Source organism: Cryptomeria japonica, chromosome 11 (genome assembly GCF_030272615.1).
Source record: "Cryptomeria japonica chromosome 11, Sugi_1.0, whole genome shotgun sequence".
NCBI classification, from domain to species: domain Eukaryota; kingdom Viridiplantae; phylum Streptophyta; class Pinopsida; order Cupressales; family Cupressaceae; genus Cryptomeria; species Cryptomeria japonica.
The window spans coordinates 135,487,579-135,559,667 of record NC_081415.1 but is presented as its reverse complement, the minus strand read 5'-3'; positions in this window follow the sequence as shown (position 1 = coordinate 135,559,667).

The window sequence follows — 72,089 nt, the reverse complement described above, 5'->3', positions numbered from 1 at the left end:
ATCCTAACAGGGCTGAGGTAAATCCCTTAACCTTGTTGGTATTTGCATGAAGATTGCATTGATGAACTATTTTGCTATCATTGATGTCAATTATAATTGGTAATGATGTTGTTATGATGTTTTTTTACAATCGGTAGGTGAGATAAGTGAAGGAAATCGGTATTACTTGAGAAGCAGTGAGATCATTCGGTAACCCTACCTGTTGATGGGCTAAACCCTAACTGATAGAGCTTGGTGAATCGGTTGTATTAGTTTATGATCAAATGATGAACAATAATGATTATGCCACATATGCAAGTTGTATGTGAAGAGTTTCAAATGGTTTTCGCCTGTAGAGATAACAGTTTTATCTTGGGAGTGAGCGAGTACATTGAATATAGTGGAAACCGTGTGATGAGTTACAGGAATCGATGAAGCGATGATCAAGGAGCGGTTGAGGTTGTCTTGAATGATGTGCAATTATTGATATGCAATCCAATGGTCATACTTGAACCAATTTTTTTGTAATCTCTATGAGATCTTAGGTTTTGTGATGTGTTACCGACCTATTGTTTTTCTTATAAGGTCGATGAGTTATTTTGTTGTAGTGCTGGCAATTTTGGTTAAGTGTAAGTGTGATTGGTTGCCAAACTAGAAGGTGTATCTGCAGTATGTGTGAAGGCAGATAGAAGCATGAAAAGGATATGATCAAGTAGAGTAGTTCTATTCACCAGATCAACAAACCCATGTTGTTCTCTAGCAATTACAACAGCCAAATCCCTTAATCGGGTAAGCTCTAACAGGCTTAGTGCTATTTAAATCCTCTAACCAGGTGATCCATTAGCTTGGATTTCAAATCCTCTACCGAGGTTACTCCTAATAGGGTATTGCTTCCAATAGGCATTATAGTCAATCCCTTAACCGGGTGGTCCCTAACATGATCTATTCTTAAAATGACTTTTTGTAAAGCTTTTATAGGTTTGGCTCCTAACAGGGCGAACTTCAGAAGAGTTTAGAATACTTGTGTGTATTCATTCCCACCATGGTTTTTCCCATTTGGCTTTCCATGTCAAAATTATTGTGTCAAGTGGTGAATGTTTTTGTGGTTATGTCTGATATGGTTAACAACTCTGAAACTCTCAAAATATTTTAACAAAAACATTCAAATACTTTACTAAAAAAAGTAAAAGCATATTTCAGATTACTGACGGTCATCTTATCATATTGAAGTGGATTTAGCAGTTAAGCAATTGTTATTATAGTCAACCAGTATACTTGACAGTGATATTGCAATTTGTAGTTCAGTGTTTGAACCAGTTAGTTTAGAGATTGACTTGTGAGATTGTTATTGAGTTTGGTGAAAGTTTAGTCAGTTTTCTATCTACTGATTCACCCCACTCTCAGTAGTTGTCCGGATCCTTATTGATTCATCATACCATCAATTGGTATCAAAGCATTTCAGGTACTCTTGTGCCTAAGCCTAACAAATTGAGGTAAAGATCTTGAAGAATATGATGAAGAAAGAAGGTTCAAAGTTTAATAGGAAAAACCTATAGAATATGGAGTGATAGAATGAAAATCTATATCAAGAGTCTAGGAATTCAATACTGGGAACATGTTGTTACTCAATATGTTGCACCTAGTGGAACTATGTCTGATGATCAAAAGAAAGAGCAACAATAAAATAATCAAGCATTGGAGGCCATTATCAGTTCTTTGTTTGATTCAAAGTATGTTGATGTCCATGGTCTGGAGATTGCTTATGATGTGTGGAAGAAACTTGAGGAAATCTATAGCGGCGATGAACATGTTAAGATTGTCAAAGAAGAGAGTCTGAGAGGAAAGTTTGATGACATGCAGATGGATGAAGGTAAGAATATTCAACAGTATGGTCAAAGGATCAAGGAGATAGTTGGTGAGATCAAGAGTGTTGGTGGTAAAGTGGAGGATGCCATAGTGGTTAGTAAGGTGTTAAGAACCCTTCTATCGATCTACTCTATTCAAGTTGCATTTAGAGCTTCAGTTTCTAATCCACCTATGAGGAAAACTAGAGATATTAGTCACAATTATGAGTCTAGAACCAATAGAGAAGTTGATGATGAAGATAGTCTGATCGAGCTTGAAGTATTGTTGGCCAAGCGGTTGCCCAGAGGTACCGGTAAGTATAGAGGTAAATTAACTTTAAAGTGTTTTGCATGTAACAAGATTGGACACATTGCAGATAACTGTCCTAATGGTGACAATGAGCATAAGTATGAGAAGTACATGAAGTACAAAGGAAAAGGCAAAAGAGATTGTCTCATTGTAGTTGATGGCGGTATCATTGATGAGGAATCTGAGGAAGATTCTAATGAAGACATTGTCTTTGTTGCCATTAAAGAGGAGACATTTGATTAGAAGGCATTAGTTTCTCGCATGGATTGTTTAGATGATTGGATCATAGATAGTGGTTGTTTGCACCACATGACTGGTGACTGGAGTAAATTTATTACCTTGAAGGAATTTGATGGAGGAGTTGTGAGATTTGGAAATGATTCACTGCATGGTAAAAGGAAAGGGAACCATTTCTCTTAATGGAAAGAGCAGTACAGATGATGTCTATTGGGTTGAAGGATTAAAGCTCAATCTTTTGAGTGTAGCTCAACTCAATGATAGAGGTTATCCATTGGAATTTAAGAATGGAATGTGCAAAATCTATGGGAGCAAAGGTGAACTAATTGTAACCGGCAAGCAGACAAAAGGTAACCTATTTCACCTAAATCCTAAAGTCAACAACCGTTTAATTGCTAAAGTCGATGATAGTTGGCTTTGGCATGAGAGATTTTGTCATATAAACTTTGATAACATTGTCAAAGTCAGTAAGTCCAAGTTGGTAAGAGGTTTGCCTCAGTTGGAAAAACCAGTGAATGCTTTGTGTAAGGAATGTCAGTTAGGAAAGATGACATCCTCAACTTTTAAGAGTAAATCTTTCTCAGCAGAAAATTTGTTAGATTTGGTTCATACAGATCTTTGTGGACCAATAAGAACTAAAAGTATTCAAGGTGATAGATATTTTATGATCTTCACTGATGATTGCTCAAGAATGATGTGAGTCACATTCTTGAAGGACAAAACATAAGCCTTTAAAAAGTTCAAGGAATTCAGGGCCTTAGCTGAAAAGGAAAGTGGTAAGAAGATAAAGTGTCTGAGGACGGATCAAGGTGGTGAGTTTACTTCAAAGGAATTCACTAGATATTGTGAAGACAATGGTATTAAGAGGCATCTTTCTGCACCGAGGACACCACATCAGAATGGTATTGCAGAGAGTAACAACCGGTCAGTTGTTGAAGTTGCTAGAATGATGCTAATAAAAGGAGGTGTAGAAAAAACTTTCTAGAGAGAAGCTGTCAGCAGAACTGTCTACACTATGAACCAGATATTGGTAAAAAGAGGTAAGGATAAAACTCCTTATGAATACTGGTATGGTAGATCACTTAATGTCAGTTATTTTAAGATTTTTGGTAGTAAATGTTTTATCAAGAGAGGTGACTATGTTATTAAGTTTGAGGCTAAAAGTGATGAAGGCATATTTCTTGGTTACTCCACCAAGAGTAAGGCCTACAAATGTTACAATAACTAGAAAAAGAGAATCATTGAGAGTGCTAATGTCCGGGTGGATGAGTATCCTAAAGTTCTAGGAGAAACCAATGAGGAGAAAAAGGAAGATGAAACTCACATTCTGATTTTGGAACCAGAACCAGTGAAGCCAGAAGTTGGTGAAGTGAATGCTGTAGTACCAATTTAACCAGAATAGGTAGATTCTGAAGAAGAAGATGATAGTGAGGAAGAAGAACTTGAGGATAATGATCATGTTATTCCAAGGTATGTGAGACTCAATCATAATCCTGACTAGATTATTGGAGATAAAGATGCTGGAGTATTAACCAAAAGAAGAATTAGAGAGAATTATTGCATGATCTCCACTATTGAGCCAAGAACTACCAAGGAAGCATTTGGAGATGATCATTGGATTAAAGCTATGGAAGAAGAGCTTGACTAGATTGAGAAAAACAACACATGGACCCTAGTACCTAGACTAGTGAATAAAAATGTAATAGGCACTAAATGGGTATTCGGGAATAAACTGAATGAAGATGGAGTAGTAGTTAGAAATAAAGCTAGATTGGTATGCAAAGTTTATGTACATGAAGAAGGAGAAGACTATGGTGAGACATTTGCACCAGTTGCTAGATTGGAAGGTTATAGAACTCTACTTACATTTGCAACATATAAGGAATTTAAAGTATATCAGATGGATATAAAGTCAACATTTCTAAATAGAATACTGGAAGAGGAGGTATACATTGAGTAGCTAGATGGTTATGCTTTGATTGATGCAAAGGATATGGTGTGTAAACTGCACAAGGCACTGTATGGTTTGAAGCAAGCACCAAGAGCATGGTATGAAAGACTACATTCACACCTAATGAAGATAGGTTTTCTGAGAACTAGTGAAGACAACAATATATATCTCAAATCTGAAGGAGATAAGATACTGGTTAGTGAAGTGTTTGTAGATGATATCATATTTGGTGGAAATGATGACATGCATGATGACTTTGCAAATGAGATGAAAAGCGAATTTGAAATGTCTCTATGAGAGATAAAATTATTCATAGGTTTACAAATTCAGCAGATGAAGAGTGGTATTTTTATCACACACTCTAAGTATGTGAAAGAGGTATTGAAGATATTTGGAATGTGTGACTATAAACCAGTTGGGACACCAATGGTTACAGGTTGTAAATTGTCTAAGGAGGATGATGTCACATCTATTGATGAAAAGAACTACATATCAATGATAGGGAAATTGCATTATGTTGTTCACATTAGACCGAATATTGCTCATGCAGTTGGTTTAGTTGCCATATTTTAGAAGAATCCAAAGGAGACACACTTGATAGAAACTAAAATGATATTCAAATATTTGAAAGGTACTATTGAGTATGGATTATAGTATCCATTATAGGTAACTTTGATTTGAAGGTTTATACAGATGCAGACTGGTCAGGTAATGTTGACGATAAGAAGAGCACAACCGATGGTGCATTATTTCTTGGAGGAAGACTTGTATCTTGGAGTAGAAAGAAGCAGATCTGTATATCATAGTCCACTGCTGAAGCTAAATATGTTGTAGCATATATGAATTGTACCCAGGCAATCTGGATGAAACACATTCTGGAAGGATTTAAGCTGAAGATTACAGAACCAGTAAAGATTTTATGTGACAACATAGTGCAATAAATATTTCAAAGAACCTGGTGTTGCATGCTAGAACCAAGCATATTGAGCTGAAATATCATTTCTTAAGAGAGAAAGTGTAGAGTAAAGATGTGTTATTGGAGCATGTATCTACTAAGGAGAAGCTAGTAGATATCTTTACTAAACCTCTGCATAAGCCTAATTTTGATTATCTTAGAGGTCAGCTAGGGGTTATGCCCCTACATGAGGTCAATTGAGCAGATGTGGAATACATCAATCCCAAACCTAATTGAAGAATCTTGAAGTAGGATTGGTGTAGAGTGGAGTTATTCCACAGGGGGAGCATCAAGTTGCAAATTGTTGATGCAGAACAATGAAGTATGACACTGCATGTTTTACTTTCACTTTGGCATTATTGTCAAAGGGGGAGAAGAACTATATGATTATGGGGAGAAGAATTGTATGATTGATAGAGAGAAGATCTATAGCCAGTTACCAACTAAAGACATGGAGACTCAGTTGAAGGAGAGTACATGGTAAAATGTGAACCAGGATTCCTATACCTGTGTATGTGCATTACTCTCAATCATCATAATCAAGGGTATTGATATTTATATTGCCATCAATGCCAAAGGGGGATATTGTTGGCATTTGCATGAAGATTGCATTGATGAACTATTTTGTTATCATTGATGTCAATTATAACTGGTAACGATTTTGTTATGATATTGTTTTGCAACAGGTAGGTGAGCTAAGTGAAGGAAACCAATATTACTTGAGAAGCAGTGAGATCAACTGGTAACCCTACCTATTGATGTGCTAAATCCTAACTTATGGAGCTTGGTGAATCGGTTGTATTGGTTTATGATCAAATGATGAATGGTAATGATTATGCCACATATGCATATTGTATGTGAAGAGTTTCAAGTGGTTTTGGCATGTAGAGATAACCATTTTATCATGGGAATGAGCGAGTACATTGCATGTAGTGGAAACCACGTGATGAGTTATAGGAATTGATGAAGCGACAATCAAGGAGCGGTCGAGGTTGTCTTATATGATGTGCAATGATTTCTATGTAATCCAATGGTCATACTTGAACCGATTTGTTTGTAATCTCTATGAGATCTTAGGTTTTGTGATGTGTTACTGACCTATTGTTTTGCTTATAAGGTTGATGAATTGTTTTGTTGTAGTGTTGGAAATTTTGGTTAAGTGTAAGTGTGATTGGTTGTTGAACTAGAAGGTGTATCTGTAGTATGTGTGAAGAAAGATAGAAGCATGAAAAGGATTTGATCAAGAAGAGTAGTGCTATTTGCCAGATCAACAAACCCATGTTGTTCTCTAACGATTACAACAGTCAAATCGTTTAACTGGGTAAGCTCTAATAGGCTTAGTGCTATCTAAGTCCTCTAACCAGGTGATCCATTAGCTTGGATTTCAAATCCTCTACCGAGGTTACTCCTAATAGGGTATTGCTTTTAATAGGGCATTATAGTCAATCCCTTAATTGGGTGGTCCCTAACAGGATCTGTTCTTAATAGGACTTTTTGTAAATCTTTAATAGGCTTGGCTCCTAACAGGGCAAACTTCAGAAGGGTTCAAAATACTTGTGGGTATTCATCCCCACCATGGTTTTTCCCATTTGGGTTTCCACGTCAAAATTATTGTGTCAAGTGGTGAATGTTTTTGTGGTTATGCTTGCTATGGTTAATTTTCTTAACTGCTAAATCCACTTAGATATGATAAGATGACTGATACTAATCTGAAATATGCTTTTACTATTGTTAGTAAAATATTTGAATGTTTTTGTTAAAAGGTTTTGAGAGTTTCAAAGCTATGATACTATTATTCTGTTATGACAATCAACTGGTATACTTGATAGTGATATTGCAATTTGTAGTTCAGTGTTTGAACCAGTTAGTTCAGAGATTGACTTGTGAGATTATAATTGAGCTTGGTGAAAGTTTAGTTAGTTTTCAATCTACTGATTCACCCCCCCTCTAAGTAGTTGTCTAGATCCTTATTTATTCATCATACCATCAAACCTAGGGACTCCTAATAGGGTCTGCTCCTAACTAGGCATAATTGTAAGCTCCTAACCGGGCTAGGCTCCTAATAGGGTGCATTTTGAAAGAGTACAAAAATCTTGTGGGTACCAATTCCCATTGTGGTTTTTCCCATTTAGGTTTCCAAATGAAAATCTTGGTGTTCATGTGTTGCTTGATTTCTTATGTGTTGATTTGATATCTTTCTATTGCATGCATGATATGGAGCACTTAAATGAGCAGTTTGATAAATCTGATTAGTAGATTGATTTCAGTGGCTACCGGTACTGGTTATGATTTGTTTTGGTGAAGTATTGTTCAGTTTGGTTTAAGATTTTAGTTTCTTGTTTAAGATTGTGAAGCCAAATCTGCACAAAAGGAGAAAAAGAAGAACACCGGTAAGAGAACCTACAAACTGGTATGGTTTAATCGTCATAAGGTGGGTCATACTGCTAATGTTTGTAGAAATAGATCTAGTGTTGTTAATGGTAATAGACCTAATACATATGATGGATATAAGCCTAGTACTTTTAATGGTTATTGCTACAATTGCAACAAGTATGGGCATAAATTTGTTGAGTGCAGGTTTAGAGTGAATAATCAAAGATCTTACATGGGTCAGAGGTCTAATGGTGAATGGCAAAGATCATACTATGATTAGAGAAACCCTACTTGGAAGAGACCTTATGTGAATCGGTCCAGTCCTTATGAAATGGAGAACAAATGGAATGTGATTTGCACTATTTGTCATAACTATAGACATGCAGCTATGAATTGCAGAAGAACGGGTAGAGGCAATGCTAGACCTTGGAGAGCATCTGGAATGACATGTTTCCATTGTCGCAAAATGGGACACCTTGCAAAGTTTTGTAGAGATAAAATGAACAAACCGGTTAATCATTCTGTTGATCAGAAAGGAAAGAAGAAAGTAGATGTGGAGGAAACTAGGAATGAGATGAACAAGATTTGAAAAAAGAAAAGTGAGGAGATACCATCTGAGGACTCCAATTCTTCACCTAGTGTGGAAAATCCTTCACCGAAAAACTAAGCTATGTATGAGGCTTAGGGGGAACGTATCGTCAGATCTATTTCTAGACCACCTGAATGGTATGTGGTAAGTTAAATCTACATACTTTGATGCATAATGTTGTTATGAAGTGATTTTGTGTTCAAATAGGTAAACTAAATGTAATATGTGTGTCGGTATCAAGTTTTAGAGTTGAACAATGATTAGGGTATGTTCAACAGGTTTAGTATAAGGCAAATACAAGTTATTTGATAGTTTCATTTTTTCACTTAGTATTGTTGAGAGAACATCTGGAGAACGTCATAAATATTGAAGAGCTTTTGACTACTACTTTGATTAAACTTGATAGTAGATTGTGGAGATTTGAGAATTGGTGGAAGAGCAATCTCAATGATGATGCTCAACCGGTAGATGATGAAGATGAAGATGAAGATGAAGAATAAGAACAAGAAGAGACTTCTATATCAGAACCAGTTATACCTAGATATGTGAAGTTAAATCACTCTGTTGATCAGATCATAGGAGACAAGAATTCTGGAGTTGAAACAAGAAGAAAGATTAGAGAAAGTGCATTTCTAATTTCAACTATTGAATCAAAGAATGCTAGAGAAGCTTTGAAAGATGAAGACTGGTTGAATGCAATGAATGAAGAACTTGACCAGATAGAGAAGAAGAATACATGGTCTCTTGTTCCTAGACCAGAAGACAAAAATGTTATTGGGACAAAATGGGTATTTAGAAACAAACTTAATGAGGATGGTGAAGTTGTTAGAAACAAGGCAAGGTTGGTTTGCAAAGGGTATGCACAAGAAGAAGGTGAAGACTATGGTGAAACCTTTGCACCGGCGGTAGGACTTGAAGGTGTGATAATTTTGCTTGCCTTTGCTACTTTTAAAGGATTGAAGGTATATCAGATGGATGTTAAATCAAATTTTCTGAATGGTATCTTGGAAGATGAAGTATATATAGAACAACCAGATGGTTTTGCATTGAGTGAAGATGAAAATATGGTTTGCAAACTACACAAGGCATTATATGGATTGAAGCAAGCTCCCAGAGCATAGTTTGAAAGATTGCATGCACATATGATCAAGATAGGATTCCAGAGAACCAGTGAAGACAATAATATATATTTGAAGACTGACGGAGACAAAATGTTACTTACTGAATTTATGATATAATATTTGGTGGAAATGATGACACGTGTATGTCTTTTGCAGATGAAATAAAGAAAGAATTTGAGATGTCTCTTCAGTGAGATAAAATTCTTTATTGGTTTACAGATTCAACAACTAGAGAATAGAATATTTATTTGTCAGACTAAGTATATAAAAGAAGTCTTGAAAACTTTTGGCATGGAAGATTGTAAACCGGTTGGTACTCCAATGCTGACAGGTTGTAAATTGTCAAAACAAGATGATTCACCATCTGTGAATGAGAAAGAATACATGTTTATGATTGGAAAGTTGCATTATGTTGTTCACAGTAGACCGAACATTGCACATGTTGTTGGATTGGTTGCAAGATTTCAGAAAGATCCTAAGGAGACACACATGGTAGCGGTAAAAAGGATATTCAGGTATTTGAAAGGAACAATTGATTATGGTTTGTGGTATTGATGGGATGGGGTTTGGGATAGACTAGCCTAGTCTATGCTCTTGGATCCTTTCCTTGGATCACCTGGTGTTCTCTACACACCCTAGGGTATCTAGGACTTCCCTTGGCTTGAGGAATCCCCTAACCTTGCCCAATCCACCCACCAATGAGTTGCAATGCTGCTCCTAAGGTCTCACCTACTCATGAGACTGAAAACCCCTTACTATGGCTAATAAGGGCTAATCTTGTTCCAAACCTTCCAAGGTCTTAGCAAGGATGTTTTAGATCTTTTCCATGGTCTTTCCACCCATTCATGAGCCCCCAAGTGGTTTCAAGACTTCAACCCCTTACTGATTTCACAAATTTGGGTTTTTGCATTCAAATAGGGCTACAAGGATTAGGACCAATTAAGCCTCCTAACCGGTCTTCTAGGGCTCCCTCTCACAAACGATGCACAAACAAACCTAACTCCCAAAATGGACTACCCTTCAATTGGAAAGGGCTCAAGGGTTATCTAGGTTTTGGGCCTCCAAGTGGCCGTACAGTGCCTAGGGAAAATTTTTGGGTTTTTAAGGGTTTTGTGAGGGTTTCTAGGGTCTGCCTGGGTCACAGTGAGTGTCTTGAGTTTTAGCCACCTTGTTTGGATTGGTGGAGGCTCCTCCTTCACACAAATTATGCTTCAAACACTCCTCTACACCTCCTCCAAATGATTCTCTCTCCTCTGTCCAACCTTTCTCTCCAAGGCCTCTGCACCATCAACCATTCCTAATCGGGCACTGTCCAGTCTCGCCTAGGAATGGGTCTTTGCTTGGCCTCCTTGCATTTACAAGGGCCCTGATTGCATGGGACTATAGTACAAGGTCTTCACTCTCATTCCCCATGGTTTCATGGTGATTCCACAACGGGGAATGGAGTTAAGACTTCATTTGCTCAAACCGGTCCAAAACTGGACAGTGAGACTGCAACTTACAAATTATTTACAAACACACTTAACCGGTAAACAAAAAGCTAATATAATCACTCACAATGAAGATATATACACCAAAGAAGACATTTCACATAGGTTTTCTCACAAATCAATCCATTAGTTTGCTCGGTAACTTCATTCAAACTGACTGGTAACTCAAAAATAGTCATAGTCAAGCTTTTCTTCCTTGGGCCGTACAATGTATGACATCCAACCCATGCATTTAGGGTTTGCAAATACTTATACCACCTATACCTTGGTCGGTGTTCCAAAATTAGGGCTCTCCATGCTCAACAAGGGTCTATGACCACTTTGGGTGGAAAAGTTGCTTGACAACTTTTAAAAGTTGTCATGCAACTTTTGCATCTTTTGAGCAACTTTGCCATTGTCACTTTTCATGACTCCTAAGCCTATTTTGGGCTATCCTAAGGACATCAACATGCCAATAAGGCCTAACACACACTCTAGGAACACTCAACCTCTCCTGCATAAGAAATCACAAAAAAACACTAAGGACCTAAAACTGGGACCTAGCACGCATGAGCTCATGGCTCTTATTCATGTACAATGGCTTCAAAAGAGGCATAATACCAACAAAAAAAAGAAAGAGGAAGAGATTGGAAGGGTTCTCCTACACCAGGTATCCTTACAATGATAATTTTTCTTTAAAAGTTTTCACAGATGCAGATTGGGTTGGAAATGTTGATGATTGGAAAAGCACAACTAGTGGAGCTTTCTTTTTAGGAGAAAGATTGGTGTCCTGGATACGCAAGAAACAATCTTGTATTTCACAATCTACAACTGAAGAATAATATGTTTTAGCATCAATAAATTATACTTAGGTTATATGGACGAGACATATTTTGGAAGGTTTTAAGGAAGACATGTCTAAACCAGTGACTATTCATTGTGATAACACTAGTGCTATTAATGTTTCAAAAAATCATGTGTTACATGCAAGAACAAAGCACATTAAGTTGAAGTATCACTTTCTTAGGGAAAGAGTATATGAGAAGAAAGTAAAAATGGATTATGTGTCTAGCAAAGAGAAGTTAGTAGATATATTCACTAAACCTTTGCCCAAGAAAACCTTTGAATATCTCAGAGGTAGATTAGGGGTTGTACCCCTACACAAGATCAACTAAGATGCTAGTGGTGCATCAATCCGGTGAATTCCTTGAATATCTTTTAGTTTTGGATTGATGTGAAATGGGATACTCCTCAGGGGGAGTAACTACGATGAGATAAACATTGATGGCAGCACCAAAGATGAAGATAGTAGAGGTATTTGCACCTTTGGCATTATTGTCAAAGGGGGATAAGAACTAGTTGAGAAGAAGAACTAGATAATTGACATAAGAAATACAAAGGAGATGTTGAGTAGAATAGCAAGTACAAAACAAATCAGTCTAGTTCAACATGATGAGATTTTTTAGTGTTGCCATTAGTGCCAAAGGGGGAGAATGTTGGCATATTGGCATAATCCTTGATGATATTGATGAACCGGTATAAGGACCGTTGGTGATGATATAGTTGAGATGTTGTTTGATGACTTGATGATCAGTTTGTGTTGTCATTGATGGCAGCTTTGGTTACATTGTCCTATCATGTTATCTAAGTTGTCTATGATTGACCGGAAAGCTATGGAATGGATTTGACAGTTAATTAGGAAATAGGAATTTAACCGGTAAATGTGAAACTATGTTATGCTTAAGTAATTGGATCTTGAGATCGATGAAGAATTTGGTGTTGTGGTTTGGAATATGTGTTGTTAACATTGTAATGAGGTTATGATTGGAACCACATCATGTTTTGGCTACTAGAAGTCATGTTTGTGATTGACTGATGTATTCTCTGTAGGGTTTAAGAACTGATATTCAAATCTTATGACCGATAATGATTTTATGTTCGATGGTATATTACATTATGTTTGTAAGATGGTGATGACATGGCTAAATCTGCGTGAAGTGATAATATGCTATTTTGGCGCGATCAAAAAATTAATTTCTTGGGAATGAGCGAAGTGCTTAGTAGAATGAGCTAAGGGTTTGAAAGTGTATCAGATCGATGTGCAGTGATCATTCAATTGCTGCAATTGTCTTGAAATTTGTTGTAATGATCTATACAATTATTTCTAAAGATCTGTGATGATCTATGATGTAAATCTTAGTATGAGGTTAGGTTTTTGTAACTGACTAAGTTGTAAAGTCTATTTAGGGTAATTCTGTGATGATTTACTATGTCGGTGATCAAAAGAAAAGTGTGTGGCCAAACCAATGTGTGTGTTTGCAAGAGAGAAGCATATTGGAGTAGGAAAGGATCCGTACAAGAAAGAAAAGAGTGCTATTTTCAGATCATACATTTGTTGTTCCCTAATAGTTGCAGTAGACTCAAAATCCCTTAATTGGGTAGGTCTTGATAGGCCTGATTGTATAAATCCCTTCACCGGGTGACTCATTAGCTTGGCTTCTAAATCCTTTCACAAGGTTACTCCTAACAGAGTAAAGCTCCTAACAGGGATGAGGTAAATCCCTTAACCTAGGGACTCCTTACAGGGTCTGCTCCTAATCGGGCATAATTGTAAGCTCCTAACCGGGCTAGGCTCCTAACAGGGCGCATTCCGAAAGAGTGCAACAATCTTGTGGGTACCAATTCACACCATGGTTTTTCCTATTTGGGTTTCCATGTGAAAATATTCATGTTCATGTGTTGCTTTATTTCTTATGTGTTGAGTTGATATCTTTCTATTGCATGCATGCTATGGAATACTTAAATGAGAAGTTTGATAAATCTGATTAGTAGATTGATTTTAGTGGCTACCGGTAATGGTTATGATTTGTTTTGGTGAAGTATTCATTAGTTTGGTTTAATATTTTAGTTTCTTGTTAATCCTGATTCACTCCCCTCTCAAGTATTAACCAAATCCACTAAATAATAGGGATGTTATTTAGAGGAGTTCAATTGTGTATACCTAAGAGTTCTATGAGGGAAAATCTGACAAAGGAGAAGCATAGTGGAGGATTAGCCGGACACTTTGGTATTGCCAAAATAGTGGCAGTGGTGAGTGAACACTACTTTTGGCCTTAGATTTATAAGGATGTTAGGAAATTTGTGTAGAGTTGTAGAGTTTGTCAAGTTGCAAAGGGTAGTAGTGAGAATGTTGGATTGTACAAACCTTTGATAGTACCAGAGAGACCTTGGGAAGACATAAGCATGGATTGCCTAAGACACAGAGAGGGAATGATTCTATATTTGTGGTGGTGGATAGATTCTCAAAGATGGATCATTCCATACCTTGTAGGAAAACATCAGATGCAGTGCATGTAGCTGAATTATTTTTCAAGGAAGTGGTAAGATTGCATGGATTACCTAAGAGCATAGTTTCAGATAGAGACACTAAGTTTGTTGGTTATTTCTGGAGGACACTTTGGAAGAAGATGAAGACATATTTGAAATTCAGTTCTACTTTTCACCCACAAACTAATGGACAGATAGAGGTAGTAAATGGGAGCTTGGGAAATTTGTTGAGATGCTTAGTTGGAGAGAAAACCAGAATTTTGGATTTGATCCTTGCACAAGCATAGTTTGCCTACAATAATTTAGTGTATGAGAGTACCAAGAAAACACCTTTTGAGTTTTCCATCGAAGAACACCCTAGAGGTATATCAGAGTTGAGAGATATCAGTAATGAAGATAAGCGGAGTGTAGAAGTAGAAGAGTTTGCAGATCATATGAAGGCCTTACATATTCAAGTCCAACAACATTTCCAGGATATGAACAACAAGTATAAGGAGAAATTAGATGAGAAGATAATACATAAGGAATTTGACATTGGTGATGAAGTGAAGGTGTATCTGAGAAAAAAAATATTTCCAGTTGGAAACTATAACAAGTTGTAGATGAAGAAGTTTGGACCTTGCAAGATCTTAAGGAAGTTCAGTTCCAGAAATATATATGAAGTGGAACTATTAGATAGTTTGAGTATTTCACCTATATTCAACATTATAGATGTACATCGGTATCATGAATCAAAATTTTGTGAAGATAGTATTGCAGACTTGGAGAATCAGTAGCCTCAGAAGGAACCGAATCAGATTGAAAACATTTTGGATAGTAGGATTGGGCGTAGTATCCGGAGGTGTCAGTTCAAAGAGTATCTTGTGAAATGGAAGGATAGACCAGTTGAAGATTCATCTTGGAATTCTCAAGAAGAGGTGGATTGTCTTGGTTTTCCTATGACCCCAGCAAAGTGAGAGACTCACTTTTTCAACAACCCCGGAAGTCTGATGCAGGACCATCCCCGGTTCTTGGCAATCTTGCATCAACCAAAAACATTTCCTTTTCAGTTTGTTTTATGTTTTGTAGTTTCAACATTTCTTTCTATATTTTCTTGTATTGTCTCACTGGATCTTGCAGAGATGGATTTTTCTAGAGGATATTATCATATTCCTTATTCCTAAATCGTGGAGCATTTGGATCATTTTTTGGTAAGTTATCGATTCCAGATTCCGAGATAGTTTTCTGGTTTAGGACACCAGAAACCGCTTGGACCTATTTTGCTACTGGAGAATCTTGTGGACCCTTTCCATAGCTTGTGGAGATCCAGTTTGTGGATTCCAATGTTCCTTGGCATGTGGCCGACTTTCCCTAAGTTTCTGAAGGAATATCTTTGGCAGAGGCCGACCTGTTGGTTTTACACGTTTGATCTTATTTTTCGGCATTTGATCCCTTTTGGGCCGACTGGATCTCCTTGGATCATATAGATAATTTTAATTGAGCATTAGAAATTAGTCAGATAGAACATAGAAGATAGATCTTAAGGTTTAGAGGTTTGAAGTTGACCAAGTTTGTAATTGAGCATCTATGTGGAAGGCCAGTGAGCCGAATCTTGTAACCTAGATGTTACCGGTTATCTGTAATCAGTTTTCATGATCTAATTTATTTAGTTCTACATTGCTTCCATCATACCCTCTTGTCTCTGTTATTTTCATTCTTGCTGTTTGGTCCAGATTGATCTCTTTGAGTTCCCTCCTAACTAGTGACTGCACCACACCCCCCCCCCCCTTCTTTAAGCGTAGCTTAGGTGGGTGAAAAGATGGGTTATGACTATTGAGGCCATGTTAGGTACCCATGTACATAGAGATGCCCCCTAAAAGAAGAAGCCCCCCCATAAGAGGAATAACCCCCCCTTAAATAGAGAGAAATAATGAAGGACTAAGAAGCCCCTCCTAAGGTAGACACCTATCACATCCCAAGAAAAGATTGCTAATGAAGGAACTTTCTTTTGGTGAAGGGTTTGGTGAAAATGTCCGCAATCTGCTCTGATGTAGAACAATACTTAAGATCAATGATGTCTTCCTAAATCAACTCCTAAATGTAGTGCATATATATCTCAATGTGTTTCATCCTCTAGTGATGAACAAGATTTATTGAGATCTATATAACACTTTAATTATCACAAAATATGATGGTAGGATTTTTTATTAGAGTACCAAACTCAGTGACAATATTCTGAAGCCAAATAGCCTTAGTGGTGGCATTAACTTCCCCTCGATACTCAACCTTTATCAATGAAAGATAAATTGTTGAATGCTTCTTTCTCAACCAAAAAATTGGACTAGAACTAAGTGAGAAGAAATACCTTGAAGTAAACCTGTGATCCTGATAATCACTTGCCCAATTGGAATCTGCATATCCCACCAAGTCATTATCTGCTCCTACTGCATATTAAATTTCATAATTGTGAGTACCTTGAATGTAGTGGATGATTCACTTAGTTTCTTTCCAATGCAACTCATGTGTCTCTTGCATGAATCTAGAGACCATGCCCACAACATATGAAATGTCAGGTCTCGTACGAGTCAAGTAGATGAGACTCCCAACAAGCTATTAGTATAAAGTGCCATCAACCAAGGGTGAAGAGAAATTAGCCTCAGGTTTGACCCCTGACAAAAAAGGAGTCTGTGTAGGCTTATAATTAGCCACGTGAAATATGGAGAGCATATCAAGTGCATACTTGGGTTGTCCAAGGAACATACTTGAAGATGACCGAGTGATCTCAATCCCCAAGAAGTAATGCAGAAGACCCAAGTCTTACATCATAAATCTATCATGTAGAGAATTTTTCACTACCTTGATGGTGGATGAGTGATTCCATGTGATCAACAAGTCATCAACATAGAGAATGAGAAATGTGAGAGTATCATCCTATTGCAAAATGTATATATTCGGATCATAATGGTACCAAGAGAAACCAACTATCAGAAGGAATGAGTCCATCTTGGCATACCAAGCTTGAGGAGCCTATTTGAGGCCATAAAGAGACTTTTGAAGTTGACACACAATTTAGGGATCCTGGACAAACCCCTGTGGCTGCTCCATGTAGATTTCCTCTTGAAGGTCACCATGAAGAAATGCAATATTCACATCCATTCGATGAGCTTCCCAACAATCGGCTACAGCTATAGTAAGGACAAGTTGAATGGATTTCATTTTAGCAATTGAAGAAAAAGTCTCAAAGTACTCAATCCCTGTAACTTGGGAAAATCCTTTTGCTACCAAGCGAGCCTTAAAATTATCAACTGACCCATCTGCTGCAAATTTTGTTTGATAGATCCACTTGAATAGAACAATGAAGAGATGTGGAACTTGCTGAAATTGTGACCTTGTTCTTCTAGTAACTGATGGATCACCAAGTCAATCTGCTATTGACTCAAATGTTTATAGATCCCAAAGAGGCACTAATGTTGGAGAGTTTGGGGGAAAATCATCAACCTATGAATGATGATTGTTAGAGGAATGTGAATACTCATCATCACTATCACCATCTGAAGTGGAGGAAGAAGACTCCTCATCAAGATTGGGAGGATTAAGATCCTCTAAAGAACTGTCATCGTGATGCAATGTCTCCAATGTGATAGTGGATGGAAAAGTGGTATGAGAAGAACTAGAAGAGCTGTCCTCAAAATGAATACTCTCAATGAGAAACTCATGAGTAGTGGGATGGAGAAGTCTATACCTTTTGACATCATCTGGATACCTAACAAATATGCTAGAATTTCTCTGCAAATCCATAACCTTGCATTTCTTTGTTGAAATGTGGGCCCATGCAAGAGAACCAAACACTCTAAAGTGCTTAACTGTAGGTTTTTGATTAGTCCAAGCTTGAAAAGGAGTTACCCACTTCATAAATTTGTGAGAAACTTGGTTTTGGATGTAACACACACATTTGATGGCCTCTGACCAATACTGAGGTGCCAAAGACTTGGAGTGAATCACTACAATTGGCCATCTCTTTCAAAGACTTGTTCTTTCATTTTGTGACACCATTCTACTGAGGACTATATGGAAATGTGTGCTGCATGTTGATACCTTATGAGGAATAAAGTAGTTAAAACTAATTATTAACATATTCACCCCCATTATTTGTACGCAAAATCTTGATGAACTTGCCAGATTGTTTTTCTGCAAAAGCTTTGAAATATAGAAAATTATGAAATGCCTTAGACTTTTGTTTGAGAAAGTAAACACATGTATATCCGGAAAAGTCATCAATAAATGTCAAGACATATCTAGCCCTATTGAAAGATGGTTGTGTTATGCCCTGCATATCTAATCCCATCATTTTTATTCCATAAAAATACAGGTCCTCCCCTTTTTTTTAATCTTTTTTCTGTTAGTTTTCCCTTTTTTTTAGCTTTTGTTTTTGCCACCTCGGGAGTTCGGGTTCTCGAAGTTTCGGGGTGTGATTTTGCTTGTTTTTGTTTCCTTGTTCGGAAGTTTGGGTTCCCAGACTCCCGAGTTCTTTTCTGTTTTGTTTCAGGGTGTCACCTCAGAAGTTCGGGTCCCCAAACTCCCTAAGTGTGTGTTTGCCTTTTTGTTGGTTTTTTCCCTAAAGGTTCGAGTTCCCAAACTCTCGGGTTGTTTTCCTGTGTTTCAATTTGGAAACTCGAGTTCTCAGGTTCCTGAAGTCACATTTAATGTGGTGTAGGGTTAGGGTATAAATATGATTGGAGGTCATTTAGGAGCTTATTTGTGCACTCACTTTTCTGAATCTAGAGCTCCGACCTCACAATTTTGAACTCCCATGTGCCCGATCCAACACCGTCTCCATTTTTCATGCCAGGTAGGTGGATTTCTCACCTCCTTCATGCATATTTTTATGTGCCTTAGGCTATATTTCTTCTTCTTCTTCTTTTTTGTTTTGTTTTGTGTGTTTTTCTTGCAGTTTTCTATTCTTCCCTAACCTCAGAATCTCAGGTTGCTGAAGTTATGGGTTAGGAGTTTTTCTCATTGCCCTACCATTTCAGAAACTTGGGTTTTTGAGCTCCCAAAATTATAGTCTTTTCCTTAGTTGTTTGCTTCTTGCATTATTTTGGGAACCCGGGTTCCCGAAATAACGGTTCTTTGGTTTTTTGTTTTCCATCACTTCGGGAACCCGAGTTCCCGAAATGATGGTTTTAGTGGTTTTAGGTCTTAGATTAAATTAATTCATAAACCTAGTTTCCCACATTCCTAATTAGTTTCCTTTTTTCATGTCTATTCAATTCGGTGTCCCAGGTTCTCGGGGTCCTGAGTTCCTTTCCTGCTGCATCTTTATAGTTTTTCGGGACTTTGGTTCTCCAAAGTTTTGCGTTGCATGTTAGAGTCTCACCCTGGAACTTCAGAACCCCAAAGTCTTGGGTTTATTTTCATGAGTCTATTCTCTTACCACCTCAGAAACCTGAGTTCCCGAGTTCCTGAAGTGGTCTCCTTTTGTACTGTCGATGAGTTCAGTATCCTGGGTTACTGGGGTTCTGAATTTGCTAGTTCTGTTAGCGATCTTAACTTGGGACCTCGGATTCCCGAACTCCTAGGTTATTATTATTATTTTTTGTTTTCTCACCTCGAAACCTCGAGATCCCGGAGTCCTAAAAGGAGCTGTTTTTGTAGAGATTTATCTTTGAGTGGTTTTTGTTGCTTGTTTGCTTGATTTTTGCACGTTTAGCTACGTTTAATGGAATCTTCTCGAAATGCAAAAGATCTCGAGAATCTGCCAGTCACCATGAAATACTAATACCAGGGGCAAACATACACCTCCACATTGGAAGACGCTATTCAATGGGTAACAGATACAAAGATCGAGCATATTGAGCTCGAAGATATAGAAAAATAATTGGAGAAGCTTAGACTGAATGAAAAATATAGGCGAATTAAGAGATCTGGCCTGGTAGAGGTGACTATTTTCCTAAAATAAGTGCAGGCGCTAGAATTCATAATGCAACTGGCATAATTCTATAACCCCAACACTAGGCAATGTGTCAATGCTAATGGGAAACCAATGATTGATTTGTCACCGGATATGTTGGCCTTAGTTTTCTAGATTCTCACTAGGAAGGAGGTGGTGGTTAGGGGGAGCAAGATAGAGGAATAAAATGGAATCAAAATATAAGCCAATGCAAGAAAAGAATGAGTGAGGAATGGCTCGAGGAAGAGAGGATAACAGGCCTGAAGGCAAATGAAATTTTAAGGTAGGATTTTAAGGAGCCACAAAGGGATTTGATAATAATGCTCGACAAGGCCTTCGATAAACCTGCCTTTTGACACTTCCAACCATGGATGTTATCATTCATGTTAACCATTTTGGATGGGTGGAAATACTATTACTGGGCTCAAATTTTGTCAGATAACATAAGAGATCGGCTAAAGGAAGTACATAACACAAAGAAATTTTTATTTACATCTTATGATGTCTAGGTGGCAGCTAGATCCGGTCAATTCCCAAGGCTGCATACTGAGGGGAACTTGGGTGAAGATGAAGGACAAAATGTTGTATGGGAATACTAGATCCAATTGCCATTAAAAGAATACAGATTGCACTACAAGAGAATAAATGACATATTTTTGTTTCTAGTTATTATAAGGCTAATAGGTGACATTGGATTTAGGCTTAGCAAGGAGGCAATGAAATTGATAAAGAAGTGGGGGTGCTAGTTTATACAAAACTCCCGATCTACCTATTTGAGGGTAAGTGGGTTCACTAGAGAACCATTTTTGCTACCTAGGTATTATACAAATAGAGTAATTTTGTTGGAATATGCAAGATAGATGGTACATTTGCAAAATTTGTTGTCATCAAAACATAAGACATGGGTTACAGGTGAAGACTTCCCCTTAAACTTATAATTATTTTCATGTCCAAAAATTCATGTGGCGAAGGCTGCTGAGCAAGAATTGGAGGAACTACAGTTGAAGCCTTTCAATTATGCTAGACAATTTTATGATCCATACAATAAATTAAAAGGATTGATGCCAAAAGTATATGAAGGACATCATCCCACCCTAGAGGATTTTTGGGCCAATCTTCAGGATAGCTTTGAGGCAAGAGAAAAATATTACCATCGCCTCACTATTCCACAAATAAGGGATTTTGGTATCGAGACCAACCTACCAAAACAGTTGCATGATGATGATATTTTGCTAGATACAATGTATAAAGAAACAAGAATAGATAAGAGGTCGCTCCCTCCAATCAGATTTTCACAATAGGAAGTGGTGGACATTGATACAATTTCTCAAGTAGTGGTAGATAGAACCAAGAAGTGATTAGGTTCAAGGATTAAAGCAACTTCCTCCAAGGGTAAACAATTGAATATCCCGACTGACAATCCTCAATCAAGGATACATAAGGAATATAAAAGGAGAACCCAGTCGGAGTCAAGGAAGAATACCTCTACAAACCCTCAAGAGGAAGATGAAACACCTTTGACTATAGAAGAGTTGAAGCAAAAATTAAATGAGAAAATGAAAGAGGTAGAATATCTGGCAAAACAGGTGAGTTTAGGGATTTCTGCCGGCCTAGGGGCCACACCACAAGCATAAATTCATCCTGTTAGGCCTACTATTGAGGGTGTTACAGCAATAATGGAACAACCTTCTCAAGAGGCTCAACCCTCTAGTACCTCCACCACTACTGCTACAACAACACCAGCCACCACATCAACCACATCTGTTGCACTGACTATTTCAATAACACCTCCACCCATGGTTACAACAATTATCACTCCATCTTCTATTGCTTCACAGATGCATGCACCTATGATGACACCTACAACTAAAATAGTAACTATTCTTAATGTGGAGTCAGACTCAGACCAAGAGGAGGCTGAGCTAGCACCAAAGAAGGTAGATCCTAAAAAGAGGAAAATAATGAATCCTTCTAGTGCAAAGAAATGAAGGGAGCCTGCCGTGCAAAAGGAATCAGAACTTCCACAAGTAACCCCTATGGATATAGATGATGAGGGTTTGCAGGAGAAGCAACGAGGTGAAGAAGGGGAAATGGAGAAAGGATAAGATAAAGAACAAGATGGAAGCTTAGTTCTCACCCCACGAGATGTAGAAAACTTATTGAAAGATATCACAGGTGGAGATACAGAGTAACAAAGTCAAGAGCCAATCAAGGACTTCAATGAGCAAGTGAGCAAGAGGTTAGAAGAATATCAACAACAACTTGATATTGATGGAACTCTACAATCAAACTTGGCTCAACAAGCGCTCTCAAAAAAACACCAACTTGCTGTACCAGTGCTTACTACCCAGGGAGAGACTCAAACTCTTCCTGATACATACATTGGAGCAGAAGAGCAACAACAGGAGGAGGAACTGTCACAAGAAGCTGGAAGGGTGACGACACAAATAACCACCCAAGGAGGAAGTACAGATTAAGGAACACCACATTAGTTAACCTTCACTTTTGATAAGAAATAGAAGGTGGTGCTGCCCAAACTTACATTGCAGCAGGCTATTGCGGAGGAGCCAAAGAAAACAAAGAGGACCAAAACAATTCATCATTTATCTAGAACTGGCTCCGGTGAAGTAATTGCCGATATTGCATCCCCTATGGAGACTGAAGGAGAAGGTCCATTGAAATATCAAGTATCATAGGTTAGGCTTGGAAGGAAAATGAAGTGGGGAGAGCTTAATACTTTAGAGTTTGCTACTAGTACAGTTAGAAGCAAAATTGAGAAGGAGCATAAATCCCAGCTGCAGGTAAAGGCACAATTAGAGAAGTATAAGAAATTGGTTGTGGAGATGGGGAAGCCTTTGGATTTAAGGGCATATGAAACATTTCCATCCACATCATCACTGCTAGAGGGTGATGTGAGAACTTTGATTGAAATAAGAAAATTAGCTACTACTACCAAGTTTTGGGCAAAAGAGAACGTTTCAAAAGTGAAACTCTTCTTACAACTTACAACAAGTATTTATGAAAAGATCCTCAAAACAGAGAAAGCAATCAGATATTGTTCAGTAAATTGGGAAGTGAGGATCAAAAAATTTGCTAAGCAGTGTAAAAATTTGAATAAAATATTGGCCTTGGGTGTGGAAGTGATTAAAAATAAAGATTTGCTGGGAGGAGATGATTTTGGTAGTTTACAATCTTATATCTTTATAATAGAATTTAAGATAGAAGTTCTTGAGCAGTGCAGGTCAAAGATATTGGAGGTACATGCTCCCCTTTTGAAATCATTTAGTAAATATGAGAATTTTGTGAAGAAGTTGTTAGGGGAATATGGTCATGATATTTTGAAAGATGGCCGCCTAAAGGAAGGCATAGTGCTAGATCAATGGGATTAGTATGAGGCTCATCATTTTGCTCCTACAATGGAGTTTAATACAGAATTAATGGATAGATACTCATTTTTGACCTCTCAGTATATACATGTGGAGGGAGTAATTGATAAGTTGGTCAGCAGATGGGAGCAATCAAAGAAAATTTTGAAGAAGTCTGAGTTTTGGATTTCATACATTGTTGATCCTCTTGAAGATACAATTGCATGCTTTATTAGTAACTATAAGAACTATAAAAGGAGTAAAGGATGAATGTATAGTTGCCACACATGCAATTTTGATAGCTTTTTGAAGATATTTTTGGTTGACACCAAGGCTGGAAGTTTAACTGCTGTACAACATCAACTTCAGCTTTTGGGCAAATTTTGCACGGCTGTAATGGTCGATTTTGGAAATGCATGTTTTGTAGTGATAGTTAGTTAGTAGTTTCACTGGAGTTCAAGGCAGAGACTTGCATGTCAACTACAACTCCTTGTTTTTGTCACACTTAATTTAGATCGCTTTAATTCCTAAAGTTTAGGACATGAAACTCTATAAATTAGAAATTTTGATTCATTGTAAGGGTCTGCAAATTGATGATTTGAGGTCCAATTAGAGATTCCATTAGAGATTTTATACTTATTTTTATGAGTTTAGAATATTTTTTGTGATACTCTTTGAAGTTTAATACAAAAAGCAGCTTGTGGATTGCTTGATCTACTTGTGTGTTCTATATGGTTATGTTCTTCATAATCTGGTAACTTCTATTATTTGAATTAGCAACTAGTTCTTTTTGGATGCTTTGTTATTTTATAAATCACATTGTGCATGTAAATGGTATATGAGGATTAAATTTATAGGGTGATTATTGGTTGAGTAATATTAATTTCCGTTGGTGTGTGAAGTTGATTGACTTTATATACTTTCTGGAGCTTGTTATTTCAATACTGATTTAGTAATATTGATAATATTGGGATTATAAAATTATGACTGTGTGGATCATTGAAATTTCGACCGTGTGGATCATTCAGTTGTTATTGTATTGATTTCATTTTTATTTCCTTGTTCCCCTAATCTATCTTTTGCTATTTATTTTTGAGAGAATCTAAATAAGAAAATACAAAAAAAAGTAGGTAATTCAAAGTTGTTCCAACCATCAAAGTTGTTCCAACCAGCAAGCCCCTTGACAAGTAAAATCGCATCAACCACTAAGTGACCCAACACCATCGTGATATGACTATAGAGACCTTGGAGTAATTAGTCTTTCGAGATCGATTTCTTTTAAGGAGAGGTGGTGAGTGTTCACATAAACTACTTGACTATTGGTGAGTGTGTCAAAACACCCATCAATAGGTTGTGGAAATGGTCCTTCTAAGTCACTATGTACCAAATTTAATAGCTATGTATCTCTCCATGATTTTCCTTTATCATACTTCTCCTCAGGATGCTTACCATGAATGCATCCCTAGAAAACTCCATCAAAAAATTGAATAGAAGGCAACCTTGAAACCATGTCCAGTTGACTGAGTTGTTGCAAGTAATGATAGTTCAAGTGGCCAAACCATTGATGCCACAAGCAAATCACCTCATCTACATGAGTGAGTAACACTGTTGAAGGAGAGTCAGGAACAAAGTGAGAAAACTGATATAATCTGGAATGATGATCTGTTTTTCCCACAGCAACAGTAGACCCATTATGCATTTCACTAATTACCACTGTATCTGGTGTAAACTTAACTTGCTTGCCAAAACCAGTGTGAAGGATCTAATAAGAATATAAGATATTAGTTTATAAAGATGGAAAAAAAAAGGACATCCTCAAATACTCCTTCGCCCACATCAACAGACCCTGTCCCATGCAAGAGTGTCATCACCCATTAGGATGGAAGGCATAGAACATGGCTCTAAAGAGGTGAAATCATCTTCTAAAGAATTGGGTTGTGAAATAACAACAACTAGGGCCTTACCATTTCCTTTCCCCTTACTCTTATGTATGTCCTTTAAAGATCCTTCTGATGAACTCTGTTTGACTGAATCAGGCACCTTGATATTATTCTTTTTAAGAAGATGTGAAAGGTGATCAAATTGTTTCTTTAAATACTTATCCTCATCATGACCGAGCCTCTTAAAATAAGAACACTTGACCTTCTCCTTATTAGGTTGTTAACCTTTCAATGAAGAGGTCTGATTATCTGCTTTTGAAGTAGCAAATTTTTTATCTTTCTTCTTCTCTCCTTGTTTCTTTTGTTTCTTATCTTCCTTACTAGACCCTTTCTGTTCTTTTATGCCTTAATTTACAACTAAGGTATATGAATAAGAGGTTTTTATTGTTCCTATTTGAACCAATTTGTCATGTTCCCTAGTGAGGTCTTCAACAAAATCATCTAAAGAAGACATTTTGAATGTGGTACCTAGGACACATTTTGTAGCATAGAATGTCAAAACAAACACTGAATAGTTAGGAGAAAGATTAGAAAGAATACTCAAGATCATTTGCTTATCATCTTTCTTAGTTCCACATTGTTCCAACTGCAATCTTATAGGTTGTAGGACATAATAACCTGACCAAAATAACCCTGGACAGAATAAATCGGTCACAATAACCCAAGGACAAAATAACCCAAGGTCATAATAACCTAAACCAAAATAACTTGTGGTCAGTATGACCCATGAACATAATATCCCCGCAAGAATATAGAGAAAGGAAAATAAAATTTCTAAATTACATGTATGTTTTTTATTAAAGGAAAAATAGGTTTTGAAGTGACCCAAAACCCTCTACAAGAAAGTTGTCTAAACAAAATGAACATGAAGGCACAGACAACCTAGGACAAAAGCTTGTAAAAAGAACAACATGTAGTCAGACACACAAATGCAAAGAGGAAAACTTACAACCAGCCTACAACCAGCCCTCACACAAGAGTCATCAAGATTTACTTTTAGAGCTACTCTTGTGGGAGCAGAGAATCATGTCAAAAAGAGGCTTAGAGCATTTTTCTTTCTTGCCCTTAACAAAAATCTAGCCCTCTTCAACGTGTGTTGCCATGTTATGCCAGTCCATCCCATCATTATTCTATGAAAGAAAGCCAATAGCCTCATTCCCAAAGTTATCAACTGAAATCTGTCCTACCGGCATGGCCATATCAGAATCCAAAGTGCCAATGCCAGAATTAACCTCTTAAAGCCCAGTCATTCTCACATTAGGGGTTTTAGCCAGAGACTCAACCATAGTATCAACTAGAGAGGAGGCCTCAGGAGCCTGTGGTTCCCTAGAAACCACCTCAGAAAAGCTCTTAGGTTGATCAAATTTCTTCTCAACCGTGTAATACTGATGAGAAGCACCTTTCTACCAAGTAGCTAACATAGCCTTTTTTTAAAGCCACATTGTGCAGCCGCATAACCAGTTTTGAAACACCTTCTACATCGAAAGGGAATCCCTTCATAGTCCAAAGATTGGACCCAAGACCCCTTAGAAGATTTAAGAAAAATCTCAGTAGACAACCCTTTTGAAACATTCAAATCAACCAATGTACGAGCAAAGGTGGAGTGGAGAACATAAAAGGATTCATCATCCACCATAAAAAAATCTCCAAGGGCTTGACCCACTTCCTCTAAAACATAATCATTCCATAGATGAAGGGGAAGATTAGGTAACCTAACCCAAGTTGGAATCGTATTAAACATTTCAATAGAGGGGTTGAAATTAGAATGGCATGGCTTAATCATTAACAAAAATTTGTCCTCCTAGCTAAAAAAATTATCACAAAGGATTTTGGTTTTGTCTTGAGCATTATCAAACTTAGCAACAAAAAACCCCTTAGTTATGGGGAAGATATGGAATTTAACAATAATAAGGGGCTCCCATTGATCCAATATCCATGTGTGCAACTAAGGGAGGGAGGGCCAGAAACCTCAAAATCGACAGATCACACCATGTAGGGAGAGAATGGAAGCATTATAATCGATTTACTCTACTGTATCATCTTTCATATTAACAAAGATAGCATTAGCAATAGGGATGAACCCAAACTATTCTTTGCCAAGCCAAAACCTTTGTGCACCCTGTCCAACAGACTCATTCAGCAGTATGTCAGAACCCCTTGCTCCCTGTGAAGAGCCATTAGCCTCGGGGTGGGAGGAAATGCCCTTCCCTGCACCCACAATGGCAGATCCATTCATTGCAACCCCTTCACAATTTTTAGAGGTGTACTTGCACATTTGGGTCAAAGAACCATTGAAATTTCCACCCCTAGCTCCCTATGAAAAGCCATCAGCCCCGGGGTGGGAGGAAATGCCCTCCCAACATCCACAGAGGCGGATCTATTCATTGCAAAAGGAGCAGAAATAACCCCATCACAGTTTTATGCAACTACAGGGGCACACTTGAGCATTTGGGCAGGAGAACCATTAAACCTACTATTCAAATTTCTAGACATCCTAATCACTATGAAGTTGAGCCTTGTTGATACACACACTATGAACTAATATAAATTACATGTATGTTGCTAAAAAAATATTATTCAAATTTTCAATTAAAGTGTCAAATTGTGAGTGACACCTCTTATATAATCTAAATTGTTATGGTTGTCATAACTATCAACTAGTCTTTTTAGTCTTTGTTTGAGTTCACACTACTTTTTTTTTCTTGGTTGCCCAATGTATCCATCCATATATTTCTCTATTTTATTTTCTTGGAGACCCTATTCTTTTTCACTACTTTGATGAATTTCTAGACTGATTTGTGTGATGCTTGAAGAACTCACTAAATACTTTGTGCCACCCCTCAATAGTATTATTGGTTTTGGGAAGACCATCTTGAATAGATAAATAGAAATTCCACATTATGATTGGAAACTTGGGTGATTGTTTGATGCCTCTTCTGCTTAGTTTTCCAATCCATGTGTCTTCAAAATAATTAATTATGGGTTGCAGAGTCTCCTCATGTTCTGTATAATAAGGAGATTGTAGAAGTGTTTCAAATGCACCATCGATTACGTCTATCTGAGGCATGAAAGATAATGAAACAAGTTTCCTTATCTCAAATGCAAATACTTCATTGACACTGTAATGTGTTTGTAGAACTTCTTCTTGAACTTTCCTCCACAAGAATTGCGAGGAATAGAAAAAAATCCCCAAATAGTGACATTTGGAAAAAAATTAGAAATAGCTCCCATGAAACCTAATTCAAAATCAATAAGTATATTTTTTGGGTTTAGATCAGGTTGAAGTTGTTTTAATTCTGCAAGTACTTGTGTATAAGTGGTTCTTGTTTTGTTGGTCATAAGAATATAAATGAGTGAAAATACTGCATCATTTTTCAAGACATGAATCTTGTACAATTGTTGAAAAATACTTGGCACATTAAAGGTGTTTTAAGGCTATTTTAGGGGTATATAGTAGATATATGGTCTAAAAATGACTAAATAGCCTCTATGGTGCCTCACAATCCCTTTTCTTTATCTTAAAGATTAATGTTATTTAATCTTTTGTCATGCTTGTTTATGTTCCTTGTAATCATATTTATAATTTAGTTTAATAAATAGTTTTTGTGATTATTTATGGTCATTTGGGCACATGAATAGATAGCAGTGCAAATTGGAGAAAAAAATTGGCATAAGAATTGAAAATATATCCACACTTCAAACATTAGGAATGCAATCATTCATAGTAATCCCTTCTAGATAGAACCATATGTATGATGGCTTTTAATATTGTTTCACTTTTGTAGTTTTCATGTCCTCCATTTAAAATGTTCTCTCAAGTTGGTTTAATTCCTTCTATATGATATAAATTCTAATATTCTAATTGATTTTATTTCATTTCTAGTTTACTAGCTTGATCTAAAATGACCATGGGTTATTTTGACCACAGATTATTATGTCCATGGGTTATTTTTTCCTTGGTTTATTATGACGGGGCTATTGTGTCCGGGGTTATTTTGGCCAGGTTATTATGTTCAGATACCAATCTTATAGACATGAGTTTTCTGAAGAAGTCTTTTATAGTGTCAAAATTGGTTGGATTCAATGCTACGAGTTCATTGTCCAACTGAAGACCTCTTAGTTCATCCTTCTTACCAAAGAGGATTTCCAAGGTGGTTCACACTACATTTGGTGCAGTAGCAGATTTAATGTGAAAAAGAAGGTTACGGGAGACTGACATACACATAGTACCAAAGGCTTCATCATATTTGTTAAAAAGTTTAATCTTTTCTACAACATCTTGAGGTTCAGTTTCAAGTCCCATAGTAATATGATAATATCCATTTCTTTTCAGATATATTATCATCTTAGATTTTCATTCAAAATAATTACATGGTGTTAAAAGAGGAACCGCAGATGCATCCATAATAACAGAAAATAAGATTACAATGAATCAAGAAAAGAGCAAGAAAGTAGACACATGAGACACCCCCCTTTCCACTAGTCTCAAAATCACACCTCCCCCAAATATTACAAGGTTGACACTTTAAAATTGGTACGTTTACAAAGCCTTTTATTAGATTACAATGCTCTTTAAGGCTCCAATAGCCAAAAATAAAAAGTTTTAATATAAATGAATTTGATAAAAGATTTGAAAAATTAGCCTTATAGCTACTTAATGCATTTGAATGCCTTTCCAACAACTGTTCATTTTTGAAAAACAGAGTAGCAAGGTGAAAAATATGACCCGTGGAAGAAAAAAATACAGTTGATTCAACCTGAAATATCTTAAAAAAATGGATAAAAATTTCAATGAGACCCACATGAATGGAAATTTCTTGTTTCCAGGTTTTTATCAAGTACTTGTTTGCGAAAATCCGACACTCGAGGCAAAAGTTATGCAACTTTTAAGAGAGGTTGTTGAATCTACTAGCTAAAAAAAATGGCTCATGCCCTATTCAAACTCAATTTCTACAAAACGTACTAGTTTTTTGACAACAACGTAAAAAACCCACAATTTTTTAGATGTTGGGAAGAAACCCCATAAATCATTTTTCCTAAAAGTGAGTGGAACTTGTAATTATAAAGCCGAAATGAAAACAACTCTAGTAAAAAGATTTCACTCTAATTTTTTTTATTGTGTCCTCCGAATTTTTATTTTGGTGAAATAAAAGTCACTTATGACTTTCTCAAGCCTTCTGGATATTTTGGAAATGCTAAAGAAGCCTCCAATATTACCAAAATGTTGCAATCACCTAGATCTCAAAGGAACACATATATAATAAACCAGATTAATCTAGAAGCTTGTTTTCCTTTAAACTATTTTGATTCTCCAGGTCATATGAGAATACAGGAGAAGAGAATACTTGGATTTTAAGGAAAATATTAGCTATCTAATAGTCTCAATTCTCTCAAATAAATCAAAAAAACAATGAGCTATATCAAGCAACATGACTCTGATACCATGTTAGATTTTGTGAGAAGTGAGAACCAAGCAAGGATTTGATGTGGGTCATAGATCACATGCAACTCCAAGAAACAAATGATCGGAGATCAAAATAGCTGAATGGAGATCAATCTAATATGAGAGGAAAATAGAGATAGAAGAGAATTTGGAGAAGACTCTCACCGAGCTATCACTGAATTAGTGAAGGTGAGAGTATAATGCTTATTATATAGAAAAACAATATCATATACATCCAAGGGGTACATTAAATCCTATTCCAAATAAAAGGTGGGAGGTTTTACCTTCTTGGTAATTGCCAAAACATGTGGCATAACCTCCTTACATGAAGACAATAAAGGAGTTGAGAAAGTTGGCACATAATGCCAAAAGAGGGTGAGAAACCCAACTACCCCATAACCTACTTAGGAAATGACAAAATAGTGGTTATGAGAGATGACACAACAAGTCAAAAGAGGGTGTGTAACTTGACTACCCATGCAAGGTGGAGAGTTACACATGTAGCTGAAGTATTTCACTACATGTCTTCAATATAACCACTACTAATAACCTAAGCAAGCTTAAATAATAATTGTATGAAAAATAAATACCCCCTAACATAATTAAAAATAAAAACCTACACTAACAATAATCAACTTGTTGACGACTATTTTGACACACTTGCCAACAGTTAGGTAGTTAATGTGAACACTCACCACCTCTCCTAAAAAGAGATAAGTTCTAGGGAACTGACCACTCCAAGGTCTCTATAGTCGGGTCTCGATGATGATGGGAAACTCAATGGTTGATGCGATTGTACTTGTTAAGGGGCCTGTAGGTTGAAACTAAATCCTAATAATCTTTAGTAACTTCTTTTTTTGTATTTTATTATTTAAGATTCTTCTAGAAATAAATTGCAAGAGATAGGGAAACAACAAAAATACAATGAAACCAATTCACTAACAACTTAATGGACTACTTAATTAGTACCTTGCAATCCAAAATCATCAAATATTATTCAAATCAGAATTCAATAACAGACCTCCAGTAAACCTGCAAAGTCAACAACCTTATAGACTCATGGAAAGAATATCACCACAATATTGTCTATCCCAGTAATTCTCATACACCACTTATGTGCGTGGTATGATTCATAAAGAAATAAATAAAGGATCAGAACACGTTGCTGATTTCAAACAATAGACATTACCAGACTACAAAGAACGAACTCGTAGAACATACACATAGATCAGACAATCTATAAGTTGCTTCTTGTATTAATTTCAAAGAATGTGTCACAAAAATAACTCAAGTTCATAACAATCTGCAAAAATAATCTAAAATTTCTAAGTGGGCCTCAAATCATCAATTTGTGGACCCTTACAAATGAATCCAACTTCTCAATTTATAGAGTTTCCTGCCCTACTTTCTAGGAAATAAACCTAATCTAAATTAAGAACTCAAAAGCTAGGAGTCATAGTTAACTAGCAAGTTTATGCCTCTATACTCTAGTTAACTACTACAAAATGGAGGTTAGGTGAGCACTATAAAAACCATGTTGTATGAGCCAAACTTTCACAGTCATGCAGAATTTTGCTCAAAACAGGAACGTGAGCTAGAGATATAGTTGGAGTACTAGTGGGGAAGTCATGCAAAAACTCCTCTTAAAAGTCATGCTATCTTTAGTAACTATACGTTTTTCTTCTACTTATTTTTATAGGACTTATAATTGTTGATGATAAATGCAACTACCTCGGCAGGCGGATCCACAACATGCTTGATTATGAATTTATACTTTTTCAAAACTTCCTCTGCATTCTTTCTTTCCTTCTCTAACTCCCCTACTATCTTTGCAGCCTGTTGACATTGTGTTATCAAATATGTATATTGGTCTATCAACATAGCAGTATACTGAGCCAGAGGTCCAAAATGTTGGGCCTCATATGCATCCCACTGGCTGAGTATCTGCTCTTCTTCCATAGCTCCCGCATTGGTTATCCCCAACCCCAAAACTCCGAGTAACTGTCTTACAAAATCCTCATACTTTTCTACCATCTTGAGGAGGGGAACTCTAATGTCTATTACATCCTTCACATGTTGTTGAAGCATTTCCATCTTCAACTCCATAATGTATGTTTAAGACTGCAAATTCTTACAATTGTCTCCACCCAGGAGGTCCTCCTCTATTATTACTTCTTCGCCCAGACGCAAAACCTTATTCAATACCTAGAACTGCTTGCTAAACATGTTGAGCTTCCTTCCGCTCCCATTGTTGAGAGCAAGAAGCTAATGCTCCTCCTACTTGCATAGCCTCTTTGTATTCCCTCATGGTATTCTGCAAAAATAGTCTAATTTTGGATGCATTTATTTGTGCCCATGATTTTGTTGTGGTGGCCACCAGTCTTACCTAAAGAAATGTTTTTACATATCCCTCTAGGAGTGATGAGATTGAAGGTAAATTATCATTTTTACAAGTATCTAAAGGCTTGCCCATCTCTACCAACAACTTCTTGTACTACTCTAGTTGTGCTTTGACCACTACATGGGAAGTGTATTCCTTCTCCATTCACCCCCTGACGACACTAGTAACCAGTTCCAAGGTATCTAATTCCCCCCACTTCATCTTCTTACCTAGTTTTACCTAAGAAACTTGGTACTTTGGGGAGCTTTGATCTTCTGCCTACACAAGAACTACTACATCCACAACCACCTCACCAAAACCTGTTCTTGACAAATGATGCATAGTCTTGGCTTTCTTAACTTTCCTTGGTTCCTCAATGATTTCCTATTGTAGTGTAACCTTTGGTAACACTACTTTCTTTTTCTTTTTCTCGAAGGTGAATTCTAACCATTGTGGCACATCCTTATCTTTATCACCTTCATGAGGCACGATGTCTATGGTCACAATGTGTACGTCCGACTGTTCCTCTGCTTCATCTTTCTCTTTTTCCTCTATGTGCTTAGGGCCTTGAGGTGAAGAAATTTGGTGGGCTAAACTAGTTTGGAGAGCAATATCAACGTTCAACTACTGTTGCTTGTGCAACTCTCCTAACCTATCACTGACCTCTTCCCTAAATGTACTGCCATCCTTATCCATTTATCCCATACCTTTCCCGGTAGCTATCTCTTTCAGGAGATCTTCTTGGTCCTATGGAGTTAAGATTAAACTTTCGTTCAGCAAATCTTCAGCCTCATTTAGTTCTTTCTCTCCTCCAAGTGGCTGCTACCTTAAGCTATTCCTCCTCTTGGTCAGAGTCTGTTTCAATATTATGGACACTTATGATTTTCGTGGTAGGTCTAAATGCCTATGTCCTGGGAGGCATTGTTGTTGTATTAGCTGGTGGTGGCATAGGGGCAGTAGTAACTGGAGCTTGTGTTGCAGCGGTAGATGAAGGTTGAGTCGGTGCACTTGTCATATCAGGAGGAGGAGGTTGTGCACTTTCATTTGTTTTTTCCTGTTCTTCTTCCTCCTGAGTGCGTTGTCTAGAGTTTGTCCAATTTCCATCCTCATAGGAAGTACCTCTGCCAATGGGACGACACCAAACCCTTCTCTCACTCCAAAATCTGTAGCCTTTTTCAAAAGTTCAGATCTTCTCATTTGTTCCTTGACTTTCTTCAACAACTCCTCAGTACTCTCTTCGGGCTCAACAGGTTCATCTGGGTTAGTTGAGGTATTCTTTTGGGAACTAGACCTCGTCTTATGAGCCTATTCCTTATTGTAGACATATAAAAATGACCATATTCCTAAATGAATATTTTATGTTCATTCCTCTATTTAATTAAATCCAATTTAATTAAGAACACCCACATTCCTCTATTTAATTAAATAAATTACTCAATTTATTTAACTTAAATTCACTAGACCCCCTTTTTACCATTTAATGGGATAAATCATTTTATTCAAGTAAATCCCTCCTATCCACTTTTAATTAAATTCACATTTAATTAAATAGTTTACCCCAAATTGAATAAATCTAATTTATTCAATTTCCTATTTTACAACCAAATTGAAATAAATTAACCTTATTTTAATTAAATCCTATTTTCTCATCCACTTGCATTTTCCTACATCTCCCACTTGCCCCCTAAACCCTATTCCTAATTTCTTCTAGAATTCATCTAATCCTAATCAATTAACCCTAAACCCATGTATTATCTCTTTTCCCTAAATTTGAGAGGGTCACTTCTCAAATTTGGAGTAAAGTCTCCAAAAGGCATTAAAGCCTTTATCCATTCAACAAACCAATTTGTTGAATCCCCCCAAACTTGGAAGGACTCTTACAAGTTTGTCCCCAAAGTCTTTAAACCATTAATGGTTAACTAACCCTTAGTGGCATGATTAGAGACTTTTTGCCTAACTTAACCTCCATATAACCCAAGGGTCTCATCAAACAATTATTGATTTGACCATGGTTATTCCTCTATCCTTTGCACAAGAGTTTGCCCCTTGGGTAAAATCTTTATCCATTGGATGACCCTAACCTAACCTTAACCCTTACCCTCTAAGGTAACCATGAGGTCTTCTCAAGCATTTAATGCTTCCTACGTCTCCTCTCTGTTAGGTCCCAGAGACAACTGAGAGGGGGGGGGGGTGAATCAGTTGTCTAATAAATTCAAACCAAAAACCAATTAACCAACTTAATGCTTAATACCGGTAAACCAGTTAAGTATGCTGGTAGACAGTGTTAACAGTAAATTGCTATACCAGTAAAGATTAATGCATGAAACACAAACATAAACTCATCCACAACACATAACATGAATATTTGTACGTGGAAACCCTATAAGGAGAAAAACCACAGTGGGAAATCTTACCCACAATCAGATGATACTACTGCAGATAGTAATTGTACATAAATGGGGTCTACACATGCAGAAAGGCCAATAGCCTAGAGCTCACTACTCAATCACAAAATGGGAGTCACATTGACTACAGTTGGATGGTTAAATCCAATAAGAATGTACTGCACAAAATAGCATCTTCATATGCTGGATTCAGTACCAGTGTAATGCTGATATGCTTATACAAAAACCTAGTTTCACCTTCAAATGATGTCTTCGTGTATACCTCTGCTTGATCTTGCATATACCTTCACTCAATTCTTTTTCACATTCCACAGATCTTACAAATAAGATCTTACATTTATACCATACCCTAAGACCAATTTTAGTAGGTCGACTCTACAAGATATTACAATAAAATCATTTTACAAACAATATAATATCCAATGCAATAACCAATTAAACATGTTATCTTAATGCATTAATATCAATAATAAATCATCTCCATAGCGTGCCATGCTGATTTGGAAAAGATAAACCTGCCGGTGTAACCCTAGATAACCTGGACCTATTTGCCGGTAAAAGCAAATATGCAAATATGAATATACCAATGATTAATTCTTCAAAACAAAGTGTCCACACGATGTCTTCAACATTACCAAGTGTCTTCCATATTATTCCAGATACCGGTGAACATTATATCCTGCCGGTGAACCATATACCAGTAACTGTTGCACAGTTTACTTGCTTGTCGGTGAATGTTGTTGGATCTCCAAAGTGCTTGTTTTCAGTAGGTGTTGACATCAATGACAAAACCATACCAAAATACCAACAATCTCCCCCTTTGGCATTGATGGCAACACAAGATGGAAAAACCATCAAAGTGCCAAAACAGAAATGCCAAATACCAAAAATCAACAATCTCCATTTCTCCCCCTGGGAGCAACATGTGTTTATCCAAGGATTTATTTTCAATACCAATCTTTCCTCAAAAGATAATGTGTTATTCCATAGATATCTCTCCCCCTCTGACATCAAATGCCAAAGCTACAAAATTTAAGTCCATACAAAATACCAACTACTCCCCCTAAGAAGTAGCTTCCTCATCAAATACCAGAATAAAGATTTGTCTTTTTAATTCTGCCGGTTGATGACAATCATCAACTATCTAAGTTTGTACCAGTGGTGGTATGACTCCAAGCTAATCTCTGAGATATTCAAAAGTCTCCTTAGGCAAAGGTTTTGTGAAAATATCTGTAAGCTGTTCTTTAGTATTCACATAAACTGGTTTTATCTCCTTTTCTTCAACTGTTTCCCTTAGAAAATTCAGTTTGATAGAAACATGTTTTGTTTTAGAATGTAATACTGGATTCTTAGATATATCAATTGCTACAATGTTATCACAATATATAGTAATGGGTTCCTTGCATTTTATCTTTATGTCTTTCAACATTTGCTTAAGCCATAATACCTGTGTATAGTTAGTTGCTGCTGCAACATATTTTGATTCTGCTGTTGATAAAGATGTACAACTCTGTTTCTTACTCAACCAAGAAACTAATCTCTTTCCAAGAAAGAATGCTCCTCCAGTGGTTCTCTTTCTATCATCCACATCTCCTGCCCAATTTGCATCTGTGTATGCACATAGGTCAAAATTTTCATCTTTAGGATACCATAATCCAAGATTTGTTGTGCCTTGTAGGTACCAAAAAATCCTTTTTACTACTGATTTATGATTTTCCCTAGGATTACTCTGAAATCTAGAAATAATACATACTGCATTCATAATATCAGGCTTGGTTTCTGTCAAATATAGTAAACCTCCTATCATAGATTTGTATCTAGTTGGATTAACAGGTGTAGATTCATCCCTTTGAGATAATTTGTCATTTTTAGTCATAGGTGTGCTTACCGGTTTAGAGTTCTCCATCCCAAATTTCTTTAGCAATTCTCTCAAGTACTTGGATTGACTCAAAAATATACCTTTATCAGTCTGTGAAATCTGCAATCCTAAAAATAATTTTATTTCTCCAATCATAGATATTTCAAATTCTTGCTGCATTTTAAGAGAAAATTCCTTACATAATCCATCTTCTCCTCCAAAGATTATATCATCAACAAATACTTCAATAATCAAGATGTCATCATTAGTTATTTTGTAATATAAATTGCTATCTGCATTTCCTTTAGTAAAACCAATCTTCAAAAGATACTTATCCAACCTTGCATACCAAGCTCTTGGGGCTTGTTTCAATCCATATAGAGCTTTTCTTAACCTGCAAACCATATCATTTTCATCTGTTAAAGAAAATCTATCAGGTTGTTCAATATATACTTCTTCTTCAAGATCTCCATTCAAAAATGCACATTTAATATCCATTTGATAAACTTTGTAATCCTTGTGAGCTGCAAAAGCCAAGAATAATCTGACTGCCTCAATTCTAGCTACCGATGCAAAGGTTTCATTGTAATCAACTCCTTCTTTCTGAGAATATCCCTTACACACTAGTCTTGCTTTATTTCTGACAACTTTACCATCTTCATTAAGTTTGTTTCTAAATACCCATTTGGTTCCAATTACATTTTTATCTTTAGGCCGGGGAACTAATGTCCAAGTATTATTTTTCTCAATTTGTCCTAATTCTTCTTCCATAGCTTTAATCCAAAATTTATCTTCACATGCCTTATTGATAGATGATGGTTCAATTTGAGAAATAAGACATACCTCTTCATTTGCCAATCTTCCTCTTGTCATAACTCCTTTGAATTTGTTTCCAATTATCTAATCTTCAGAATGATTCAATCTTACATACTAGGGTGTCTTTATTTGTTGTTGTTCTTCAATTACTGTGGAATCCTTTGATGATATCGGAGTAACTGGATCTTCATTTTGTACCGGTGGATTCCGTATAGGTTCATTTGTCACAATTTTTGTTGCTGGTTTAGAGTCTATATACCTTGAAGTTCCTCTAAATTGTTCATCAATCTTTACATTTGTACTCTCAACAATTTTCTGTAATCTCTTATTAAAACATCTATATGCCTTGCTCTTAGATGAATAACCAAGAAATATTCCTTCATCACTTCTAGGATCAAATTTGCCAATATACTCATCTCTTCTAATATAACATTTACTTCCAAAAATTCTGAAACACTTAAGAGTAGGAGTATTACCAAACCATAGTTCATGAGGGGTCTTACCGATTTCACCTTTGAAGTGAACTTTGTTGAATGTATAGACAACAGTGCTAACTACCTCTCTCCAATACACATGTGGTAGATTTGCTTCTGATAACATACTTCTTGCTGCATCCAAGATAGTTCTATTTTTCCTTTCAACAACTCCATTCTGCTATGGTGTCCGAGGTGCTGATAACTGTCTTCTGATTCCATTCACTTCATAGAATGTATTAAAGTCCTTAGATGTGAATTCTCCTCCTTGATCTGATCTTAAACATTTGATTTTCTTACTGGTTTCATTTTCAACCATTGCTTTGAATAGTTTGAACTTCCCAAGTGCTTCTAATTTTTCTCTGAGAAAAGTAACCCAACACATTCTAGAATAATCATCAGTAATTAGCATGAAATATCTATCACCTTGTAAGCTTTTAGTTCTAGCTGGACCACATAAATCAGTGTGAATTAAATCAAGAGCATTATTGGATTTTTCTAGAATACTTTTGAAACTAGCTCTAACTTATTTTCCAAATTGACATTCCTTACAAATTGTATTTTGAGGTTTCACAATTTTAGGTAGATCTCTAATTGCCTTAGAAGTACTGATTTTTATCATGCAATTAAAGTTTACATGACATAGTCTCTTATGCCATAACCAACCTTCATCTATATGTGCAATCAAGCATGCCTTTTCACTGTTATTCAAATGAAAGATATTACCTCTAGTCTGATTACTGGTTGCAATTTCCAAACAAATTCTATTCATGATTTTGCATTTTCCATTTTTAAATTATAACTAAAATCCCTTCTCAACTAATTGACCAACACTTAAAAGATTATGCTTTAATCCTTCAGCATAGTAGACATTGTCTGTGTTATGCTTACCATCAAGAGATATTGAACCCTTACCTTTGATTGAACAGGCTTTGTCATCTCCAAATCTTACTAAACTTCCATTGTATTCTTGAAAGTTCAAGAATTTACCTTTGTCTCTAGTCATATGATGTGAGCATCCGGAGTCAATGATCCATTCATCCTTTGTTTCAACTTTAGCTACCAGGGCTTGTTCTACCGGTTGAGCAGTAGGTGCCAGTTGATCTTCTATTATAGCAACAAAAACCCATCCATTGTCTGCTGGATCCTCATCACACCTTCATCAGCAATGTAACAAGATTTGTCTTTGTTCTTCTTAAATCTGTATCTCTGATATTCAGGATTAGGCTTGTGTGTTCTTCTAGCTTCTTCTCTTAGTCTAGCATGTCTATCAGGGCATCTTGAAGCCATATGACCGATCTTATTGCAGTTAAAACATTTAAAGGGTGCTTTACCTTCATACTTACTTCCAATTGGACCTTTTGGCATTTTTCTTGCAAATAGTGCTTCAAGTTCTTCAAGCTCTTCATTCTCCTTTTTGGATTCTTCAAGTTCTCTTGCATAAAAGGCTCTCCAATCTGATTTGTCAAATGATGGAGCAGAACATGTTGATGCTTTAAAGGCTAAATCGGTTTTTATAGTAGCAACAAGACCAAATTCCTCAATTTCAAAGGCTGAAAGTTTTCCAATCAATGTATCCCTAGTTACTGATGTATTAGGCATTATTCTCAACTCATTTATAATAGTAACCTTCATTTTATATGCCGGTGGTAAGCCTCTTAAGATTTTCGAAACAATTTCATCCTCACTCAGAGTTCCTCCACAACATTTAATACCCAAAACAATTTCATTTACTCTTTCCATAAAAGCAGAAATCCTTTCATCTTCTTCTATTTTCAGATGTTCATACTTGACTCGAAAGCTTTCAAATTTTGCAATCTTGACTGTGGATTCTCCTTCATTTAGTGTTTCCAAATGATCCCAAATAGCTTTAGCAGTAGACCTATCTGATAATCCCATGATTTGTTGATCTGATAATGCACTCAAAAGTGCTTCTCTTGCTTTGCAATCATTTTCTTCATCTTTGGCTAAGGTAGTTGGAGCAGTCTGACCAGCTATAGCAGCAGTATAACCATTCTTTGTAACCTCCCAGATGTCTTTACCAATGCAATTTAGATGTGTCTCCATTATGATCTTCCATATCCCATAGTTGGTTCCATCAAGTTTAGGACTGTCCTTCCTGAAGTAATTTGTAGGCATTGGATCTCCTCAAGTTGTTAAACTTCAATAGGTGTTGACATCAATGACAAAACCATACCAAAATACCAACACTCTCAACCAACCTTATGTTGCCAATTGTCACCATTTAATTGGTCAGAATTGTAAACATGGATTGAGCAACTTTCAAACTCAACCCTTGATTAACTCTTTCAATCCTGGCCATCCATTGCCCTATTTTTTCTATAAATAGAGCTCTCATTCCTCCATTTTCATATATGCAAGCTTTTAGTATCATACTTATGCTCAATTTTAGCACATCTACTCTCTCTTTGCAATAGGATTTAATCTAATAAACATCTTAGAATAATTCCTTTATCATTAGCTTAAATCATATAACTAATATAGCATGTTAGGATAGTATTTATACTAATCTTGTCATCTTATAATCTAGTTTGTTGCATTCATAGAATCATGCATAGATAGGATGCATTCTCATGATAAAATCAACCAAAGTATCCCTTGTTCTTGCATTTTTCATCCCTGAACCACTTTGCTCAGTGATCTGAGAGCAAAGGCATTGGTTTGAGGGACCGTGTGAGATAGAGAACCATGGAACCAACCTTGGGAAGTAGAGTCATCCTTCATGACTCCATAGCTTGCACCAAGAACTCATGTGGGTGTGTGGATAAGTCCCTTTGAGCTTCATTTTTTACATTTTAAGTTTCATTGACCCGCTTTTCTCGCATACATTTCTGGCACCCATCATGGGGCCCGACCCCATATATCAAATCGGTTTTTGAATCTAACCACTTTTGCAGGTACGCGGGTAATAGGAATCATCGCATGGAGAATATTTTTTAGCACATCTTGCTAGCATTATAGTGCATCTTGCATACTATTTAGTGCGTGGGGTGTATACTCTAGTGCATCAAGTTCTTATCTTAGCGCATCATGTTTACTAACTTTTTCCTGTAGGTCTCGGCACGGACGAAACACAGAGCAATGCCTCTGAAACACAGAATAGCACACCAGAAACACAAAACAACGCATCTGGAAAATAGAGCAGCGCATCACACTCATATTATAGCACTTATAGTTTATTCTATAGCGCATCACAGAAAGAGACAAAAACTAAAATCTGTAATTGAGTGCGAAATTAGACTTGTTGAAGTCCACAATTTGTCTAACATTTTTCTTGTTATTTTGTAGGGTTCTAACAATTTTCTTGCAGATAGGAGCTTAGTTTTAGGACCATTAAGATGGATTAGAGTTTTTACTAACTTAATTGAGTTAGTTCTAAGAGATTTCCACAATCCATCATATAATCAAGAGAGCATTTTTGGATTCGATTGTGTGAAAGATTTTTGCATCAACGTTTCAGATCACACTCCGTGATCCATCATCAGGATGAAGAGAGTCAAATAATGACTCTCTTCACACAATCGAATCTAGAAATGCTCTCTTGATTAATTGAGTTAGTTAAAATTTGAATTTCTTTTAATTTTTCTTAAAACTGAATTCACATCTCATTTGGGTACCTAAAAAGAACTACAATAAAAAATCTTTCTTGCTTTCATAGGAGCAAAAATTTTCTTTTGGGTTATTAAAAAGAACAAGACAAATTTTCATTTTGCAAGAAGCTTTAAAAACAACCTCACCATCCTTTGGTGTTTAAAAGGATCAACTTCAAAAAAATTTTGCAAGGTAAAAGGAACCTCATTTGTCAAAGTTTTTGTTTTTCAAGTTAAAGAGGGAAGTTCTTCCCCTTTTATCAATTTCTTTTGTTGACCACCAAATCGAAGTTTTGCTTTGTTGACCAAGTTCTTTTCCTAGATTAGATAATCACTAATTTGGAGAAATAAAAGGAACACCATGTTTTCATGGAGCAAGATCTCCATATAGATATTAGAAAATCATTGACTTAAAGGGTAAAAAGAACCTTGTTTGCCTTGTCTCAAAAGTAGAAGGTATATGCTCTCCCCTTAACTGGGTGATCAAAAAGCCAGACTACTTTTACTCTTTTAGTCATTACAACATTTACATCCTTTAGCAGACCTGCCTTCCCGAGGGGTTGAAAAACTCTTAAAGCCATTTTTGGCTGGTGTGAAGGGAACAACCTAAGTGGGAAACAACTTTGACACCAAGTGTTCCAACCCTCTAGAATCAAATGTGGAAAGTGATGAAAGTCATTTTCAATAGTTGCACGCAGCGATTAGCCTTCCCCCAGTATCCTTGAGATACGTAAAGCCTTTGTTCTAAAGGTTGGGAAGCCTCCTGAGGGAGTTTATCATTGATGACCGAATAGGAAGCTTGATTATGAACTTTAGCATTAAAAACCTTGAGCTGAGTCAATAACCAGACATTTGTAATATCATAGTGCAAGGGTGGGGAAGAATCTGCCCCCAAGATCGCTCACCATATATCTCCCAAGATAACTACCTAATTGTGAAGCAATTCACTTTGAGTTAATTTCTAGCAAAAGGCAAAAAAATGGGCACCCTCTAGGGGGTGAGATGATCGTTTGAGCTGACAGAGTATCGAGACTAGTGGGCTATGGTATTACTTATGACCCTTGAATAAAGAGTCTTTTGAAGTGTATTCATTGTAACCAAACCTGTTGAAACATTGGGGATTTGAACACATCCTCGTAGAATATACACTTATTGTTTAGATTAGGCAAAAATGGTTATATGTTTGGTGCTGTGTCTTCATTTGTTACTTCAAAAAAGCATCCATCAGCATTAAAAGCTTAAGGCCAAACACCAAAATAGCAGAAAACAATCAAGTTAGGGCAGTTTAGCGCATAAGAACAACATCTTAGCACGTATCAACCATAACTTAGCACATCAAATCTTATCCTTAGGGCATAGAGTATTCATAGTAGTGCTTTACCCAAATTTGAAAACAAGCAGTTACAGTTAGCGCGTTCTAAAAATAGTGTAGCGCATGGAAGCATCAGCCTAGCGCGTGGAAGTCAATTCCTAGCGCGTAGAACATTAGCGCGTTAGTGGCTCATATTAGCGCGTGATATTTTGAAACTAGATCTAAAACAAAATTTACTATTAGAAATAGTTAGCATGTAGATCGGGGCAGCGTAGCGCATGGGGTCTTTCCCTTAGCGCTTTGAGAAACTTTTGTAGCGCATAGGGTCTCTGCTTTAGCGTGTGGACAAAACCAGAAAAATAGGGGGCAAACCAGAGGTAAAATTAGAAAATTTTGAAAACATTTTTGGCAACCTCATTTCATTAGCTTGAACTTCGTCAAACCAGAATACCAAAAACAGAGTATCAAACACTATTTCTAGAGAAAAGTTTCGTATCAAACAAAAGTTGTCCAAAAATGTAAAACTGGTCGCATGATAAATATATCTATCCTATCAAAATCAGGAGACATCATCACACGTAGCAAATAGGTCCTTTTTATCACACAAAGTTTATCCCAAACACACTTGTTTTAAAACTCCAAGTTGTCAAATCAAGTTTCCATATCGAGAGACTTTATCCATATCATTTGACGCACTTTGTCATGAGGGGGCATCTAAACCTTCACTTGGATAGAGTAAAACTTGAGTTTCCAAAACAAGATAAAATGAATCCAAACCAACTCAAAATGAATTATTAATCGCTTATGCATGACTAATCCTCATATTTTGAGAAGAAAGAATATTTATCATAACACTAAGTTAAAGAAACAGCAACCAAGTCCTTCGAAATTTACCAAAAGAAATAAATTTTTATACATCAATCGTCAACTCTTCAAATCTCATTGAACATTTCTTCGTCACATATGACTCTATATTGAGAACAAATCCAATGAATTTGACAAAGAACCTTTGAAGACTAGAGAATTCTACCAAAAATCCGCATTCAATCAACAAATCAATCGTGGAGGAAAGATCAATCTTGCATTCTTTCCTGACGAGTGCATCACTTATAACTTCCCAAGGTTACCACCACCAACCCTCGAATATTTCTAAAATGCTTACTGTAACTCGCTCTCAATGAAACAAACAAAGTGAAACAACACTAGAATCAAGCATGAATAAAAGGTTATCTAATCCTTTTGAGGGTCCACATCTAGATGAGCTTGAAATTACTGACGAACTCCTTCAGGAATGTCAGGAAAACCCTTCCTTTCAAAAGCTTGTAGAACGACTCATGGAGAATGGCAAAGAAAAATATCTGCTCATGCTCACAAGTAAAGGAGTTAACCTTCCCGAAGATTTAGCCACAAACATTTTTGGAACAGGATCTTGACATTATGAATATCAAGAAAAACAAAGAGAAGAAGAGGCTCGTCACCCTGAATAAAACATACCTGAACAAAATATCCTAGAACTGAATATACCCGAGAAAAACATCCCAGAGCAAAACATACCATTCAACACACCTTTTCAACTAAGAACCAATGCAAGGGAAAAATTCTTCCCTCGACAAAATAATGCACCTTTGGTTGCTCTTGCTCAGCAAATGCAAATGTTACAAAGACAAATGCAAGACATGCAACAAGGGACAACAATACAGTACTCATTAAATGAAATTTGTCCTTATCCGTTTGACAGGCGATTGAACATGGTCCCTTTTCCTCCAAATTCAGACATTCCCAAATTTGACAAGTACGATGGGAAAAGCGATCCCCATGATCATGTTAGATAATTCTGTACCATGAGTCTTGAATTTGCTCATGATGACACCTATTTAATGAGGTTATTCCCAAGAAGCTTGGGAGGACAAACAATGGAATGGTTATCCAAAATCACACCTCTTGTTCGATCATTTGATGAACTAGTCAATAAATTTATAACACAATATTCCTATAACATTCAACATGCTATCACCATGTTGAATGTCTGTAACACCAAACAGAAAAACAATGAAACATTCATGGCATTCCTTCAACGTTGGCGGCGTATGGTTTCATGATATCCTCGTGATATTCCTGAAAAGGAGAAAATGGAAATTTTCATCGACAACTTGAATGGTGAGATGAGTTATAGGCTCAAACTCCAATGCATACGTTCTTTCGTTAAATTGATTGAGAATGGCATTCAAGTGGAAGAAGCATGTGTCAAGAAAGGAACGCTAAAATTCTTCAAAGAAGAACAGGTTCATCAAATTACAACAACCAAAACAACAACAACTTGGACAAATCCAGATTCTGGACCAGAAACAAAAATAATGGAAATGAAGGAGGCAATGAATCACATGATCCAAAATCCAAGCAACCCATGCTTGCATTATCAGGAAATCCTCAAGCTACAAAGAATCCCAAAGGTGCTAACCCAGACACTAACACTTGCGCACTGAATACCAATCAAAGTCAACCCAACACCAATAACACCAACAATGCTTAAAACAATAACACAAATCGAGGGCCTCATAACAATTCACGAGGTAACACTAACAATTTAAAAAAATGCATCTACACACCATTGGGACAATCATTGGAGTCAGCATTCAAAGAACTCATAGCAAACAAAATTATCTCTTTACTAGCAATCAACAACTATGAGCCACAAATCAAACCACCTTGGTGGAATGACTCGCACTTTTGTGATTTTCATCGCAACAAAGGTCATCAAATGAACGATTGCATGAGACTGAAAAATATTGTTCAAGACATGATTGATCGAGGTGATTTAACAATTGATGGTCTCAAGACAAATAGCGACCATGGAGCCTTTAAAAATCCTCTACCAAACTACAACAAGGATGGAGCTTCAACCTCAAATGATACATGTGGAGCTCGTATCAACCACGTCTACAATAACACCATCAATCATATATCAGCTGTCGACAATCAAGTAAACGTCATCACAATCCACGATAAGCTTAATCATGAATCTGTCAATGTAACAACTAGAGCTCAAAAATATCTCTTTGTGGGACATACATCAACGACAAACACCATACCTAAAATTCAATATGATCTTGTCAACCAACTGCGCAAAACTCCTGCTCAAATATCTATACTGGAATTATTGAAACTTTCACCAAAACATAAAGACATATTGGAACAAGCGCTATTGGAAACCAATGTACCTCAAGATCTCGATGCTGACAAATTCCAAGCCATGGTCGCTCATATGATAGGGCCTCATAATCTCACTTTTTCGGAGCATGATAATATCTCATTAAGCCATCCACATAACACTCCTCTCCATATTGAAGTCATCATCTATAAACACCGAGTAAAAGGAGTATTGATAGATGGAGGAGCTGGACTTAATATATGTACCTTAAAACTTATCCGTGCATTGGGCTTCTCTAAGGAGTCTATTGATCCATGCAAAAAGATTACTATAAAGGAATACGATGATGAAAAAAGATCATCTAAAGGAACTATGATGTTGCTGATTCAGGTTGGACCAATACAAAAGGATACTATGTGCCAGGTCTTAGACATAGACCTCACATACAATATCTTATTGGGTCGACCCTGGATACATGAAATGCAAGCAGTGCCTTCTACCTATCACCAGTGTGTAAAATTTCCCTACAATGGGCAAGAAATTTCTATATCAGCTGATCACAATCCATTTCAACATTGCAACGCAATGGGGGCATCCCAAGACAGCCTAGTTCCATATAACAAAGAAAAACAAGATTCTTTAGCACCAGATATTCAACAGGAAAAGTCTACATCACTGTCTCGAGATTTCAAGCAAAAACTAAAAATAAAAGAGCACGACATGGGAGAATACTCTTTAGAGCCCATGTGTTTGGCCAAATTACCAACATTACCTAAATCCCATGGATTACCTACAACATCAACACATCAAGCAATTCAGCCATCACCAAGTTTGATGGCACATTCATCCAGCTAGGCACTTTAGAAAATGAATCAGAGGAAAAGGACATCCTTAGTTGGTTATACAAGGATGAAGAGGAAAATAACAGGGTAGCTGCTATGGAAGTGGTCATACCAACACACATGTATGGAAAAGGTTACTTAATCATGAAACAAATAGGATATAATGGCAAAGGACCTATCAGAAAATGTAAAGAAGGCATCACCGAACCAATAGATCCTCATTCACAGTTCAATAAAGACAAAAAATGATTGGGTTTTGAACTCACTCTGCTACCATGAAGGACGCCATGCAAATATCAAAAACCTCAGTGGAAAGCAAAGAAGAAGTACAAAGAAGAATCCTGGCAAGAAGCACTATATGAGTCAGCAGAGAAAATACACTAGGAACGTGAACACCAAGAAAGGAAGCAAACTCAAGCAAAGCCCATCATTCAAAAGAAGGCGGCATCTATAGAAGTACATCATGTTCTAAAACCAATATCCCACAAAGCAGAATCACCTCCTAATAGTATCATTCTTCCTCTAGAAGGGACAGTATATGAACAAATACAAAGAGTGGAAGTAGGATCTGACACAAAATTCGACAAAACTATAAAACTTGTATCAATCATTAAAGACTTGTTCTCACCCTACAACATACCAGTTCACAACTCTGATAGAATTTAGGATACTACCTCTGAAACTGATTCCAATGAATATGAATGGGGCAGTTGTTCTAATGCTACTAAGGATATTGGTGCAAAAGATAGTCATACACCCATGTCTCAAGAAGCACGCAACACAGTGTACAGACCGCTTGAATTTGGTCCACAAAATATCTATGACGCCAGGGAAAATGAGCAGCGTCATTATGAACAAGTCTATACGGAAGATGATACCATCGAAGACCTCGATGAAATCCTTAACTTCTTCAACACCCAGTCCAATCACGAAAATACCTCCATTATGACACTTACAGTAGCAGAACTTGATCCGCCAGACGATTCCTTACCACTTGTCTTTCCTGACCTTATAGACTGGGACGAGCCTGAAATATGTGATATACTAATTTTCCCAAATGATGAATCCATTATCCATTACTTATGTACCATTAACCTAGAAACAAACTCTACCAGTGAACAAAATAACGACGTCTGCACCCCAGGGAATGCCAAGTTTCTCAATCGCAAAAATGAATAAAAAAATGGGTCAATTGCTGAAAACCAGTCAATGGCAGCAATAGATCCCAAAAAAGTAAAAATAAAGGATGCATATGAGGGTGAAAACCTTTTTAAGGCACCTAAAGATGAGAGACTTGACACTCTTTTGGAGCATTACCATGAGCGATCACCCATATTGATTGAGCCCACTCAATCAATCAACATTGGTATTACAAAAGAAGCCAAAAACATACACCTAGCAGAATCTCTCACAGGGGAAGAAAGATTAGAATTTATCATGTTTTTTAAAGAAAAGCAAATCAACTTTGCTTGGTCATACATAGATATGCCCAGGATTGATCCACAATTAATCATGCATCACTTGTCCATTACTCTAGGAGCTAAGCCAGTTAAGCAAAAACTACGAAAGTTGAATCCCCATGTGGCACTCATGGTTAAAGCTAAACTAAAAAAACTATTAGATGTCGGATTCATTCGACCTATCGACTATGCAAAATGGATGTCCAACATCGTTCCAGTATCAAAACCAGATGGTAGTATCAGAATATGCACTGATTTCAGAGATGTCAACAAATCTTGTCCAAAGGATGACTTTCCTTTGCCTAGTATTGACATAATTGTAGACCTCACAACAGGCCATGAAATGCTATCACTAATGGAGGGTTTTTCAAGTTATAATCAAATCAAGATAGCCCCAGAAGATCAAGATAGAACAACGTTTACCTGTCCTTGGGGAATGTACTATTGGAATGTTATGCCTTTTGGCCTAAAGAATGCAGGTGCAACTTATCAACGAGCAATGACAATAATCTTTCATGACATGATGCATACCTTCATGGAAGACTATGTAGATGATTTACTAGCTAAATCTTTCACTAGAGCAGAACACCTAAGCATCTTAGCAAACATTTTTGATCGATTGGAGAAATTCCAAGTCAGGCTCAACCCTAAGAAGTGTGTCTTCGGGGTTACATCAAGCAAGTTACTAGGCTACATAGTCTCAGCTAAGGGTATTGAAATGGATCCAACAAAGGTACAAGCCATTATGGAGATGCCACCGCCAAAGAACATCAGCCAGCTTAGGTCACTACAAGGATGACTCCAATCAATTAGGCGATTCATTGCTCAACTAGCAGATAAAAGTCTCCCATTTAACCATCTGTTACATAAAAATGTACCATTCAGATGGGAAGCCAAATGTGCAGAATCTTTCTATCAAATCAAATAGTATCTGATGAACCCACCAGTTCTAGTGCCACCGATCGTAGGGAAGCCACTCATTCTCTACATTTCCACAATAGATATATCACTGGGGGCATTGTTAGCACAAGAAGATCAACAAGGCAAGGAACGAGCTATATACTACATCAGTAGGACTTTGAACGGATATGAATTAAACTATACATTCATTGAGAAGGCTTCTCTAATAGTCGTATTCGCCTCTCAGAAATTCCGACATTACATGCTAGCACACATAATTAAGCTAGTTGCAAAAATTGATCCTCTCAAATATCAACTCAGCAAGGTAGCTCTTATAGGCAGATTGCCTAAATGGGTCATGATTCTTAGTGAATTTGATATCCACTATACAGAACAAAGAGCCATCAAAGGACAAGCAATTGCAGATCAATTGGTGAAGCACCACTACCTTGAAAACAAACTATGGAGATCAAATTTTCGAACAAGGACGTTCTTGCTATTTCTACCAAACAATGGACCTTGTACTTTGATGGATCCTACACAAAACATGGTTCAGGTGCTGGCATTCTATTCATCACTCCTGAAGGACATACTATACCAAGATCATATAGGCTTATGTTCCCATGCACAAATCATGTGGCTGAATATGAGGCATTGGTTATAGGCATCAAAATGGCCATAGAATGGAAAATCACAGAGTTAAAGGTCTACGAAGACTCACAACTAGTCGTCAATCAAATCAACAACGACTATCAGACAAAGGATGACAAGCTGCTACCCTACAAGCGAATGGTGGATGACTTCAAGCAATATTTTGTACACATCACCTTCGAGCAAATACCAAGGTTGAACAACAAAGAAGCCGATGCAATGGCTACTATCCTTTCATTACTACAAATTCGAGAGCAATAAAGTCATTACGAGTTTCTTGTAGAGCAACTATTCTCCCTAGCCTATGACCACTCCGATTCCCATGTTATCTATGCCTTGACTGGTTCGGATTCTCCATTATATGGACCGATATATGATTATCTTAAGAACAATATCTTACCCATTGATCTATCCCAAAACTAAAAACGTAACTTTATCTGACAAGCCGCTTGTTATACCCTTATTGCTGATACTTTATACCATTGAGGTCTAGATGGTACTCTTCTTCATTGCCTTGATCATAATGAATCTGACTCCGCTTTACACGAGCTTCACAAAGGTATCTATGGCACACATTCAAGTGGTACTACTCTTGCTAAAAAGCTTCCAAGAATGGGATATTACTGGCCGATAATGGAAAAAGACTCTTATCACTTTGCAAAGAAGTGTCCTAAATGCTAGATCCATGGCAATCTGATACATGCACCAGCACAGGAACTACAACCATTCATGACATCCTAGCCCTTTTGTCAGTGGGGACTAGACTTGGCTGGAAAAATTCATCCCTCATCTTCAAATGGACACAAGTTCATTATAACTGCAACATAATACTTTACCAAGTGGATAGAAGCAGTCCCCATGACAACAGTGACTGGAAAACAAATTGCTTCTTTTATCCTTAATTATCTGATCTACAGATATGGTATTCCAAGTTCCATCATCACCGATAATGGGCAACCTTTCAAAAAATAAGATATCTGAGAACTATGTGAAAAATTCAAAATACAACATCATTTCTCTACACCTTACTACCCATAAGGGAATGGTCAAGCAGAAGCATCCAACAAGACAATCTTGAAAATCCTAAAGAAAACAGTGAATGATGTAGGAAAAGATTGGCATGTACAACTCAATCCAACACTTTGGGCATACAGAACTAGCATCCACACACCTACAGGAGAAACACCATTCTCATTGGTATATGGATCAAAAGCTATTTTACCCCTGGAGGTAGAAATTCCATCTCTCAGAGTCTCTCTAAAAGGCTTAATCCCAGATGAAGAGTATCGAGTTAACCAACTCCAAGAACTTGAACTGCTAGATGAAAGACACAAGTGTGCCTACACTCATCTCAAAGCATATTAGCAACGCATGTGCAGAAGCTACAACCACAAGGTCATTCCTCAAAATTTTAAAGTTGGTGACCTAGTACTCAAGGAAAATCCTAGAAATCAGCAAGATCGAGAAAAGAAAGGGAAATTTGAACCTAACTGGTTAGGCCCCTATGTCATCATATCATCCTATGGATTAGGCGCTTATTAGCTGACAACTTCAGAAGGAGATGTGCTCGACGAACCAACTAACAACATCCATCTGAAGAAATACTACACTTGAGTTGTCTAATGCACGGAAAAGTTAAAAAAAAAAATCAAAACAAAAAATCAAGAAAAAGCAAATAAAAAGGTACAATAAAAGCAATTGGAGAAAACCTGGCAACATGCACTATTGTGAGAGAACAACTCCTCTATCTATATCCATACCATTCTATCCATATCCGTAAAACACTATCGGTCGTTGCCCGACATTTTTATCATCATATCCATTCAGGACATACTTAGCGTATCACTATCCTGGTTTATCCGCATATTCCTTCATCACATCTTACCATGGCTTGGTAATCATTGTACATATCCACATCAAGAGGCATATTTAGCTAGGGGAAATATTCATCAAAACTTGCAACACGTTCCAGCCATCAAAACTAGCAGCAAACTCAGAACATCATATCTAGCAAACAAAACTTGCACAATCACAAAGCAAAACATTGATTGCAAAGTAAAATTCACAAGGAACTGATGGATGATTTTCTGAAGTATCAAATGAAGCATCTTGCATAAAGTTTTGACTATTTTGCACTTAAACTTTTTGAATTATTGGATCTCCTGAACTTTTCTCCACAATGCTTCAAAGCTAGAGAACATCAACAGACTCCAAAGTTTTTTTTAGTTTTCTATTTGTGAGGCGATCATCTGTACTGTGTAAATACTTGTCTCTAGATGTGATTCACAACATATCACTGAAGACATGAATCCACTTTATGCATACAAATGGTTATATCTTGTCTGTTTCTATGCAATCCACACTCATCCTGGTTCAATTATACCTTGATGCTTGTGCTATCTTGCAAAATTAAAAACCATGTAAATTTTTCTCAGGTCATTATGGTTCAATTATACCATTATGCTTGTATAAATTTTCAACATATCCCAAAACAAATCAATGCTCAATGATGATACATATATCAAAAGCAAACAAAATGTGGTTATACAGGAATGAGAAATACATAATGAGGATGCTCAAAAACAATTAGTTGCATATCATTTTACAAATAGATGCACATCATACATCTCATTTTCAAGATACATCTCATAGCATATCATATCATACATCTCATTTTCAAGATACATCTCACATCATATCATGCATTATTACATCATATTTAATCACATACCTCTATCTAAAGCATTGCATCATCATAGAATACACAACAACATATAAAAAGCATCATCCATAACACATCACATGAGAAACAAAGAAAATGGTGTCATATATATATATATATATATATATATATATATCTCAACAAATGATCAATATACAATATCTGTCATGTCTATGCCAATGCATACAATACAATGATCAAAATACAATAGAGACAACGTCTCTCAAGTATGACTATCTCCTGAGGGAGACGGTCTTGTAGTAGATGTCCCAACCCCTGGATCTCCAGGTGGATCATGTCTAGAAGGCCCTGTCATGCCTCTGCTCCCTGATCGCGACCTAGTCTCTCGGGATCGACTAGATCTCGACTGTGTGAAACTCTACACTCGGCGCTCCCTGGGCACCACTTCCTCATAGTGTCTCCTATAGTACTCTGCCTCCCTGACTCTCAACGATAGCTCTCTCAAGATGTCTCTCATCGGGCCACCTACTGACACTCTCTCCAAAACCTCTGCTCGAGCCTCGGCTTGACCCCACCGCTCTATCTCCGTATCCCACTCTGTCGTCAATTGAGAAATGTGACGCTACTACACCAGCACCTGTGCCTGCAAATGCTGCACTGACAACTATAAAAATCTAATATGTGCATCCTCCACATGCGTAGGATTCTGCATCTAACCTGTGAAGGGGTACCCCCTCTCCCTCTACCTATCCTCGGTGCTAGTGGAGATAACACATCTGACCTCCTCCTCTGGGCTGGTCGCCGCACATCCTCATACCCTCCAACCACTGCTATCACCTCCTCCACCCACTCCTCCTCTCTAGCTCTGATCACTAAACCCCCTCTCCCTCTATCCACTGCCACCCGCCACACAACTCTCTCTGCCCGTATCACCCTCCCACCACCGTCTCCACCCCTATCTCCTCTCCTCATCAACTCCAATCTCCCTCTAACTGCTCGTTGACCTCTCCCACCTTCTCTATCATCTCCTCCATCACCTCCTCCTTCATCACCCCCCTCATCTACCTCCTCATCATCATCGAATGATGGAATCATCTTAGCTGGATCAGATATCCTAGCTACTGCCCATGCTACGAAAAGTCCTACAAACTCATGAGTCATCCCTGCATCGATGATCTCAGGGGCATAATCCCAAATCTGGCCGGCTAACTAAAAGAACTCCTCTACTGCCGCCGTGCTGTCAGTCGTAGAACCCCAATCTGGGATATCCTGTCTCTGTCGAGCACATAGGCATGCTCCCTGTGGTATGCCCTGCTATCGCCCATACTGCCGCAACACCCAACTATGCAAAATATCTCTATAACAAAGGGTGTCCACCCTATCAGATACCTGGACATGAAGACATGCGGCATCCCCATCCCATCCTCAACCCATACCTCACACCCTGTATATGGTCTCCAAATGACCGTATCAATGTCATCCAACACTCTCCTCCAATTCTCTAGTTTGCCCAGCTTGAGCTGGACAACTATCCCTCTGTACCCATATGCATAAGCACATCCAACAGGCCTATCTTTGTCTGCCAATGGCCTAGCTGCAGTAATATGCTCCCATGCCCATACCTGAAGCAATGTCACACCAGCTAATAAACTGTCGTAACCCAGGTACACTACCTCATGCAGATCCCTATATAAATGGGCTAGCATAGCTGATCCCCATGCAAAATGATGACCCTATGTCACCATGTCCTCCAACACTAATCCCCATCCAACGGACAGTCCCTTTGACCTATGGTTAGGACATAGAAACCCACCAATGAAACCTGCTAGAAATGATGGCAGAGGAGCGTAATCCAAATCCAAAAACTCCTGCCATGGGATCTCGTACCCACAAATAGTATCATCCTGGAATATCCGACATAGTGCCTTGGTCCCACCCTCCTCCGTCTACTCATAAGGTAGTAGTGCACCTACTACAGGAATCCGCAGAATCCGGTAGCAATCCTCAGGTGTGACTGTCATCTCGCTTGTAGGTAAATGAAAGGTGTTTGTGTCACTATGCCACCTCTCTGCCAATGCTGTCAATAAACCCCAGTTTATGATAAACCGAGGAATCTCTAGCAAAGAGGTCAAACCACACCTGTCAATAATATCCCTGTCTCCCTGTGTCAATCGTGGTATCAATGACCATGGTCTCGAAAATTGCTCACGCGACTGTACTACTCCAAGACGCTCTTGTCAAAAACAACACAAGTCCAATATTAGTTCCCTCATCAACACATGGATATCAAAATCAAAATCATCTCAAAAAACTTGAAAACTTTGAACAAATCTAAATCAAGTTTTACATCATATCAATCCATCAAATCATATCAACTTGTAATACAACTCAAGTTTCACAAAACATATCAACTTGTAACACAACTCAAGTTTCACAAAACATATCAACTTGTAACACAACTCAAGTTCCATATCAGCTTGTAACACATCTCAAGTTCCATATCAGCTTGTAACACAACTCAAGCTCCACAAATTCATATCAATCACATTCATATCCAACAACTTGAAAAACTTTGAACAAATTTAAATCAAGTTCTACAACATATCCAAAATCACATCAAACTCTATATCAACTTGCAACATCGCAAAATAAATCAAGTTGTATCAGAACTCATATTGGACACACTTATCACACCAATGACAACAGACACAAAGACTGGCAAAAATTCACTTATCCGAATGAACTTGATATCAACCTACAAAATTTTCTCATTCACAAATCCCCCTTTCCCATCAAAATTTTTCTCATGCGCTAACCTATCCTATCTAAGTGTCAAACTGCATCCCACACAATAACCTATTTTGTCTATGTGCCACCTGACCAACCCTGTGTGCTAAACAAACCCTACGCGCTATCCTTTTCTTCGGAAGCACCCTCTAAAATACCCTATGCGCTAAAACTTTCTATGTGCTATTCTATCCCCTCCACATGCTATGCATTTAACCTTATGCACTAGGTTACACCTACGCGCTATCTAACCCTACCCATGCAACCTCCTACAAGCCTGGTGCGCTAAACTAACCCAACGCGCTACCCATTTTACCCTCTGCGCTAGCCTATAAACCCAGTGCACTAATCTAACCCGACACGCTACCCTAACCTAACTATGCACTAGCCTAATAATTTCGGATGCTACCCTATTCGTTAAAACCCTATGCGCTACCAAATTTTTCGTATGCGCTACGCTTTCAACGCGATGCGCTAAAATGTAAAATCCGCATGAAAAATTCAAAAAATTACCAAAAATGACAAAATCAAAAATCCAAAAAGGGTCAAAAGGTTGAATTACCGGTGGTCCATATGTGGCGGGCCTCCGATACCTCCGCACACGCTCGAGTCGATGAGTAGAATACGGAATCGACATGTTGACTTCTCTCCAAAAGTCACTATCTCCAAAGTCACCAAGCACAAATGAGACAAAAAGGAATTACTTTTCCCCTTTTATAGGGTAAATCGAAATTAGGGCTCTTTAAAGGAACGTGCAAATCACTCATTGTGTGTCATACCAACCTAACCAACATCATTATCGAGAGATGAATCAATTTATCACATTCAACATTGACCAAAATTTAAAATGCTATCAAAATTATCCAAATCCAAATCAATTTTTCAAAAATTTTGATTCATCTCCTGAGGGGGCATTATCAACATCATTTTATCGAATCTAGGGCATCGATTATCAAAACTGGGGCATGACATATCTCAAAACGACATAAAAATTGATCATAAATCACGATGACATATCATTTTCTTTGAATCAACATGTGCACACACGTCACTTCAAAGAGGGGCAAAATGTAGACATATAAAAATGACCATATTCCTAAATGAATATTTTATGTTCATTCCTCTATTTATTTAAATCCAATTTAATTAAAAACACCCACATTCCTCTATTTAATTAAAGAAATTACTCAATTTATTTAACTTAAATTCACTAGACCCTCTTTTTACCATTTAATGGGATAAATCATTTTATTCAATTAAATCCCTTCTATCCACTTTTAATTAAATTCACATTTAATTAAAGAGTTTACCCCAAATTGAATAAATCTAATTTATTCAATTTCCTATTTTACAACCAAATTGAAATAAATTAACTTTATTTTAATTAAATCCTATTTTCTCATCCACTTGCATTTTCCTACATCTCCCACTTGCCTCCTAAACCCTATTCCTAATCAATTAACCCTAAACCCATGTATTATCTCTTTTCCCTAAATTTGAGAGGGTCACTTCTCAAATTTGGAGTAAAGTCTCCAAAAGGCATTAAAGCCTTTATCCATTCAACAAACCAACTTGTTGAATCCCCCCAAACTTGGAAGGACTCTTACAAGTTTGTCCCCAAAGTCTTTAAACCATTAATGGTTAACTAACCCTTAGTGGCATGATTAGAGACTGTTTGCCTAACTTAACCTCCATATAACCCAAAGGTCTCATCAAACATTTATTGCTTTGACCATGGTTATTCTTTTATCCTTTGCACAAGATTTTACCCCTTGGGTAAAGCTTTATCCATTGGATAACCCTAACCTAACCTTAGCCCTTACCCTCTAAGCTAACCATGAGGTCTTCTCAAGCATTTAATGCTTCCTACCTCTCCTCTCAACCAACCTTATGTTTCCAATTGTCACCATTTCATTGGTCAGAATTGTAAACATGGATTGAGCAACTTCCAAACTCAACCCTTGATTAACTCTTTCAATCCTGGCCATCCATTGCCCTATTTTTTCTATAAACAGAGCTCTCATTCCTCCATTTTCATATATGCAAGCTTTTAGTATCATACTTATGCTCAATTTTAGCACATCTACTCTCTCTTTTCAATAGAATTTAATCTAATAAACATCTTAGAATAATTCCTTTATCATTAGCTTAAATCAAACAACTAATATAGCATGTTAGGATAGTGTTTATACTAATCTTGTCATCTTATAATCTAGTTTTTTGCATTCATAGAATCATGCATAGATAGGATTCATTCTCATGATGAAATCAACCAAAGTATCCCTCATTCTTGCATTTGTCATCCTTGAACCACTTTGCTCAGTGATCTGAGAGCAAAGGCATTGGTTTGAGGGACTGTGTGAGATAGAGAACCATGGAACCAACCTTGGGAAGTTGAGTCATCCTTCATGACTCCATAGCTTGCACCAAGAACTCCTGTGGGTGTGTGGATAAGTCCCCTTGAACTTCATTTTTCACATTTTAAGTTTCATTGACCCACTTTTCCCACATACACTTATAACCCCTTGACTGGGGAACACCTGAAGTAGATTCCTTTTGCTTTCCTTTCAAATCATGTGGCCTAGCTCTCAAGCTTAGCCATTGTCTAGTTCTATCTACAATAGTTTCAATTATTCTATCTATATCTGTATCTTATTGTGCCAATCACCTTATGGGAGAGAGAGGCTTCTTGTAAATTTCTTGTTCTTTATATACAGGATGTAATAATTCACCATCATCCCTTAGTTCTTTAGGGAGATTGGTCTCTATTTCAAAAAATCTAATCTAAGGTATTGACAACCTACAATAACTCTTTTCTCTAACTTCAAAACTGTCTTGGAGGTTCACCCAAAAATCCTCCAATCTAGACTTATGCCCCTCATATGCTTTTGGCATGATTTACTTCAGCTTATCGTAAGGATCATAATAATCTCTTGCATAATTAGATTCCTTAAGATTTAGATCTTGGAGCTCCTATTTTGTTGTCTTTTCTACCTAAATCTTTGAACAAGAGAAATAACCAATGGAAACTAAGAAATCTAATCCCGTCTTGTGTTTTAAGGACAAAAGGGACTGAAGGCCAATCATTTTCTTGACGTATTCTAACAAAATGATGTGATCATTGGAATATCACAACAATAGTATAGGATTCCCTGTGAACCCACTAACCCTGATATATGTAGAGTGCTGGTTTTGAATGAACCAACATGCCCATTCTCTGATGATCACCATTGCTTCAGGGCTTATCCTATAACCTGTATCACCTGTGAGTTTGATGATAACAGGGAAGAGGAAGGCATCTTTGATTCTTTTAAAGCATTCCTTTGCATTGTTTAGAGGGAGTTGTGAGTAATACTCCCACACCTTTTTCTGCCCTTCCTCATCTCCTAGCTGGCCCTCTATTTGTAGTTCTGGGAATTTACCTGCTCGGGCAGCGACCCAGATAACATAGGAATGGAAAAATAATTTCTTCATTTGATGTACCTCCTTCATTTTCTTATGGATGTTATCAAAGAGAATTTGGGCCCATTCAAAGTATTGTTTACCTATAATTATAGTTTTCATGAAATAGAACATCCAGGGATGGAAGTACCGACAATCTGGCTTGCCAAAGGCCTTGCTTAACATGATGATCAAGTCTCGTTGAAGCTCCTTGAAGTCTGCCCTCAAAACATCTGTGGCTTTTAACCCTATCTTCCTCTCCTCTTCCAACTAGTTCTCATTCATATGCCTCTTGTTTGAAGCAATATTTCTATTCCATACTCCGACGAGTTCTTCTTCGGTAGTCAGGAGTATCTCATCTCTCGTAGGGATGCCGAACACAAATCCCAACATATCTATTGACAAATCAATTACCGTTCTACCTTGACCATATGTGCACTTTCTTGTATCTACATTGTAGAACTATGCAACAGTCATGATGAATTCAAGAGCTTGGATTGACTGCGGGAAAATGGTCACCTCCACTAGGCGTGATCTCTTAATTATCCATAGTGAAGCCTCTGGCCTTGGTCGGTCTAATTGTGTCTTGATATCCTCTAACTCGATGTACCCCACCTCTGTGTCTGTCACCCATTTAATCTGGTCATCCAACTTTGAAACATAAACTTGCCCTTGATATTGATATTTCATGGTTACGGGAAGTTTGTCTAACAACTTGCCTGTCTTGCTAGAAGTTGGGTCCATCCAAACGCTTTGATCTGCAAGAAACAATCAAGAATTAATCCATTACATACATAAAAATATCAATAAAATCATCCACCTTGGGACTCCAGTCGGTGTGGATAACTTCCTTATAAGCCAACTGACCTCGGAACTCCGGGGTTAGCATGAACTTGAAAAACAAAGTCCAAAACTTTGGGATTCTGGGGTGGATAAAAAAAATGGAGTCCAGAACTTCGAGGTTCTGGGGTTTTGAGGTAAATAGGAGAGGTTAACTTTTGGACCTTGGGGTTCTGAGGTAGTTCAATAGGGCACCAAGAAGATGTTTAGAAACTTTGGGGATGCAGGGTTCTGGGGTTAAAGTAGTGGCCCAACAAGAAAGGACCTCGGGACTCTAGGGTTCTGGGGTTCCGAGGTCTGGGGTAGTTCACTTCATAAATTTTAAGATGATCCAGAACTCTGAGGTTCCAGAGTTTCGAGGTGAAGAAAACTACCCAACCTAGAACTCTGGGGTAAAAAAACTAGGGCACGCGAGAAACACGCAAAACGCTCAGTAACATAGGGGTGCGAAGTAGAGAGGTTGCAACTAGAAGCTCTAAAAAACTTGAGTGCACAAATGAACCTAGAAAAGTTCATTCCTCATATTTATACCCCCCCGAACTTTTTTTGTACAATTGCCTAAAACAAGACCTCGAGAGTCCACGGTTTCGGACTTTTGAGGTGACAAACAAAAATAAAATAAAATTCACCTCGAGACTCCAGGGTTCTGGGGTGAAAGCCAACAAAATAGGCACAACAAGAAAAAGACCTCGGGACTCTGAGGTAAAAAAAGTAAAACAAGCAAAACAACCTCAGAACTCTGAGGTTCTGGGGTAAAAGGGACAAAACAACCTCGGGACTTCGTGGTTTTGGGGTTGTGAAGACAAAACATGAAGAACTCGAGATTCTGGGGCTTCGGAGTTCTGAGGCTTCAACAAAAAGGACACAACACAACTTCGGGACTCCGACGATCCGGGGTTCCAAAGTTGTGAACAAACAAACAAACACCCACTTCAGGACTCCAAGGTTTCAGGATAGGACTAACAAAAACAAACAAAGAACTCATCGGGACTCTGGGGTTCCAGGGTTCCGGGTGTCTAGGCAAAAACTAAAAGAAACAAAGCTACAAAAAGCAAAAAGAGGGACCCATATTTTCAAAACAAGGAAACTAATAGGGTTAGGTATGTAGGGCATAACACAACCAACTGTTGATCCAATTTGCATCTCTTCTATTTCTCTTCCCTCTAAACTATATTCTGGACATATAAAATTTTTTAGGACCAATATCAGGTTCATTGTCAAGGCTAACTGTTCTACTCTAAGAATGAGCCCTTGTTCTTTTGGGATAGATAGCTTGGTAGGTATTTTATTTGGATCAAAGGGGTTTTCTTCTTCTATCCCACGATCATAACTGTATTGATCATGCTCCCCTTGTATTTATTCTCTTACATTTTATGCTTTAGGTTCTCCTACTTTCTTCTCCCCACTCTCCCTATTTCTAAACATATCTTCCCTCTCAGAATCCATGTCTTCCACATGTATAGGCTCCTATGTAGAGGTATCTTTCTTGGATGAAGCTTTCTTCTTAGAAATGTGAGTAAAATGCCTTGTCGAATCTTTATATTTCTTCAGTCCCCTTTTCTTGTAATTGCTTTTGCTTGGCCTCTTTAGCAACTTTTGTGGTTTTTGGTTTTGCTTTAAGATTTTCCTTTTTTGTCTCCCATGTGGAAGCTTTCTTGGATTCTTCTATAGCCCTTTGTATTTTGTCATAGGTTTCTCACTCATAGTCTCCACCCTCGGTTTCTCGCATTTAGAAGATGATGTAGAGGGAATTTTTGCAAAGGTTGCAGGTGATCCTAGTGATGTTATGGGTGAAGCCACAAAATCATCATCAATAACATTCTCATGTTCCAATTTCTTTCCTTAGGTTTCTTAGGGTTTCTGATAGATGAGAAGGAAGAATCTATGTTTTCCTTGTTAACCCTAGAGGCTTCCTTTATAAGGGTTTCAACATTTTTCTCTACTCTTACTTGTTCTTCCTTATCTCTTCCAAACTCTTTTTCTCTATCCTTTGTTCTTTCTAGAACATGACTCAAAAGCCTATTGTAGATATTGTCCCAAGTTTTGAATTCTTCCCAACTAACATTTGGGAATTGCTGAGGCAAACTCCTCTTAACCAGTAAAACAACTAAACCATAGTAGGACAAGGAGGATGGTTTCCTTTTCCTCCTATATTCTATAACCATTGTGGTTAATATATGATGCAATAAATTGGGCACATTAAGTAGTCCTTTGTGATGAAGATGACTCAACAATTTCAAATGAGTAGTATAAAGAGTGGAATGCCAACCATCATAAGTAAAATACCCAATGACTCATGAAGCCATTGTCTACTAGAGTAGAGGAAGAGACAAACGATGAGTACCCTGAGAGGTTGACTCAAAATCCTCATTGAGGAAAGCAAATTTTACCTTCATCGTCACTGCATCTGGTGATGTGAGAAAACCTCCTCCCATTCTCAAAAGACTAGAAACTTTAGAAATGACAGCCTTAGACACGTCCACCCTTAATGCTTTAATAGTTGCTTCATTATTTCTGAAGATGGCTGTAAAATCTTCTATCATTTCATCATTATATTCTGTCAACTGTAGACAATAGTGAAATCACCATACTCTCTCAAATAATGACATAGTGTCTGCATCTACAAGTAGAAAAATTATGGTATGAAGGTTCCCTTTGAATGGGGTCACCACCCATCTCAACTCTTCTTTTCCTTCCTTTGTCCTATTATTTTTGCAAATTGAGCTCCAATTCCCTCTATTTTTAGCTCAAATATTTCTATTTCTACTCAAATAAAAATTAGATGTAGCTCAAATCCTCTTATCCCTAATTAAATGCTACTATATTTGACACAGGAGCATCTGCGGTTCATAGCAATCTTGCATCAATCAAAAACTTTTTCTTTTTGTTTGCAGTTTCATCTTTTCTTTCCATGTGTCCCAGTTTTGGCTCACTGGATCCTATGGAGTTGGATTCTACTTGAAGACTTGATCATCTTTCTTAGTTCCAGACCGCATCGCATTTGGATCATTTTCTGGTAAGTTATCGCTATCGGTTTCCTTGATAGTTTCCTATTACCGGTGGATAGTTCTTATTACCGGTTGCTTGGACCTATTTTGGTGATCTATTGTAACCCCTTCCAAAGCTTGTGGAGCCTTGGGCATTGAATTCGATGTTCCTTGGCGTGTGGCTGACCTTTTACCATGATCTACACTTCATCCTTTCGATTTTCTAGAGGAATCTCTTGGCGGAGGCCGACCTTGTTAATTTTACATGTTAGGTCTTGTTCTTCGAGTTTTGATCCCTTTTTGGGCCAAATGGATCCTTTAGATTGTATATATAATTATAATTGCACATATGAAATCAATTGAAGAATCAAGTAGCGAGATTGTGCATAGAAGATAGATCTTAAGATTCAAAGTCCCAGTTGTGACCTATTTTGTATGTTCTACCAGGCCTGTGAGCTGGTTATGCTATAACTCGATTGTTACTGATTGGTTGTAATAAATTTTCATGAAATAAAATAATCTATTCTACATTGCCTCCATCATATCTTTGTGTCTCCATTGTTTACTCTTGCTATCTGGTCCAAATTGATCTCTTTGAGGTCCCTCCTCACTGGTGATTGCTTCAAGTGGTATCAGAGTGAAGTTTCATTCCGGAGGTTGCGTATCCTAAATTTTTTGTTGTAGGGTGGTGGATTGAGGATCCAACCTGCAGCTGCATAGGACTGGCATAAATGATGGCGCAAAGAGGAGCTAGGAATGGTGGAGCACGTGAGAATGCAGATCCTGCTGTGATAGAAATGTTGCAAAGTATAGCAGCCCAGTTGGAATTCGTGGAGCTAGCCCAGAAAATAAGTTGACATATTGAATATGTAAGTGAAGATGAAGGAGAAGAAGCCCCATCAAAACAAGAAAACCTACCGGCAGTTGATCTAGATGAGGAAAGGTTTTTGAGGGTTTTGAGTAGGGCGAATACTAAACCTAATTTTACCCCACCGAAATATTATGGGAAGTTGGATTTGAATGAATTGATGGATTGGATCTTCGAGACGGAGAAGTATTTTGATTTTGAAAACACTACAGAAGAGAGGAAGGTGAAACATGCCTGTACTCGGTTGAAAGGTCATGCCTCTCTTTGGTGGGAGAATTTTCAAGTTGATAGACCACCAGAGCAAACAAAAGTTTTGAACCGTTGAAGCAGAAAGTGACTGAGCAACCCGTGTTGGCTTTACTAGATTTCAATAAAGTATTTTAAGTAGATTGTGATGCAAGTGGAACAACAATAGGAGCAGTCTTGAGTTAGGAATGGAGACCAGTAGCCTATTTCAGTGAGAAATTGAATGATGCTTGGAGGAGATATTCAGTGTATGATCAGGAGTTTTATGCCATAGTTCAAGCCTTGAAGAAGTAGAGACATTACTTGTTTCTTAAGGAGTTTGTGTTGTATATAGATCATCAAGCTTTGTAGTATTTGAATAGTTAGAGTAAGTTGAATCAGAGACATATGAGATGGGTAGAATTCTTGCAGAGCTACACCTTTGTGTTGAAGCATAGAAGTGGGAAATCTAACAAAGTTTGTGATGCATTGAGTAGGAGAAGGAATTTACTGATAGAGATAGAGTGACAGTATTAGGATTTGAATATTTGAAGACCTTGTATGATGATGACCCGGATTTTGCAGAACCTTGGAAAGCATGTAGAGAACCTTGTATTAGGATTTGAATATTTGAAGACCTTGTATGATGATGATACACCAATTCAGTAAATAGGAGTTTTGGAAGAACACCTTTTAAGATTGTTACCAGAGTGCATCCTAGAGGTATATAAGAATTAAGAGATATTAGCAGCAAAAAGCAGAGAAGTTCAGAAGCAGAAGATTTTTCAGATCACATGACAACCTTTTATATTCAGGTTAAGAAACATTTAGAGGACATGAACAACAAGTAAAAGGAGAAGGCAAATGAGAAGAGAAGATATAAGGAATTTGAATTTGGTGATGAATTGATGGTATATCTTAGAAAAGAGAGATTCCCAGTTGGAACTTATAAAAAATTGCTAATGAAAAAGTTTGGACCTTGCAGGATTTTGAGGAAGTTCAGTTCTGGAAATGCATATGAAGTGGAGTTACTGGATAGTCTGAGTATTTCGCCTATGTTTAACATTGCAGATCATCATGAGTATCATGAACCAGGATTTAGTGAGGACAGTATTGTAGATTTGGAGAAACAGGTACCCTGGAAGGAACTAGATCAAATTGAAGAAATTTTGGATAGTAGGATTGGGCATAGTACCCGAAGCAGTTAGTATAAGGAGTATCTTGTGAAGTGGAAGGACAAACAAGTTAAAGATTCATCTTGGAATTCTCAAGAAGAGGTAGATTGCCTTGGTTTTCCTTTGACCCCAGCAAAGTGAGAGGCTCACTTTTTCAATAACCTTGGATGTTTGATGCAGGAGCATCCCTAGTTAATTGCAATCTTGCATCAACCAAAAACATTTTTTTTTATGTTTTGCTTTCTTTTTGCAGTTTTATCTTTTCTTTCGCTCACCGGATCCTATGAAGTTGGATTTGTCATGCCCAAAGTTTTGGGCAAAAAACACAACAACAATTTTTTTTATTAAACAACACAAATATACTAGATGTTCATCGATAAAAGATGTGATAAATAAGTTTGTCGATACTAAGGGTTAACTCATGCATTAAAAGAATGGGTTCCTAAATTTAATTCAATTAACTCAACAAATATAGCGTTTACATTTTTAACACTGAAATAGTTATACCCCAAGGAGTCATCACAACTTTATTTATTAATTAATTAATTTACCCCAAATAATCCTTAAATTTTTAATCAAGAGATAATAATCATCCCTAATAGTATTTAATTACTTTTGTTACTAATTAAAATAATGTTAACGCATATTCCATGACATTCAAAAATAGTGAATTTAGCAATAGTAAACATTGTTTTAAAATTCACCTATTAAAGTTGACTAAATCAAAAGCAATAATTTTCCTAGCAAATAACTTCACATTAATGTCAAAATAAAATCCCTTTAACATTAAATATTTAATATTTAATATTCGACATTAAAATACCCCTTTAACCTAAAATTAATCATTTTACTTTATAAAATATTCATTAATAAATTCTTTAAGAAAATTACCCATACAATAATTGCCTATGTAAATAAATATACATTTCCAACTAATTCCCTAATATCTATAATAAAAGAATAACTAACCTAAAATAATTATCTTAAATCAAATGGGGTTATCCCAATTCAAATTTTTAAAAGGGCTTCCCCCCCCTTTTATTATTTTATTACACTTTACTTTCCTTTATATTAACCCTAACTAGGGTTTTTTTTTTTTTTATTCTTATGACTCCTTTCATTTTTTTACTTTTGTTATTCATTTACCCTAACTCAAAATTGGGTTAGGGTTTTATGTTACTAACTTATTCTTTTTTCTAAGTGTGTGTGTGCATGTGAAGAAGAGACGATAGAGCTCATGGCTTGGTGAAGGAAGGGCACGAGGGAGCTCGCAAAGAGGCGGGGTTTGATAGAGCGGCCGCCGGTGGTGTCATGGTGCCACCCAGTGGGTCGCCTCACTGCGTGGGTCACCCCACTGCATGGGTCGTGACCCACAAAGTGGCCTTGGCCGTTGTGTGAGTCCCAGCCTGCACAGTGGGTGCGGCCCATAGTGAGGGTTGCTGACCAGACAAGGGGTACGATCGCTATGAGCGTAGCGGCTCACACAGTGGCCATCACTACTTATGTGGGTCGTGGTCTACACAGTGGCTGCGGACCATTGTGTGGTCGTGACCTGCGAGGGTTAGCACACAAAACAATATTTTTGCCTTCCTTTTTTTTATTGTTATTTTTTTTTAAACACTTAGTTTATAAAAGGATATATATATATATATATATATATATATATATATTCTGCATGAACCATAATAGTACTAGCAAAATCTTCATTTACATGTTAATAATACATATATAATTTTTGTTAATGCAACATACTTTCTAATATATTTTCATAAATACAACAATTTAGTTAGATGTAATACAATGGATATATATATATATATATATATATATATACTTAAATCTGCATTTTTTAATTTTTTTTATTAACTTAGAGTAGGTATATTTTGACTAACAGAAGGGATTTTTTCCTTCTATATATATTTTTCTTTAAATAAGAATGCACAGATTAATGTTTCCACTAAAAGAGTATTTTCTTTTCAGATTAATAAATGTAACATAAATGCTTTATTCTATAGCTACAACTAAAACCTTCAAATTTATCATTTGTTCATTTAAATAGCAAGATGCATATATTGAAAGGGATTAAAACTAACTCTTAAGAAGTATTTATATAATTATTTTTTTGTTTAAACTATAGACAGAAAATAACATTTATTTTCTATTAACAACTACACATCTAACATTCATTTTGCAAAAAGATAAGTTTAAATGAATGAAAACAACTTAAATATTTATCTAACTTTTTCCATTTGAACATGCATTTCTTTCAATAGCTAATAAAACAGAAAACAAGATTTCCATTCCTACTATATTTCAAGTATTAAATAATATAAGGGAATAACTCAAATGCTTCTTTTATTTTATTTCCTTGAAATGAGACTACTCAAGTAAATATACATTTTTTTCTTTGTTTCCTTTACACAAAAATAGGAAGGTTACAAACTCAAGCCTCTTCATTTCTACAAAATGAGGGCTTGTCAAAAATACATTTTTTTTTACTTTGAATCTCAATACATTAAATAGAAACTTGCAAGTAGACTTTACTCCATCCTTTACTCCCAAGCAAACCTGCAATAAAATTTGTAGGATGTGACCATGGAGGCTCACCTCCCAACCTAAGCTTACATGAAGCCACCCTTGAGCTAGGAGAACCAAGGCTAAACGAGATACAAAAATTTCAAACACAAAACAAGAAGAGACTCACAATACTTGAACTCCCAACCCAAGGATAAACGAAGTCACCAAGTGACTATTTATTTTGTGGGGTGATGGTGGACCAAGTACCTAGAGGAGATCTGCAATAAGGAGAACATAATGCCTTTACAAGGCTACCAGAGTAGAACCACCACAAGTCACATACTTGTCCCAAGATAACCTTATGCCCCAATGGCATACAAGCCCATATCTCCCCTTATGACCCCCTTTGCATACACATAAAAAGACAATGCAACAAGGGTCGCATAACCCTTGTGTATCTCTCTCTTCCAAGAAGAGAGTCTCTACACTCTTAGGCTGTTAAGCAACCCTTCACCCCCAAGGCTAATCTACCCTCCCAAGGGTAAGTATGGCCTTGAAACAACCAAAAACATAAATCATTCAACATATAAGAAAAACACAAGGACTCAAGATAAACTTCCCAAAACTATAAAGAAAACAACAAGCAAAAGCACATACAAACTTTCTTCACATTAACACTAAAAGCAATTGTAAGAATGAATTTCTACCAACCTTAATCCTGCAAATGGAAATGAGGAGAGGTTGAAGAAGAGCTGCCCAATCCACTATTCTTTTTCCTTCTCCAAACTTAGAAAATGTAACTCCCTAAGTCTCAAACCCTTCCCTAAGTAGACTCTTCTCACTCTTTCCAACCTCTTGGAAAGGGTGTGAGATTTCATAGGTTGGTCTTCCCAACCTCTTACAGGCTCTCTAAAAAAGGCAAACGAAAAAGGTAAAATAAAATTGGGGAAGAGCAACTATCACTCAATTAGAAGGTTGTCTAACCTAGGAGAAATCCTCAAAAGTTGAATTTCAGCTATCTTGGAAAACTCAACTTTTGATGTGACTTGACAGTCACATGTGAGTGGACACATGGTTAAAATTGACCTTTACCCATAGGTATAACATATGGACCTTTAAAAATACCCCTAACCTAACCTTAGGAGTTAGTTTGACCCTATAAAAACTCACCTAAAGTTTATCTACGGGTCAACCTTGCACTGACCTTTCTAATGGCTCCCTATCCAAGACTCTCTTGGGACCATACATGATATTTTTTTTAAAATGCATTGGTTATGCAAATTCCCTCCAAGGGACATGTCACTGCCAACTCACTTCACAATACAAGTGTCAAGTGACACCATACAAATACAAATGGCAATGTCCCTTTTTGGAATTAACAAATTTAACAAATTCAATTTAAACATACATTCAAGCATAAAAATTTACAAATAAAACACATTACATATGAGGTGTTGTCTCTCCAAATAGACAATCCTTGACTTCACAAACGAACATAGGTTTAGCTTGATTCTCCAAATAGTTTCCATGGTCACATGGATTAGTTTTCCTACACATCTCACTTTGCACATTAGCAATCCCAAATAATCACATATAATATTAAAATATGAAAAAAATACAATTCAAACACTTTGTATACAATTTCAATTATAACAATCAAATTACCATTTATCGAATAAAATCCACATAAAATAATTTACTAAATGGCATCATCATAATCATCATGAAATTCAATCATTCAAAAGGCATGCATCCATAATTTCTAACATCATAAATAAAGTACTGCAAATCAGAGATAAATGACATACACCATATTAATGTTATCCAATCACTAGATCATATAGAATCTATATCCATAATGCATCAAAATAAAGTGTCAATAATAGGTCCAAAACATGAAAAATAACTGCAATGCTATGATGGCTCAGGGTAGGGCCTCACACCCTCCCCCTCTAGGCATGAACTTCCTCCTAAAGTTCATAAAAAAGATGGGGGTACTAAGATCTCATCCATGCTGCGTCCTCCCATGATGTCGTAACTTCGCCATAACAATCCCACTGGACCCTAACCTGGGCCATCTCTCGGCCTCAAAGAACTAGCATCCGGTGAGCCAAAATGCGAATGGGCTCCAAAGACAACTACCAGTCCGACTCCACCTGCAAGACATCCCAATCTAGAATATGAGACTCATCATAAATATATTTCCTCAGAACTGACACATGAAACACATCATTGATACGTGATAGGCTAGGTGGAAATGCTTGACGCTATGCAACTAGTCCTATCCTCTCAAGGATCTCAAATGGCCCAACAAAGTGAGGTGCGAGCTTAGACCCCTTTCCATAACGGATTGGACTCTTATGCAATCACACTCTCAAGAAGACTCTATCCCCAACCACGAAGCTACAATCTATCCTCTTCGCATCTACAGACTTCTTCTGTCTATCCTGTGATTCTCTAAGGAGCTATCTAATCAAATCCACCTGCTGCTCCATATCCCAAACTATCTCACGACCAATAGCTACTCTGTCCTCAATGCGGTCCCAACTCAAAGGTGTCCTACAAGGTCTATCATACAAATCCTGAAAAGGTGACATCCCCAAAGAAGTGTGATGCCCATTATTATAGGAAAACTCTACCAAAGGAAGGTACTCTTCCCATCTGGTCTGATGATCCATGATGTACATACAGAGCATATCTTCTAACACCTGGTTCACCCTCTCTTTCATTCTATCCATTTTTGGATGATAGGCCGTGCTAAATTTGAGTTTGGTACCCATTGCTGCTTTCAACGCCTTCCAAAAGGAAGAAGTGAAGAGGGAATATCTATCTGAAATAATCTTGCGTGGAACACCATGAAGTCTGCCAATATCCTGCAAGAATACCTATGCCACTATTGGTGCTGTGAAGGTAGTTCGAATTGGTGAGAAGTGGGCCACTTTGGTCAACTTGTCGGCTGTCACCATGATGGCATCATGATGACGTGATGACATAGGAAGACCATTGACAAAATCCATTGATATAGTATCCCACTTCTACTTTGGTATTGCATGAGACTAGAGCAACCCATCGGGATGGCGATGCTCCACCCTGACTCTCTGGCACTCAAGCATTGAACTACTAGTTCAGCAATAAGCTGTCGCATACTTGGCCAATGATATAATTCTCTCAAATTTGCAGGCATCTTCTTAACTTTAGGATGTGCAGCATAAGGAGCTCTATGAGCCTCCATCACAATGAAATCACGCAACCTTCCGGAAGAAGGTATATAGATGCGCCCTCTATGGCATAGTAGTCCATTAGAATCTAATGAATAGTCTACATACTTCCCTTCTAGGGTTTCCTGAGATCGCACCACCTGACATACCTCTAAATACCACTCACCCTCAGGAAACTGCTGTAATATCCAATCTCTCAAATCTGTCTATAGACATGGAGCATATCTCATGATGTCTCCTACTCAAGGCATCTGCAACTACGTTTTCTTTCCCCTTGATGTAGTGAACATCAAAATCATACTCACATAAAAACTCCATCCATCTTCTCTGACAAGCATTAAGATTAGGCTGACTGAATATGTACTGCAAGATCTGATGATCTAAATGAGCTCAAAATGATGACCCAAAAGAAAGTGTCTCCACCTCATAAGTGTATGCACCACTCTGCAAGCTCAAGGTCATGAGTAGGGTAGTTAAGCTCGTGAGTCTTAATTTTTATAGACTCATACGCTATAGCTCGACCGTCTTGCATAAGGACTGCTCCTAAACCATCCAAGGAAGCATCTACACATACCATTAAATTGGTTGAGGGATCTAGCACTACAAGAATAGGTGCACTAGTAAGTGCCTTTTTGAGTTCCTGAAAGACCCTCTCACTTT